Source organism: Thalia democratica, chromosome 2 (genome assembly GCF_965202585.1).
Source record: "Thalia democratica chromosome 2, ktThaDemo2.hap1.1, whole genome shotgun sequence".
NCBI lineage: Eukaryota > Metazoa > Chordata > Thaliacea > Salpida > Salpidae > Thalia > Thalia democratica.
The window spans coordinates 20,959,235-21,031,323 of record NC_139166.1 but is presented as its reverse complement, the minus strand read 5'-3'; the positions used below and the strand labels follow the sequence as shown (position 1 = coordinate 21,031,323).

General features: G+C 27.2%; 3 protein-coding genes across 3 annotated transcripts in view; all 3 read right to left on the bottom strand.

Annotated features, from left to right (window-relative positions):
* Positions 1-4,327, bottom strand: part of LOC145830183 (eukaryotic translation initiation factor 6-like) — a 6,621-nt gene extending 2,294 nt beyond the window's left edge. The window contains exons 1-3 of the mRNA XM_082938097.1: positions 4,055-4,327; positions 2,744-2,813; positions 1,603-1,767 (exon numbers count right to left, since the gene is read on the bottom strand). Coding sequence (XP_082794223.1) covers positions 1,603-1,767; positions 2,744-2,813; positions 4,055-4,294 — 475 coding nt within the window. The 5' untranslated portion in view covers positions 4,295-4,327. The remainder of the gene's footprint in view (positions 1-1,602; positions 1,768-2,743; positions 2,814-4,054) is intronic.
* Positions 4,328-15,793: 11,466 nt separating this feature from the next.
* Positions 15,794-21,676, bottom strand: LOC145829230 (zinc metalloproteinase nas-15-like). Its single transcript, XM_082936971.1, has 12 exons — positions 21,441-21,676; positions 20,557-20,709; positions 19,989-20,147; positions 19,237-19,397; positions 18,766-18,904; positions 18,482-18,617; positions 18,159-18,241; positions 17,805-17,904; positions 17,451-17,654; positions 17,120-17,332; positions 16,700-16,927; positions 15,794-16,057 (listed from the first exon to the last, which is right to left on the bottom strand). Exons 1-12 carry the CDS (start codon positions 21,505-21,507, stop codon positions 15,886-15,888), a joined length of 1,815 nt encoding a protein of 604 aa, XP_082793097.1. The 5' UTR covers positions 21,508-21,676; the 3' UTR covers positions 15,794-15,885.
* Positions 21,677-48,959: 27,283 nt separating this feature from the next.
* LOC145850122 (uncharacterized) lies at positions 48,960-65,298 on the bottom strand. Its single transcript, XM_082955266.1, has 27 exons — positions 65,161-65,298; positions 64,834-64,907; positions 64,356-64,647; positions 63,455-63,754; positions 63,141-63,328; positions 62,627-62,746; positions 62,212-62,352; positions 61,576-61,648; positions 61,184-61,294; positions 60,750-60,862; positions 60,444-60,464; positions 60,062-60,128; positions 59,343-59,500; positions 58,988-59,102; positions 58,441-58,665; positions 57,736-57,782; positions 57,385-57,582; positions 55,910-56,137; positions 55,421-55,581; positions 54,249-54,427; positions 52,559-52,797; positions 52,052-52,227; positions 51,435-51,508; positions 50,536-50,730; positions 50,151-50,278; positions 49,550-49,647; positions 48,960-49,120 (listed from the first exon to the last, which is right to left on the bottom strand). Exons 1-27 carry the CDS (start codon positions 65,296-65,298, stop codon positions 48,960-48,962), a joined length of 4,020 nt encoding a protein of 1,339 aa, XP_082811392.1.
* Positions 65,299-72,089: the final 6,791 nt, after the last annotated feature.

Sequence of the window (72,089 nt, the reverse complement as noted above, 5' to 3'; positions counted from 1 at the left end):
AGTTAAAATTAATGTGTTGAAATTTTGAGTCCGGTCATAAAAATAAATCAAAATTTAAGCATAGAAAGGATGTAAATTCAATATTGGTATAAATGTTTTGTATTAACATTGGGGATCTTGCGAAAATAATAAAACTAAAACAAAACAGGTTTGATTTTATTAAATTGTTCACAACTTTTTAAGTAGAAAAAATTAAAACTATTTATTTTTTTAAGTCTTTTTGATATGCGCTAAATGAAAAGTTATATAGAAAAATTTGTCATAGAACAAGCCATTGTTTTTTCATATATAACTCCACACAAATAACAATTTTTTGCAACCAAATAAATGTAATGATTATTTATTGTACAAAAAGTAAATAAAGATAAAATATTTAATTTAATTATATTACTAAAGCGCGACTTTTAATAGAAAGGCCACAAAAATTTAAATTTAAATCTATTTATGTCAAAAGATAATAAAACTTTCAAAATTAAAAAGCTGTAAGAAACTATCGGAATGAAATGCTATTTTTATAACTAATTAACTTATTGATAAATTTTAAATTCTTCAAGTATTCTTTCTTAGTTAACTTCTGTACAAATTAAATGCACTAAAGAGGTTCGTGCAAACTTATAAGAAAAATAAAGCATATGGTACCAATATGACTTGAATTTTAGATTGAAATCCACGTAACCACACACTCCAAAATTGTACAAACTAGGGTATGAAATTAAAAGGTTAAGGTAAGCTTTGAAAGGGTGTTGTTAATAAGGTATTAAATAGCTTAATAATTACTACGAATAACATATATTTTCTAATATTTTCTGAACTTCAACTGCAATAGTTAAATTAACTTTTGAAGAAAAATAACTTGTTCAAATTTGGTATTGCCATATTTTACAACTACTGAACCATAGCGTTTCTAAAGTCAGTAAATTATTAATAGATATCTGATGAGGATTAAAAAAAATATATTTGGTCTATAGGAGGGTTTTGAAACTCTTTTTCATGATCACACACTTGACAGAAAAATTGAAAATGCATCAACTATTTATTAATTATTATAACTATACTATTTAGCTCCTCCATCAACTGATTGCCCGTGCTAGCCAAAATCGCCTTCTGGGTGGCGGTATTGCCCTATTCATCGAACCCTGGTCAACAGACTGTGCCCTTTGACAGCAGTTTAAATTTTTCAACGCAGAAAACAACTTAAACCATCAAAAAATCAAGTTTTTTCCATTGGTAACAAATAGCCTTATAGGTGGCTATATTGCCCTATTTATGAAACCCTGGTCAGCAGCTTGTGCTCTTTGCCCTTTTCATAGTATCTTAATTTTTTTATACAAAAAACAGCTCAATTTTCAAAAACTAATATTCAAGTTTTTCAATAAACATCTAAAAAACTGTTAAAACATCAAAACAGCAAATCTGCGTTGGTGAAGAGCGAGTAGGTTAATTATTAATTAATAAAACGCGACATTTAATAGAAAGGCTATAAAAATTCATATCTAAATCTATTTATGTCAAAAAACAAATAAAACTTTCAAAATTAAAAAGCTGTAAGAAACTATCTAAATTTTTTCCATTAGTAACAAAAAAACTGTTAAAACATCAAACCTGCGTTGGTGAAGAGCGAGTAGGTTCCGACGAGCGACTGGTCCGCCACCGCCGACCTGAACACCTCCACGCCAAGCACGTCGGCCATCAGCTCCTCCGTGTTGGTGTCGACCGCGTGGTGCAGCAGCGCCGTGTAGTCGTTGCACTGGAAGTTGTTGCCCAGCGCTGTTCGTGGAATTATAGATTATATAAACTTATTGTTTAACTTTTGTTGCGTTACGCCGTTTCCCTGCAGAGCAGTTCATCAGACGCTAAAAAAAGCAGAAAACAAAAGTGTACAGAGCGATGAATTGAAAAATAAAAATTAAGTTTAAAATATGAGTTATAATTAATATGTTGTTTAGAAAAGTTAAATTTAAAGTTAAATTAGTTTATAATGAAATATAGGTAAGTTTTAAATTTTTTAAAAATGTAAATATTAAGATTTATAGAAGATTTTAAGAATTCAGTAATTGTTAGAACTTTGAAATTGTCAAACACTGCGGGTGGCAGAAATTTTTTCAAGCTATTTAGCTCATTGTGTACAGGTTTAAAAAAGAAAGCTTGCTAGAATTAAATTAGCATTTAAAGCATTTTTTTACAGCTCCAGCTGACATGAACAGATAGACATTTGATAAAAAAAAGAATATTTACCTACATTAATAAAGTAATTTATACCATGATACATTTATTTATATATTAACGACGATCTAAATAGGGTTGACCGAAGATTTTGAATTTTTTTTTCATGTTTTTTGAATTTCTTTTAGATATGCAAAACTTTTGTTTATTTTTAAATAAAATAAGTTTTAGGTAAAACACTGAATTAAATAATATAGAAATGTTAAAAAATACTATAACTCTAATTTTTTATGTGTTTTATAGTAAATTAAACTATAAAAGGTACAAAAAATATTGTATAAGTATTAACTACTTTTTGTTTATAATCAAAATTCAATCATTTTACAAGTAAAACTGTTTAAAATTCCAAGTCTTTCCAGATTTTTTCAATATTTCTCAAATTTCGCCTAAACAGGATTTTGAACTAACTAAAAATTATCCTTATATAAAACATATATTTACTAAATTTTAACTAATTAAATGATTTTAGGACCAGATAAGCATTGTGATAGACAAAAAACTTCTAACTAATTTGTAAAACCTGTCAGCTTTTCATCAACTCTTCTCACTTGAACTTCATCAGGTAAGGAGTTTCTCAAATGCTGAAGTTCCTGTGAAAGTTTAGAAATGTTGTTAAAAAAATGGTTTGAAATAAATTATTATTTGTTTATGTTTTACTTTTAAAGTGGCAATTATATTCTTTTAACTCAAGTATTCGAGGCAAGGGATATTAATTAAAGGTTAAGTAAAACATTAGAACAAAATAAGGTTACACTTCTTTAAATAAATAGAAACTAGTTTAACATTATATTAAATAGCCATAAATTGATAGTGAGGTTAAGGAGAGAAAAAATGCTGCTCAATACTAACTAATATTTTGAGTAAAAAAACAGTATTTCACATTTATAATAAACTAAAAAACATTAAATTTCTACAAATTTAAAAGACTTGTAGTAAAAATTTAATGTTTATTTTCTAAATTCACTACTGTTTTAAAATGATTTAGGAGGTTTTAAGTAGATTTAGGTTTAAAATACCTTTAACAAAAAACACATACAACTAAAAGAATTATAAAGTTGAACATAATTTTTATATTTTTCTAAAAAATTAAGTAACGCTGAAAACTAAGTGAAAAATTTATGTTACCAATAAGTAATGAGCAATTCGTAGATATACTAAAACATTATGATATCAGTTTTTTGCATCATTCTGAGTAAGTTTACAATATTGCAGCTATCTAAAATATTTATTTATAAATTATAAACTAATTCAAGTAAACGCTGTAGTTGTGGTAAACTACAAAAAAAGTAAATACTTAATTGTAGCAAAACAATATACATTATTTAAAATACATTGCTTAATTTGCAACCTTAATTTACTTTACAATTAGTATTTGCAACTTGATGCTTTAATAATTAAATAATTACATATCTATACAGCGCAGGTTCCTCTAGTCTACATCACCCTGGTTCATTAAATTGAAGTAAGTGGAAGTTTTGTGGCCCTCATAAGTATAACGTTTAACACATGGATTGGCACATAAAAAGTTAAGATTTGGTTTACACTTTCTTTAAAATACTAATAATCTCTTAGACTAAGCTTTGGTTAAAATTTAACAAAGTAATACACTAAATTACCATTTTTATCAAAGTTAAAACATAATGACTTGAAAGTATTAAAGTACTTAGTAAACATTTAGGATCTATATATTGTTGTACACAAATCACCAAAAGAACAAGCGCACCCTTTAAAACCGGGTAAAAGCTGCGTTGGTAAAACAATTCAACTCTAAGTTTTCATTTAATTTATTTGAAATAAAACTTACAAACATCAAACATGTATGAATAAAAACCTGGTCTGTGGTGTTGTGGGGCAAGAGCAGGCCGTTCTTGTTGCCTGCCACCAGGTTACCAATTATCCTGCACTCAGCCACGGTGCAGTGGACGATTGGGATGCCGCTGTCGGCCAGTTCTGTTTCGAAGGTGGAGTAGAAGTTCTCTGAGGCGCCCACCGCCACCAAGCAGTATTTGTTGGTCAGCTTGGCGAACACGCCCATTTCGTTGGAGCTTTCAAATTGACAACGCACGGCCATGTTTTATATTTAAGTAGTTCTGTCTTAAATTTAAATTCTGAAAATAAAGTTTGTCTTATGTTCATCAAAGCAGTTTTTAATTTTGAAAAAAATGTTTAGGCATAAGCATGGCAGCCACTCTTTAAACAAAAAAACATATCCTGAGTTTATTATTTTGAAAAATAAGAAGTATGCACCAAAAACTGAATAAATGATATCGTCAGAGTTTGAATACTTTAAGTATTAAAGTCATAAGGACATTTATATTAAGAAAAACACTTTTTTTTTGCAAATTGAAATTACATTCCAGCAGGGTTGCAACTCTTTGAGTGAATAAACTACCTTGAGTGACTTTAAATTTTCTGAGTTATTCTATGTATTTTAATCTTTTCAATTATCTTAAATAATTTTTTAATTAAATATAACAAACTTTGCAAAGTCGATCAAAATAAAAACTTTGAACAAAATTGGTTATAAAATTTGAAATTATTGAAACTGGAACAACTTAACCTCAGTAAAAATATAGAATTCTTTTTAAATTTCAAACTAGCCATCAGAGATTGAAAAAAAACTTCAAACTGTTATGAGTTATACTGAGTGTGTGGCAACCATGTAAAAGTTAAAAAACTATCCTGAGATTTTGGAAAGTAATCTGAACAGGAATACTACAAGAATTTTAATGCAATCTTAATAATACACAATTTCAACTTATATCCAACGCATATTCTGTAAAAACTATGTATTTATTGTTTCCTTCATTTTATATGAATTATATCATATGAATGATTTCAAGTCATAAAACCTTGCCTGAGATTTAGGAAAAATATCCAAACTAACCTCAATATTGCAAAAAAAATTAAATAAGCCTAAATTTTGAAAAAACCTCAAAAAAGTTTAAACTAGGCTGAGTGTATGGGGGAACCTTACTAATAACATAACAAAAAACAATAACCTATAAATGTAAAATATGTTAAGTTTTTGATACAAGAATTTTTTGCAATTCTTATAAAATATAAACTTATTTATCAAAAAAAAAATTTAAACTTAGATAGTCATTCACAACTTCTTAAATAACATTTTGAAAAATATTTTAATGCCTATTAGGTAAAACTGTTTAAAAGAGCATTGAATGGGTGATAGATAAAAATGGAAAACTAAACTGTCAAGAGATTGAAAATATTTAAAATAAACAAACACTATTTGTCTGAAGCAAATATACTTATTTTTTTGAGAAATACTGACTAAATTTCATCAAATAAAACTAGCCTAAGATTTACATGAACAAACAAAATTAAATATTTTACAAAACTTGCTCTGAATTTAAAAACTAGAGAGATAGCTAAACTAGCCCAAGTGAGATAGCACCCATTGGTTTCATTTTTATTAATCGTTCTAAAGAAATTTTTTTTTTTTGAAACATAAGCATTTAATAAACTTGTTATGAATAAATACAGTGTTGACGTAAACGTTCATTTGCTAAATACAAAACTACATACTATTATCAACAACGAATATATTACCAACTACTACAGAAGCATTACTTTTTAAAGTTATTGTAAAAAAGTTACTAGTTCGACACTATTTATAGGTTAATATGATACATTTTAAATATATATTTTTTTATTTTTACAGCAAATAAATCAAACAAAATGTGCTATGCAAAAACAAAAAATAAATAAACAACATTGTTAATAAATATTAAATGAACTATATAAACGATTTAAATTTTTCAATGCAAAAATAAAAACTTATGTTACAATGATAAAATAAAACAGTTTTAGATCAATTAAGAATCAAAGTACACATCAAAAAAAATTCACTAAACAACACAAACAAAACTTAAATAACAACAAAACATTAAGAATAAATTTATAGTTGATACTAAACTAGAACATCTTGTAACATATAATACAAAACACTAGTACTCAAACGATTTGATTGATATCTTGTGCTTAAAGTTATTACAATAAAAAAAAATTCTTAAATTAAAATGGTATTTTGTTTGAAATTTAAGAAAATTTTATTATTAATGAATTTTAATTCTTACATAGATAAAATCTATGAGTACTTAGTATGTATAAAACAAATATATATATATATAGTACATTGTTACTTACCTGTTATAATAAAACTTAAGTCTGGAAGATTTTTTTACCATATCAAAAATCTTTTGTTTTGATAAACGTTTTACTAGCAGAAAAATTGTTAAGCTTAAGCTTAAAAAAACATACAATAAATAATATAATAACTTTTTTACTTTTAACATAAGCTCTTAGTAAATATACTTTTGTACAGTGTTCAAAATTGTATTATAGTAATGTCATGTGATACTTCAATAGTTAAGTAACTTACAGCTAATTAGTAGTTATAACTGCATAAGTTCACTTTGATACTTATTGGACTCAAAAATATAAGTCTTAAATAAAAACATTCATCTTAAAATTTATTACTTTCTTATTTTTAATACTAATGAATAATCAGTATAATGATGGGAACTATACTATACAATAACAGCAATTTAAATAAAAAATGGCTATACAATACAATTATATAATACTAATATAAGTTTAAGGCCATAAGTGGTTAAGCCTTGTTTTTTACAAGTTGATCTTATTTTATAGAGTTTTTCTAAGCTTCAAGATGCTTTTTATCGTTTTAATATATTCAATTATTTTTTTGAGATATGACCAGTCTAAGTCCTACATTTTTCAAGCAATCTTCTTCAAACTTTCACAGTCTAATCTTTATACAATAACAAAAACGTTACTTTGGACTTTTAAAAAATTTATATAAATTTTATTTTGAAAAAGTCTTTTTTTTTTTTGTTCATATTTTTTTTTATTAAACTATTGAAATTCTTAAATAATGTTTTTTCTCTTAATATAAGGAAAGTTTCCTGAAAATTTTAAGAAGATTGCTTGAAAAATGAAGGAGGAAATAGATTTTTAGTGATTTTTAAAATTTCCGAGAAAATTGACACCAAAAAATTTGTGGTCCATACGTTTGTATCAGAAACTTTTTACAAAAAATAAAATATCTCAAAAGTTAAATAATATTTTTTGAATTCTATAAAAACTGGCTTGTAGTTTGTACTTAAAGCTTTCATATAAAAGCCAAAGTTACTTTTGTAAAAAAAAATGTTGGACCCCATCTATGGCCTTAATTTAGATAAAAAAAACAACACTCAAATGTTAATATGCCTTACAATAAAAACCATCTGAAAAACAATTGCATTTTCTTTCTAAATTTTTTTTTCAGATATAAGACACTTATATATCAACTTTACCTGATTTAATGCTTTATTATTCTTACGAAGTATTAGCTTGAAAAAGATTAGAAATAACATTATTATGAACAAATGTTTTAAAATCATTACTAGATTAAACATGTATTTTTTAATTTTCCAAAACAATAACTAAGATTGGTATTTATTTGCTGAAAATCCAGAAAGATTCTTCTAGATTTCATATAAGTCTTTGACCGAAGCTTAATTTACTAATTAAAGTCTTTAAAAAATAAACTATACATAAACATTGTTTAAAATTTAAGGTTTATTCAAGTTTTTTATTGATTTTTGTTCAAGAGATTTTTTCAGGTTACTTTATCAAATGTAATATTCCAGGTTTTTCCAGGATTTTTAGCAGCCCTGTAAGAGACAAGAAACAGTAGCAAATTTTAATTAGATTATTTGATTATTTGTCACTTAATTACTTAAGTTAAAGTCTTTGCTGAAACGATGGTTAGCTAAATTACTTTAATCAACAAAAAATTTCAAAAACATCAAATGTATACAAATATTATTTTTTTGTTAAGAAGTAATTAATGTGTTACTTAATGTCTTAAAGATATTAAATGCATTGAACAAAATAAAAAATACATAAAAGTACATACCTATTTGAATCATAAGTTTAATTAGTTTTTAAAATTAAGATAAGGACAAAACTAGTTATGAAAAAATATTCAATTTAAGTCATTACTTTGTATAGAAAACAATTATATAACTTAAAATAAAATGTGAAACAAATGATCTTAAAAACTACATATATTAGTATCAAAATTATTATGTTAAACAAGTAGTTTTTTTTAAGACACCTATAAAAATTACTAAAACAAAACTAAGTAAGTCAATTAATTAGTATTGTAAGTATTTTTTATTAATTTTATTATTAAATTATTTGAAATGATTTGTAATTAGAAAGTAAGCATTGTAATGGAGTAAAAAAATTGTTTAGGGTTAACTTTTGTTTAAAATATGTTACTACAACCTTCAGTCAGCTTACTTTATAGGTAAAACAAAGAAACATTTGCTTTTGATATGAATTATATTAACTTACACATAATATCACATTGTTACAATTATGAAACTTATGAAATATTTTTATGAAATCTAAAACAACCTGAGCTGGCCCAGCTACAGTATTTTTACTAAGTCAAAAGCAATTTATACTAGCAGTGAAAACATTGATAACATTTTTTTTACCTTGGTCTTTAAACACTTTGTTTTCAGCAATTTTTCCTAAAATTTTTCCTAAACTTCTATACCTGTTGATTGATGTTTTTGTGATGATTACAATATTTTTTGTTACATAGAAGCTTATATTTTCTATTTATTAAAGGATAAAATAAACACAATTACATTGCCACTTTTTTAAGTATGTTTTCTATAACTCATTACTACGTTTTAACTTACAAAAATTAGTATATCAAGATATTCTTCAATTTTTATATCTATTGATTAAAACTTACTGAGAACTTTTGTAAGAGTTACTTCTTGTTGTTAACTAAATAAATTTTCTAAATGTTAGTAACAATTGCTGTTTTTTATAATATAAATTATTAAGATTAACTTTTAAAACTATGTTATAGATAGTTTCCTTTTTTTTATATGACATAAAAGTTTACAGCAGATGTCTGCAGCCTTTTATAGGTCTGCACATGGTTGCCAGATGTTTTTGGCAAATTTTCTCTAGGTTTTCAAAATTTCCTTCAGATTTTCAAAAGTACACATTTTTGTGTCTATTTTTAATTAATGTCTATTTTTAATTTGGGTCTATGTGTACTATAAAAAACATTGAAAAGTTACTGTATAGCTACTTTAAATGTGTTTTTTTAATAAAAAATTTTTTGATGATGACAAAAAATAGTCTAAAAATGCTAAATTTTTTGCGTCAAATTGGATTTTTACTAGTGAACATGTTAAAATTGTTATAAACTCCAGGTTTTTTCAAAATTTTTCAACCTCTAGATTTTACCAGGTTTTTTAACTTAAATTGTCAAACTCCAGGTTTTCCTGTTTTCTGACAACCCTGTCTGCAGCGCTTTTTAAGTAAAGGCAAATCTTTTATTAGTAATGATTGATTACATGCTGCACTGTATAGGAAAATCTTCTATAGCAATTATTATATATTTAAAACAAATATAGTTTTTTTTGTATGATAAGCAACAACAAAGCATTATTAGATACTAGTTACTAAATTGAAATCTTAGTTGCTGGTTTTTGACACAAGTTAATTATTTTATTATTTAAAAAACTACATGATCTTAATTGAAAAGTGCATGGCTGCAGATTTACACTTAGAAATTAGCACCCAAGTTGCAGTTTGACAACCACTAGTTTATAGCAATATCAATTTAAATTATCCATTTTAGCTATTGTAAAATAGTCCAACTAAACAACAAAATTTAATAGAATTATGTACTGGAGTATCTTTTTATTTTATAATATGTTTACTTTAATTTAAAAATAATGTTAATCTTAAAGAAAAATTAAGTATTCAACTTCATAATTGACAATTTAAAAGAATAGTTTTATTGTTCAATACATCAATTAAATGAAGCATACCTTTTGTTTTTAATTTTTGAATTTAACTTTTATAAATTTTTAGGTTTGTCCTTGATCTAAGTTCAATATTCCAGGTTTTTTTTTAATACCAAATTCAAGTTAGTTTTACTTAAATTTTTAAATATCAGTTTAAAAGGCCACATTGATTAAAGCATAAGATTCTTAAACACTAATAAACTTGATATTTTAACTTTGATAATCAAAACCTGTTTAAAATCTACAATTTTTCATTCTCATGGAAACAAGTTTAAAACTTTTCTAGTAATTTCAACAATAAACATTTTATTGATCACAACATTACTAAAATGACATCTAAGCTTTAGCTTTTTATTTGGTATTTTAAAAACTATTGTTGTATCATTTAAAAAATTTGAGCATATAAGGTCCAACATTTTTATAAAAAACTAACTTAAGCTCTTATTTAAAAGATAAGAGTAATCACTTCTTAAAACTATAAAATACTTCTTAAAAAACAAAACAAAAATCAGTTATCTTTTGAGATATAACCAGTTTAAAAAAATCCTAATGAGATCAAAAATTTTAAAGTGCAATTTCCTTGGAATTTTGAAAAACTCACTAAAAATCTATATTATTCTTTATTTTTTAGCTATTGACCTCATTACTCTTAAAAAACTTTCCTTGCATTATAAGATAAAATCCTATTTTACTAATTTAAAAACTAAAAAAAATAAAAATTTCATTACTAAAAGAAAAAAAGTCAATATATTTTTTTCAAAAAATATAAAAAATCTCAAAGTTTAAAAAATTCTTACATTAAGATTGTTTATTATTAACTTGAGATTAAACTGAGAAAGTTTGAGAAAGATTGCTTTAAAACTGTAAAAAAAAGATTATTAATAAAACAGTTTTTCACTTGTTTTTTTTAATTTGCTCTTTTATAAGGATCTTATTGAACTTAGTGATCCTACTCTGTTCCATTATATCTAAAAAACTACATATTATAAAATTCATTTTTATAAAAAAGGGTAAGCAACAACTATTAGCTAAGTTAAAGATCTTTAAAATAAGATCAAAGTGCCTTACCCCCTATACCCTGAAGTTTAAAACTATTGGTTTAGTTATCATAAATTTTGTTTATAGTTGAATTTTGAATTTTATTAAGGGCATATGGCGGTAAACATCCTATTTTTGAAATTTTATCTTATTTTATATAGTTTTTACTATCTATCTTTTTACAGATTTTGAAAATTTAAAAATAATAATTTTTGAGATATAGCCGGTCAAATTCGGAGGCAACAATAGGTTCCTTATGGAAGGCGCAAACTAAAACGGCAAAAATAGACTATTTCACTAAAAATGTATTTTCTCCTACAGTTTTTGAGATAACTACCTCAAATTTTCAGGAAATGTTCCTTGAAATATTTAAAAATTCTTTCAAAAAGATTTTTTTTTTTAATTTAAAAATTAAAAATTTTATATTAAAAATAAACAAAAAAACAATTTTTATTTTATTTTTTTAATTCTTTTTAATTTTGTTCCAACAGATTTTTCTAAATATTGCAAGGAAAATTTCCTGAAAATTTGAGGTAGTTATCTTAAAAAAAACGTAGGAGGAGATAAATTTATAGTGATTTCTAGTTATTTGCCGTTTTAGTTTGCGCCTTCCATAAGGATCCTATTGTTGCCTCCAACTTTGACGGACTATATCTCAAAAATTATTTTGAATTTTCAAAATCTGTAAAAAGCATCTTGTAGCTAAGTAAAAACTATATAAAATAAGATAAAATTTCAAAAAAGGTGTTTACTCCTCCTATGCCCCTAATTAGTTTGTCATAAAATATAAAACTAATTGATTTGACCAAGTAAAAATACTGAAAGCAAAGGTAAGTATAAGATCAAAAGTTTATAGAAAAGTTGAAATGTCACAGTAGTAATTTTGTGGTCTATAGTCAATGGCATTATCTATATTCAATGAATTAAATACAAGGTTTCCAATGGGTTTTTGGAAAAAAAAAAATTAGGTTTTCTAAATTTCCTTTGTGTTTTTGAAAGTACAAGATTTTTTTTTCATTTTTAATATTCAATTAAGTTTAAGGTGAAAAACTATTTAAAATAGAACAAAAATATTGAAAACATACTATAAACAATGTTACTTTTTTATTTCTATTATTATAAATTTTTTCAAACTTCTTAAGTGGTCCAACTTTTTTTTTTAATTTGTAAAATTCCAGGTTTTTCCATAACTCCAGGTTTTTTAGCAACCTTGAAAAAATACTGAAAATACTAAAATATTTATATGTATAAATTGAAATATCTAGGTATAAAAATGCAGAACTTTCTTTAAAATAACCAATTGTTTATTGTTAAAAAGAGAAAACTTTAAAATTTTAGTCTATCAAATATTATGGTTAGTTCAATATTTATAGTTTATAAAGGCTATATAAAGCTTTTAAAATAAATATATTATTTAAGGAATAAATCTGAATGTGTAAACTTTATGCAAGAAGATTAAATCATATAAATTAAATATAGCTGGTTTAATTTATTTTAAATGACACTAATTTAACAGTATACTTACAAATTATTTTCTGTATAGAATAAACAGATAAGTACTTGGGGGATAAATCCTAAAAAAAACAATAGTATGTAAGAATATCTACAAGGTTGTCACTCTTTAAAGTAAAAAAAAATTACCCTGAGTGACCTTAAACTGCCCTGAGTCATCGTAAGTTTTTTTCAATTCTATATTTTTTTTCCTCAGGCCCAACTATTTACATGTTTTGTTCATTTATGTTCTTAAAAATTAACAGGAAAGTTTATGTCTTTGTTTATGCTTTTGCATTAGATATTCATTAAGTTTAACAAAAATCAAAAATATATTGCTTGAAGATCAGACAACACTTGCTGATATCTTTTCACTATTTAGTAAACAAACTCATTTTTTAGGTTATAAGTTAAGAAAATTGACTTTGTTTACTAAATAGTGAAGAGATATCAGCAAGGCTAGAAAAAATTATAGTTAAATGTTTCAAAACCAGTAAAAATCATGTTCTTGAACAAAACTGTGTATATAATTTAACAAAATATTAAAACTTGATCAATTAAATTTCATTCTAGATGTAGATGAAAAATAAAATTTATGAGATTCTTATATCTTATAAAAAATAAAAACTTCCAGGAGTTGTCCTGAGTTTTAAAAATAAGTCCAAATATCTTGAATTACCCTAAGTCTTCCAGAAATATTCTAAAATTTCAATTATCCAGAGTTTCCCTGAGTACCCTCAGTGTGTGACAACCCTGTATATGAACTAATTTTAAATTGATTCACAAAAAAACTATTATGTCTAACCTATTGTCTTGCTCAACACTCAAAACCTATTAAATTGTACCTCTTTAAGATTTAAAAGTACTTATTTGCCAATTAATACCTAACAACATTTCTTCTTTTTTTTTTTTTTTGAACCATATAAAGTTATAAAAATAATATAAATTAAATATTTTTTAAATTAGAAAAAAAAAATATTTAAAATTTCATATGAGCTAAAGTATTAACTATTTTCTAGATTAATTTATTCTTTTTTTTTTTGATCCAAATATCTAATAAAAACAACATCAATTAAATATTTCAAAATTATAAAATAAAAAATCACTTGAAAATTTATATGGGCTAAAACATTAACCATTGACTTATAAAACTAATAGATTTATAGGCAACATTCAAGTGGATTAAATTAAAATTAAAATACTAGCTTGAGCATAATATTTAAGTAAGTAAAAATAGTAATATTAATCTATTAGAAACTACAGTACTTGTATTAATTGTTTATCAATGCTCATTCAATATATTTTTTCTACCAGTTTTCTTGCAATTTTTTCTCAATTTTATTATACCAGCTCAGTTGCACAATTATTTTAACAATATGTCTACTAAACAAAACTCCCCCTTTGAAACTAGATAAAACATATCAGAGTATGTTTTCTAAAATGTAGAAGAAAAAGACTTGTTTATACATCAGCAAGTCACCAAAAAGTTGAATTGTAAAATCCATAACGAAAATAAAAATATTATAAAAATCTAAGCGCAAAAAAAATAAAAAATAAATGCTATATGCAGGCAGCCTAAAATGTATAAAAGGCAAGCAAAAATTGTATTCTTTTTTAATTCTTATATTAGTTATGAAGCTTTTATTAATTCATGTAGTTCGTACATTGATGTCACGATTTTTGGACTACAAAATGGGTACCATACTTGTCAAAATAAAAGTTCACTAATTGTAGCTGTTTACTTAAGAGTGATTTTTTTATCAAAAGCTTGAAGCTAAGTAATCAGTATTCTTCTAATATGTTTGAAAAAATGCAAAACGAAATGCTTTCTGGCAACTCTGACAGGTACATATCAAAGAAACTTTTTTAATCTAAAATATTCTAGGCTAATGTTATTGCTAAATATACTGGTGTGGTCACGATTTACTGGACGATTAAAAAACATGGCAAAATTTAAAATACCTACATCAACCAATTTAAAAAGACCAAAAAAGTGTAAAATTATCTTTTCTCAATATTGAGACTATGTTTTTCTAAATAAAAAAGAGATAATTAAGAGAGCTTTTGGTGCTTTTACCTTACGATTTTTTTGAATACACGATTTAGCCTCTTAAAGATCTGAAGGATGTTGCTGATAAGGATCAGATAATATCATCTAAAACTTATTTGCAACTGTGAAAATGTGTACACTGGAAAACATCTCAAAGGTTTCACAAAAAATGGTCAAAAAGCATTAAAACTTGTACTAAAAATTGAACGAAGTTTCCAAACAAAAGCTCGTTTGATTTTAGTAATCACTGATCACCTAATAACTTATTCTAAATGACCTAATTCTTTTGATAATATCAGGTTTTTGGTATTAGCTAAGGCATGTAAAGTACATCATTTCAAAAAATAACTAAAACATAAGGTAAAGAAAATCAAAACAGCATTTATAATAAACAACTTGAAAACTATGTCCTTACAATAGTCCGTTTCCGTTCCGTAGTAGTTTTTCAGTAAATATTCTTACTACTTATTTTTCTTTTTGTTATTATTACTGTACAATTTTATAATTTAAAACATGTTTTTAAGTTTACAATAAACTTTTACTTTTTTGGTAAAGCATCAAATTTTAACATGTAGTTAAAATTAACTTTTACAATTATAAAAAAATAAAGTAATAAATTGATGTTTCACAAAACTATTGTAGCTAAACGTAAAATAATTTAATCAGATTTAAAACATTTTAAATTATTTATTAAAGTAATTATAGGCTGCCTTTTAATTACATCCCTCTACTACTATAAATAAATACTTTTTAATTTACTTTTAATTTTCTATTGTAATTTAAAGAATTCAACACATTATCGTTTACGTTGTAAACTAAAAAGCATGGCTGCAATTATCCAGCAACTATTTCTAAACTGAATAAAAACATTTTAAAACTTTAATATGACTTAGCTATCCTGCCTCATTAATTAAATTTAAATTTTATGGTCTTAAGAACAACTTAAAAAAAAAAAATTTGAGAGTCTCTGATAAGGAATATTAAGTCCATTTATTGATTATGTTCTGAAAAATTTGTTTTTTATAAACTTTTCTTTGTGTTTAATTTACAATTATAGCTTTGTTTTTAAACCTCGATATTAGATGTCTGAGACTTGTTTTAGCTATTATAAAAAACCTTTTAAAATTACATACGCAGCACAGTTAATCATTAACTTATTATTTTATTAAGACACCAGATCAATACACATTAAAACTCTTGTAACACACGCATGTCTTATCTTCTATCTTTGTTTGGTAGCGACGTTGTTGTCGTTCTAGCTGGTGTAAGCTCAACTGTAACAAGACCATCAGTGCAAGCTTTACAAGTTTTAACGCAGTTTGTGTTCATAAAGTCCAAGTACTTTGTTTCACTACACCTTCCCTTTTCTTTCCACTTGAGGCAAAACCTTAAAGTTTTTTATTTAATTAACAAAAGCTTAACTAGATTATATTAAACAGTATAAAGTTCAAAAATGCTGATATGTCCTTGAAAATGACGTTAAACTGTATCCAGTGGTGTACGATTCGATAACCGAAAGGTTCTTTCGTACACCAGGTCTTTAGACCAAATAATTTAAGCGCTTTTTTTGTTGCTTTTTAAACAATATTTATTTTTTAACAGTGGTCTAAGAAATAAACTTAGGAGTAAAAAACAACAGTTTGACATATTAAAATAGGGTTCGGCAAACTGAGGCCTGCAAAGCAAAAATCTGCGACCCAAGATTTACTTTTCATCTAAAAATACACTTAAAAAAAAGATTTAAGAATAGTTTTTCTTGGTAAATACTTACAATATGCTTTTAGATTGATAATGTATAATTACTAGTTCTATATCATTGCTTATTTTATCAAATCTGATGTTTACACTACTATTTTTGCATTTTTTACATAGTAATTTTAAACAAATTCGATCCTCAGGAAAGTTTTCTATAGAGTGCGGTCCGCGAGCATTTTTTTCAAAAAAAATTGACCGCGACTTATAACAGGCTGCCGAAAACTTTATTAAGGTATAATTCCAAATAAACAAAATTGAATACATATTTACTAACGAAGGGTGTTTATTGTCTTTGCAAATAACTGTTTTGAAGCCAATTTTTTTCGTGGTTACTGCTGGGGTAGTTGTCGTTGCCATTGTGGTGGTTTTGGCTAAACTAGTTGTTATTTTGACCCAAGTTGGACCCGTACATATTTTGCAAGTTTTGTTACAATTTGTTTTCATGAATGTTTTGTATTTTTCTTCCGTACACCTACCAAGTCCTTTCCATTTTCGACAGAATCTAAATTTGTTTACAACCTAAAACTAAGTTCCCAAGGAAATTAACTACTCCTCAATTGCAAAAAAATAAATCTTTATTGTTTGAAAATTAAGCATGACTACCAATAACATTCCTAAAATATTAAAGTTTTTACCTTTAAGTTCATTTTATATGGCGTTTATTATACAAAACATATAAATAAAACAAACTAACGAAGGATGTTTTGCATCTTCACAAGGAACAATTGTGTACCCATTATTTTGAGTAGTTGTCATAGTAGTCGTGTTAGGAGCCTCAGTGGTTGTTGTGATGCGGACCCTAGTAGGACCGGTGCAAATACCACAAGTTTTGTTGCAACTTGTCGCCATAAAACTTTTGTACTTTTCTTCGTTGCATCTTCCGAGTTGCTTCCATTTCTGGCAAAATCTAATAACAAAAAACTTTATTTTAATCTTAAATGTTTTCGAATTGACACTTTATTTTATGTCTACAGCAAACACTGAGCAATATTTTGTATTTTACTTTAAAATAAAACAAAACTTACGAGTGGTGTTTGGTATCGCCACAGGGGATCCAGGTGAAACCATTGCTGCTGTCAGTTGTAGTTTCAACTGTTGTAGTGGTTGCAGGTTTTGTCACCCAAACTGATTTTGTGCAGAAAGCGCAAGTTCTGTTGCAATACCTTCTCATGAAACTTTTAAAGCTTTCTTTATTGCACCTTCCTTGCATGCGGTAGCGATGACAAAGTCTAAAAAAGAGAATGTTGATTATTTTTTTTGGCTTTTACTTAAAAAAAGCTACTTACAATAGCAAAAATTAAGTATTTATTTACATCATTAAAAATTAAACTAAGGTTTTATTTAGATAATTATACAAACAAAATACATTGAGAACTTACGCATATGATTTTTCGTCACCACAAGGAACAAGCGTACGTTCTAATTTGTTTAATAATTTAGGTTCTTCGTATTTATCGTTTATCTTGTCTAGATAGTGTTCTGTTATATTATTTTTAATTTAACTTACCAATATTGCTTGAAGCTGCTTTAGGAATTATATAAAAAAAGATAAAAAACACACTTTTTTAAAATATTTAGTATGTTTGAATTTTATTTTATTTCTCCTAAATAAATAACAATGAAACCTTAATTTTTGATGCTAACTAAAATAACTTTCTGCTAGTAATAAATATATAATAAGTATTCTGCTAGTATAAAAACTTTTATAGTTTTAAAAATCAAAACTGACTAACTGGGACAATCGTATTTCTTGTTTATTTGAAATAAGTCTTCTTTCGATAAAAATTTCTGTTGGGTGTAAATCCAATTACCTTTCCTATGTTTACAAACTAAATGTAATGAAATTTAAGAAACAGTTTTAAATAAGTGTTTTATAATACTTTTACCGAAATAGTTAACAACTTCAATCTATTTGACATGTCACAGTCTTTGTAACTCAGGTTTTCCCCAAAATGGGCGATACTGCCCTTCAGGGGCAATTTTGAAACCTTGTTTTAGTTGTACAAAAGGTTATATATGAGGGGAAGACTAACAAAACTTGTAACAAAATTCAAACTTGTCAGTCATTGCAGGCTTGTTGTAAACTTTACTTCCCATCGCCGAACCGTAGTGCATGACTGATTTCAGATCGTACGGGGATCCATAAGACTCCCAACTGCGTTCCTTCAATTTGTCGAAGTAATGCTCGAGACCTAAAAGTTGTGAAAAATGTTTTGAGAACTTCTTATGTGTCTAAGAACTAACGAAAGTTTGACGTAAAATTTGTCGTTACATCACATAACAAGTTGAAAATTAACATGTTTATTTTTTAAACGTTTTTTTCAGTTCAAGCATCACAACCTGGTTCCACCCTGTCCCAATAGATTGTGACATGTTTGTCTCTATCCGGCCTGCTCTGCTCGTGATGAAAGCTGAGCGCGTGCATTATTTCATGGTACATTATGTAGGTTTCGGGAAAACAAGCGCTTGCCAAGTTAACCTGGTGATAGTTTTATTATGAATTTGTGAAAAAGTGCACACGGTTTGAATGCGTTGAAAATATACATTTAAATTTTATTATGATAAAAACGATAAAAACTGTTTATAACACGAATTTATACATTGGTAACGGGTCAAAGTTGCACGAAGTCATTTTTGAAAGAAGCCGCATTTGCTTAAAGGGTCACTTTTGAATGGCTTTACTTTTGATCTTCCGTGAAAAAGTAAAACTGTACATAAATGACTTCGTGTTTTTTTTTGACGCATAACCAATACAACATCTATATATTTTTTGTGCAACACCCTATCTTCCATTTTTCAGCCAAAACTCACAGTCTGCCCGCCTCCGATTCTGCCGACGTACGAGTTGCACTTGTCCGTGTTTCCGTTGAATATCACGTGATCTTCCTGTGAACTCCGCGGCACGAACCTGACGCAAGTTCGATCTTTGATGGCGGCAAAAGCACTCAGCAGCTTCTTTCGATTCGCAGCAGCTGAGAGTTGTTATTGCTGTCACATAGTGCACATGCAACAATATACAGTAATATCAATTAGTTTTATGAAAGTTTATGCTTTATCTATTAGCGTTTCGTAATTTGGTTGTGAATAAAACGGATGAAACATGCTTGAATAAATTTCAACAAAATCAAGTACTTTAAACTTTATTTTAACATGTATAATGTTAATATTTCAAAAAAGTATGATTTAGAAAGACAAATAAGTAAAAGCTTATTATAAAGAAGTATCTAGAAAATATAATTTATTAAAATTAAGTTAATACATTGAACAGTATATCAGGGCTAGTATAGGAAATGATTAAGATTATTAGGTAGTTATAAATTCCGCAGCCTGTTAGTTTGAATTCAAAACTAAAATTTTCAACTACAATCAAAGAAACTAATATATAATTATATTTTCTTTATAAAGTTTAAAGGATTTGTTTACTGATATTTTTATACACTGTGATACAAAATTAATACATTAAAGATAAAAAACAATTGTACTTAAATTTATAGTAGTATAAGTATTTAAAAGTTGTTAAGTTTACTAACTGTTAAATTCTTAGACATTTTAAAGTTACTAACATATATCTTTAATGATGTACGGGATAATCACATTTTCATTGTTGCCCTTTTTAGGCCACTCTCGGTAGCTGCCGTACCTTGCCGCCCTCTTGCTACGAGAACCTTCCTTATTTGAACTGTGTACTTCGTATTTGCTCATAACTTCATCGTAAAGGCTTTCTATAAATATTTTCAAAAATATGTTAAAACAAATACAAAACAGGTGTTATAATTTGAACTTCAAAAGAGAAATTTTTTTAAATAGACTTGTTTAAACTTCATCATATAATTTCTTTTGGTTGAAAACAGTTTAAAAAAAATCCACACTACGCTACAGTTTTGTAAAAGTATTGTACAAAAAAAAACATTTTGTTTAAAAGGCAAACTTTAGTTAACATTTCTTTAGTTGTCTCACTGTCAAGATAACAACATGTTCTTAAACTATAATTGCATAAAAATCAAGGTTAAGGTTTTACAAAAGTTTTTCTAATTTAAAAACAAAATGCAACGATTTGCCGACAACTGCCATAAACAACTGCAACATAAACTTGCAAGTTTAAATTTAAAGTTCTGATTATCAAAATCTGACCGGAAATCAAAATATCTCCTTGGTAGATTCCGGATTTCAGGCAATGACACGTTTCACAATCGTCTGAATCTTTTGCATAACCTAGCGGACAAATTCTGTTGCAATTTAAACTTGCGCATTGTACGTTTGCTTTATTTTGATTGCTTCGATTTTCTGAAAATAATGTTAATTTAAACTTTTATTGCATCTTTAGCAATTTATGAAGTTTTATAGTTATATCTTGTAAAAAAGTATCATGTTAAGTAGTTGGTGTTAAACAAAATTGATTTTAATTACGACTATTTGTTTTTTATTTATATTTAATAAGAGCTACAAAACTTGTAAAACTACAGTGTACCTTTACATTAAAGTTTTGTTTTTTGTTTAACTCTTTTGTATTAATTTTCAATTTATTTGAAACAATTTACTTTAAAGTGTTATATGTATTTTTGTTATTTTAAAAACAAATTAAGATTTAATTTACTAAAAAATATAGCTAAAAGTAAGTTGCTTACTAACTTTCTAACATTTTTATTAGGTTTAAATTTCAATTACTTTTTTCTTGAAAAATTTAAGAAAGCTTTTTTTATTGTTGAAATTGAATTAAGTTTATTTCGGCAACTGTTTGATACTTAATTTTTTAATTAAATTAAAATACAGACTTATATCTTATTACTAAAAAATGAAAACAATCTTAAACTGTAGTTTATTAGTTACATGGTTTCGTTTTAATAATTACTTTTATATTCTACATAATAAATTGATTATAAACAAAAAATAAGATACTTTTCTTGATGCTTAATAATCCATAGATACTATAAACTGTATATTTATATTTACTGCTTCATAGATTTTAAAGAAACTTTAAGTGTTTAAATTTATGTAACTAGCTATAGTAAACAAACCTGTTTGTAATCCATTTAGAGAAGAGAAATGGATTAACACCACAACTATTTTATTCAAAAACCACATGAAATGTTCTTTCACGCTAGTTGTAAATAGATTGCCTTTCTGTTCTTATACTAAAATAACGCAGAAAAAAGACTAAAATATTTATTTTTCTTTAAAAACCGATACGATGAGTTTAATTACTAAGCTAGGAATAACTCTTATAAAAATAATATCTGTGAGAAATTTACTCTCTAAATCTATATAAAACATATGACAAATAACTTAACACAGTTAGCTTAACTTATTTAAAAAAATTAACAATACTTTAGAAAATTTGTATTACAGTATTTATAGATAAAAGGAAATACCGATATAATGAGTATTATGTTTTGAGTAGCAAGTATTAAACTTTTTTTATTAAAGCTTCGTTTAATTGTGTTTTTTTTTCTTTGTAGTAGGCAGTACTGGTGTAAAAATAGTAAACGCTGCCAGAAGCTGTAAGGAATACTCTGACGTAGTTTTGAAATAATATTTTAAAAAGTTGTTATTTTAAAGTCAATATTTTTTACAAAGTACTACCTACAACTTTTAAACGTTTAATATATCAAAAAAAAAATTAAAAATTAAAAACATGTACGTACTACATTTCGAACTTACCAGTTTAACTTTTTGCGGAAATTAAAAAAAATAAGTCTGTACAGCCTTTTAAAATATTTTATTTAAGAGTTATATTATTATAACTTAACACATTTTGATATTTTTATTCTGTACACAATAAAAAATTTATAACTGGTTAGACTAAGTTGATCTAATTTTTTAATTTGAGAAACGCTTTCAATTAGCTAGTAATGTTCTTAAAAAGTATAATAGATACAAAAGTATATTGAAAAAGTATCAACTTTATTTTTTTTGCAAATTATTTGTTTCAGCTTGATGTTTTGTGTTTTTTATGCTAGTTGTTTTAAAAATTACCGTACAATTAAACTGAAACTTTATATTAATGTAAGAAAAAGCTTATTCTTAAAAATATATAAGAATCTATTACCATTAATACTTAATTATTCAATAATAACCAATATTTATACTTAATTAATTAGTTACTAATAATACTAGTGTGAAAAGACTGCATAACAGCACAATGAGACTTTAAATTCCTATTGAGAGTTGAACGTTTTTTTAAATAGGAGAAACTTGAAATCGCGAAACCAATTTAAACCATTAGGAAATTACATGAAACAGTAAGTAAAAGTTTTGCATTATTTTGGTTTAATTATATTACAAATTTTTATATGTATCTAAATTTTAGCTTGAAATAAATACATCTGTAGATTTTTTATTTTACGTTAGATATATTTTAAGTAAGTAAATTTTTAAGAATAGCAATATAATTAGTTTAATGTGTCTTAGTAAACTAATTTTATTTACAATTTAAGATTTATTTAGTATTTATCTACTTGATCTCATTATTATAGTTAGCTCCAAAATAAACTTCATAAACATTCGTTTTTAAAATTTAGTAAAGCTTAATAGGTAAGTTTTTGATTTGTGAACTCGAATTGTTTAAGAAATGTCACATTTTTGTATATATCTTGTAAAAATTACTGTTTTCTAACTAATGATTAAAATCATTTAAAATAAAAAACTTAATCTCAATATTTGAAATTGTTAATAACTTATATGAGTTTTAAACAACTAATCAACTGAAAAATATTACAAAAACTTTTACAATGAAAGAAAACTTAATACTTTAAAGTTTTATCGCAATTATTGTTTTATAAAAAGTTTTAACTGTTCGTTTACTTTTTTTTCTTAAACTTATTTTTACTAATGATTCCGTTTCACATATTAAAAATGTAACCAAACTAGTAGTGACTCATAAAAAGTTATTAATTAGAATAAAATAAATAAATTAGTACTTCTCAACGACACAATGAAATTAAATCTTAAACAAAAATTTTATACAGTGTTTGATTGAAAACATATCATTTCGGTCGATAGATATTAAGTACAAACATTTGCAATTAATCACTTTTAAATCTAGAAATAAATGTTGTAGACAAAAAGTAGATTTGCTTAATACTTCAAAACACCTTTTGGTGCATTTTTTTGCTGCTTTTTTTTCAAACCATCTATCTTTTATTTAAAAGCATAAAATTCTTTATATATAAAATTGCAATGTAAATATATGACATTTGTGAAGGACATTTATAAGGTATATTTTTTAAATTAACATACTAAGTTATTATTTAAAATAGTGTTTTTTAAAAGTTTAGTAAGTTTTATATAACTGTTCTTACAACAAATGTTTTATAACGCAGTTTACTTATCAAACTAGAGTACTTGTTAAACTATTTTTAGACTAATCAGTTTTTTTTCTATAAAAACTAGATTTTAATTCAATTTTTTTTAAGAATTGAAAAAGGTCTGCGAATTGTCTGAAATTTGTTCACAACAACAAGCTTATAAATATGTTCAACAAAATTGAATGACTAACACATCAAGCGTAAACAACAAAATTTCTCTAATATCAGAAACAAAATTTACATGTTTTATTACAATTACCAAATTTTGTCTATTTGTACTTTTCTATTACAGATTAAAAAAAACTAAAAAACAAAAAAAAAGGTAAACTAAGCTTATAAATATACTTTTAAAAGTTTAGAACTGTAGAACATTTTGTTAGTTAAAATTGTATTATAAAAACCATTTCTTAATTTCATTATGTTTTAAGGTGAATCAAATTGTTGAAAGTACAGTAATTTTTATTTATTTACTTATAAATTATATAAACAATAAAATATCAATAATTAAAAAGAAATTAACGCTTTAAAATAATTTTTTTATATTATTAATTACAAAGTACTAGTTTAAAAAAATCTTTTTGTTATCATAACAAAGCTTAATTTAGTTTTAAAAATTAAATAGACAGTAGTTCAGTACCTTTACAAGGAAATAAATAGTATAAAAGGTTAAGTTTGTTAAATGGTAATGTTTTAAAATTATTTTTCCTTAGACTATAAAATATCATAAATTTGTTTTACTTATAAAGTAACTTATTAGAATTTTTATATTACACTAAAAGCGTTTTTTTGTTGATTAATGAAAGTTAAACTTGGCTAGTATTGTAGCTCGTTTTAGTATAACACTATAACAGTTTTTGGCAAAAAAAAACTGTATTTGTATTTAATGAAATATATCAAACTAGTTAAAACCTAAGATTGTAATAGTTATGTAATGCTTTATACTACTATGTGTTTTATTTGTGATTCTATTTAAGTAAAAAAAAGGTTACATCAAACTATTAAATTATTTATTTTTCACAATGATAGATAGAAAGGGCTTAGTTTTTATAAGTTCTAAGTAATATTAATAGTATAAATAATAATACAAGTATATTAATTTAATAAAAAAGCTCAGAATTATTTTTTAAATGAACAAAACTAAAAAACTGTATGTAACTTTAAATACTAAAAAATTCCACCTTCATCTCTGCACTCTCCCAATTGAATTGAATGTTGTTTGAGTGCAATCGTCGAACTATTGATTTTGCAAGAACGGCTTCATTCTGACGATGTTTCTCAAGAATTTTCTACTTCACATGTTCACTGCATCAACTGCTTTGGTTGATGTTCAGCTTATTGCTTCATCTTAGCAGCAACCAGTTCTATTCCTTGAAAATCACTGAACAAGTTGGCAGAATATACGGGAATTTCCAACACGAGTTTGCAATTTGCAGAAGTTCAAATATACTTGCTAGATTACAAACTGGTAGAAATTTAATAATTTGTTGTAGTTTTAAACTGTTCTATTGTACTTTATTAAGTCAATAGTATTTATTATACTTTAATGTTTTTTTAACCAAAATATAGGTTAATAAATAGATAACTTTTTTTTTTAATTTAAACTAAAGTAACGTTATTAAAAAAGAGAGCTCTTTTTATTTGATAAGGTTTTTAGTAACAATACTTTAGTATACGTTTTCAAATCACTTAGCCAAAGTATCTTTATTTTTAAAGCGCTTGAATTACTTCGCTTGCCTAAAAGGTCCAAATATATACTTAAGGATTCACAAAATGTTTCAATTTTTAAAACCTTTATCTACAAGCCTTAAAAACTTCTATCTGATAAAAAATAATTATGAAAAAATGACGTCAAGAAAGAGCTTAAAATACTAAATTTAAGGTTCAGTTACAGTACAAAGTTATTAATTAATAAAAAGATTAAGTACACAAGTTAAACACACAACTTTACTTTGAAACGTTTTTAATAATAAAAATATGTTTGAGCTTTATTAATTTTGTTAATAAAATTATGTATTAGGCACCAATTGTAAAACTAGTTGTTAAACTAAATAGATACAAATAGTTTCTGTGCAGTTTTGCTTCTATGAGTTTCAGCTTTTAGAAAGTGTTTTTAAGTAAATTTAAGACAAACTCAAAACTGAAACTTGAAATAAGCAAATACGATTGTTTAAACTTCAAGTTTTATTGTTACTACTGTTTTTCCATGTATTTTATTAATAAAAATATATTCTAGGCACCAATACTATTTACATATTATTAAAGACAAACAAAATTTATTAAACAAAGCATTTGAAGTTTTTTAACAAGTTAAATGCACAGCAAAGAATGTTTTATTAAACTTTTTCAAAAACACCCAAAACTATCTAATTAGCAATTTTTCCAACTGTATTTACCAATATTTTTTCAATTTACAAATGCATTCAAATTTTTTTAAATTCTGTAGATAGTCTAAAAAATTCTTTTTAATTCACAGTACATAAATACACAATACAATTTGTACAATTTTTAATAAAAAGTTTATTTATCTTTTTTTGTAAAGTAGAGACTTGTAATTTTTTATTAACAACTAAGTCTACAATAGTTTAACATATTTTAAATTTATATATTTTTTACCTATTAGTTCTGATATAAAAAAGTTAGCTTTGTTAAAACGAAACTTTTAGAATTTTTAAATGCTGTCTTCTATTTGTTTTTGTTTAAATTTTGTTTTGTATAGAGAAATAAATATAGTAAACTGTAAAAATTCTATATCTATAAACTTTTGGTTCAATAACACTTCATATGTTAACACACTAATGAATAAATTATTATGTTTCGACTAAAATAAAGTTATAACTTTGAAAAATCCAGATTAAATAAAAACATATTTATTAAAGGATGTTATGTATTAAACTATTAGTTTTAAATTTCCCTATAACTTTTAATTTAAGTGATGCGTGCTTAATCTTAGATAACAAATATTTATATAACCAAGTATATTTTAAAAATTATGTAACTTAAATAACAGTAGTTGTTACATAACACGGTTTCTTAAAATAAAGAACAGGTGTTTTTTTCACATACTAATAAAGTTAAGGTATATATCCTGAGTTAAAACTAATAAACTTTTATATTTTTTTAAAACATATTTAAAAAAAATTAAAAAAGAGTTAAAAACTTTTTTTTAATCAGTTTACTAGACTTAGTTTTAAACTTATCCTAGTGAACAGATTAACTGTTAAGCATGTCAAATTTTGCAAATAATTGAAAGGTAGTTGTTCTAAATACAAAATACCCAACAAGCTTTTAGATAAAAGTATTTTATTGTATAGTAATGTTTTACTTATTGTTAACCAGTTTGTTTTTCTTGCTTACAACAAAGGCCAATTTAGTTGCATTTGATCAAATTACCTGTGATAAACTTGAAACTGCTCACACCGATCTGGATGAAAAATTTGGAGGTTTACTTGAAACTAATTACAATTGAAGCACAAACTATATAAAAACACTAGTAATATAAGAGAAGTTTTAAAATGTTTTGTAACAAACAAATCTTTATTATTAAGTTTAATTGTAACAGTTGGTTAAACAGCTTTTTTTTTACAGCAGGCTACATATTCAGAGTGACAACAAACCCTGGAACTTGGGATAACGCAGAGTCTCAATGTGTTGATATGGGAGGACACTTGATAAGCGTCAATTTGGGAGAGGAAGGAAAAGCTTACCATGAGTAAGTTGGTTTTTAAATACGATTTTTTCAAATGATTTATTTTTTACTAAACTATAAACTTATTTATATACCGGTTCAATAAACAAGTATAAAATAAATTATGAAATCTTTTATTCTCTGAAATTTAAATAATAGAGTATAATCACTTAATCTTAATTCAAACAACTTACCAATTTTCTACACAGTTCTATCCGGAATTTATTAACTTCTCTATAACACATCGGTATCAACGACAGGGGTACAGAGGGTGTGTGGAGAAAAATAAACGGGGAAAAGTACATAAATAAAGAGGGTGACTTGTACGTTTGGAGTGAAGGAGAACCTAACAACGAGTATGCGCAGAAATATGGATCTTATGAAAACTGCTGTATCATTCGCTGGAATTCTCATTTAAATGATGTTCCGTGTGCGTTTATCGCGTTCGGACTGTGCGAAATAAAAACGTACAGTTGTTGAATTTGCTTTAATTTTTGCATTTCTATTAGTTTAAATTCTAGCTAAACTTGATAATAAGTAGTTTGAAATTATGTTTACTTATTTAATATTTATTTTAAAGATTTTGTCTACGTGTATAAGTAATGAATAAGTTTTTGCTTTACAACAGTTTTATGCTTTTTAAATAACCACTTAAATCTAAAAATAGACAGTTCAACACTATTAAAAAGCTATAAACGGTTGACCTTGTCAATACTTTTATTTAGAAACGTTTTACTAGTTTCACAGAAACAACTGCTTGATAAACTGAAATACATAGAATGTAAGTTCATCATTTAAAGTAGTTAAGTAAAAATAAATATTTCTTTAAGGTCCAAAAGCTAACTAGTTTTCAAACTTGTTAATATAGTTGGTCAAATCCTATATGCTAAAGATTAGTTATGAGATTTGTTTAATAGATTCATACAAAGACCTAGAAAATTATTGAAAAGCAATAGGTAAAGTAGTTTTTAAAAATTTAGCTTGTATGTTCGTTTGTTGTAGTAATAACTCAACTAATTGAAATGAGTATTAAAAAGGCATAAAGAAATCCGTTTGTATTATACTTTGCTATAATTTAATTATCGCAAAAAAGTACTCACCACTTCAATAATAAAATTTCTTGGATAAGCTTTGTGAATTCGGGGTAAAACTTGTAGAAACATGGAGTCATGAATATTTCTAAAAGCCGTTAGAGTCTAACGGCTTTTAGAATATAAATTTTAGCATAAATATTATTTCAACATTTAAAAAAACGACTTTGCTCTAAAGTTATTTTAAAAGAACCAAGTTACATTTAGAAGAGTTTACATTGCATTTTGAAAATCAGTGCAGAAAAGTTATAAAAGTCAAAAACTATGTAGCATGTCTTACAAATGAACCAAAAAGTTTGTAATTAAATATTACCGCTGAGTGATGATTTAAAATATGTACTGTCGTACAACAAAAAAAAGCAGTTTTTGCTAAATTTAAAATAAAAGTTTATTCCAAGTAATAAACTAAGAAGTACAAGAATTTTAAATTCTTTAATGATAAATAAGTTCAAGTGTACTTTTCCATTTCTGTTAGTAAATTTCAGTGAGGGAATAAAAATATCGGGAACGGGTCACTTTTGCACGAGCGTCACTTTTGCACGAAGACACTTTTGCACGAGGGGACACTTTTGCACGAGGGTCACTTTTGCACGAAGGGTCACTTTTGCACGAGGGGACACTTTTGCACGGCGACTCTTTTGCACGAGCGTCACTTTAGCACGAGGGGACACTTTTGCACGGCGTCACTTTTGCACGCAGGGTCACTTTTGCACGAGGGGACATTTTTGCACGGCGACTCTTTTGCACGAGCGTCACTTTTGCACGAGGGGACACTTTTGCACGGCGTCACTTTTGCACGGAGGGTCACTTTTGCACGAGGGGACACTTTTGCACGGCAACTCTTTTGCACGGAGGGTCACTTTTGCACGAGGTGACACTTTTGCACAGCGACATTTTGTAACGAACCAATCATTACATTTTATGTTTCGTTTTATTTCAGAAGAGTTAAAGTTAAAGAATTTCAATGTTTTCAGTGACGTCAAAACTAGTATTGAGAATAGAAAATGAGAAAAAGAAGCGTGAAGAAAATTTGAGAGAAAGAGTTTAAAACTTAGCTTGCAGACGCGAGTCGGCGGATTAGTGACGGGAGAGACGCGAGTCGGCGGATTAGTGACGGGAGAGACGCGAGTCGGCGTATTACTACCGGGGGAGAGAACGCACAAAACGACGTGTTGACGATAGGATTGCGAATCGTATGATGAACAATCGAGAAGGGTTTTATTGATAGAATGTGGATAGAATACTTGATCGTCCAGTCTACTTTCTGTACATTTCAACAAAATGTTTAGTAGTTAGTATATGTGCCTACTGGGCTCTTATCAGAAGTCATTGGTTTTAATTTCTTTTCTTTCACTTATTTCACGATGTTTTTATTAATGTTGTATATAAAATCACGTGCACTAATAACTAGTTTTTATATTATTATTTTTTTGGTAAGTACTACTATATCAAATAAAGCCTGCGTTCCATCTGAACGTCTGTAATACTTTAAATAACCGTTTCTTGTTATCTTATTTAAGAGCAGCTCAACCAACCTACCAACATCGTAATTGATGACGGTTACAATTTTTTTTATTTTTTATTTTTTTTTTAACGTAGATAATACTCGCTTTTAAACGCAAGTTGTTGTAAATAACTAAAATGTGGTAGTTTTTTAATGAAATTTTAATTTAAAGTTTTTTTTTAAGTTTTACGTAGAAAAATATAATAACGTACCACAATTCATTAATTTATATTTATTAGCTTAATTTAAATAAACTAGTTAAATACACATTTTTAGTTCTAAACAAAATCAATTTTGAATACATTAAATAAAAACAATCTGAATTTTGTTACTTTTTAAACAGAAAGATAAACTTAATTTAGTAAGGCTTAAAACACGAGTTTTGAGTATTATTTTTACTTATTTTCTCTTGATGTTATAATTAGCATTATATAGCTGTCAAAAAAATATTTTAAATTTATTTTTATTTCAAACAATTGTTGAATTTAAAAAAAGATTTGTTAGTTTATAAAGTGTAAAGGTATTTCATATTTTACCTGATGATTATTTTTGTGTTTTAATTTAGCGTGAGATCAAAAAATCAATAAAATAGCGCATTTTTCATGGTTTAAACTTAGATTATTTCATTACCATAATGTTGCATGATCATTATAAGCCAATGAGAGAGTAACACTTGGAATTTTGAACTTATGTTCATCAAAAGTATCAAGAGATGCTTACACCAGCATTCAATGATCATGAAATAAGCCAATTAGAGCCTAACGTTAATGTCTTTGGAGCGTTAGGTTTTTATTTTTGTTGTTAGTCAATGCATTTAAATACTTGATGATGATCGTTCTACATCAAAGCGTAAATAAATATAAGTTTGTGGTTAAAATTTTGCTTTTTATGTTAACCTTTAAATTTTATATAATAATTTTTTTATTTTGTTATAAAAAATATACTATATGTGTTATTTTATTTTTTCTTAATGTGTCTTCCAGTTTAAGCGGTCTAGGTTTTGATGCCTAGGTTCATCATATGAACAATAAACTTGTAACCGTATAGTAAAATATATAAAAAGGCATAGTTGTTAATTAATATATTAAAATTCAAAATAAGCTAGAACAACTTACTTACACTTAAAGTATTTTTTATCCTAGTTTCTAAATGATTTAACTTTATTGTCCCTGGTATGAATCTTTTATAAATAATTTTGTTTTATTATTTCGTTAGTTTGTTTTTAACATTAACTTATACTTTTTAAGATTTTAGATCTTTCATTTTTTGCCTTTAATATAGGTATATTATAAAATTTTAGTTTCAGTTTCTTTTTATGTTACAGACTTGGTAGTAGCTAAAAAACTTTTAATCGGCCTGCATGCAAAATTTATTTTTCGTGCGAAAAAGTCATCATGCCAAAATGTCGCTGTGCGAAAATTTCATTGTAAAAACGTAACGTTGTGCAACAATGCTGCCGTAAAAAATTGTCATCGTGAAAAAATGTCGCCGTGCAAAAGTGTCTCCTCGTGCAAAAGTGAAGCCGTGCAAAAGTGTCACCTCGTGCAAAAGTGACCCTCCGTGCAAAAGTGACGCCGTACAAAAGTGTCCCCTCGTGCAAAAGTGACGCTCGTGCAAAAAAGTCGCCGTGCAAAAGTGTCCCCTCGTGCAAAAGTGACCCTGCGTGCAAAAGTGACGCCGTGCAAAAGTGTCCCCTCGTGCTAAAGTGACGCTCGTGCAAAAGAGTCGCCGTGCAAAAGTGTCCCCTCGTGCAAAAGTGACCCTTCGTGCAAAAGTGACCCTCGTGCAAAAGTGTCCCCTCGTGCAAAAGTGACGCTCGTGCAAAAGTGACGCTCGTGCAAAAGTGACACCCACCCAAAAATATCACAGCTCTATTTAACTTTAACAAAACTAATGTTTTTTTATTTACCACCAGTGGGCGCTAGATAGTTATAACAATTTTGCTATAAAAGACTATAATTTCGTAATGACTGAAGTACAACAAATCAAAAAGAATATTTCGTGTCAGAGAGCATCGTACAGTCCACAAAGGGGGATCAAAGCCAACAACAGTCGTTGCTTAACTTAAATTTTCGTTGAAAATCAACCAGTCGATATATTTTGTCACAGAGGATTTAAGTTTTGAATATACAGCAAGTTATGCGTTCTATAAAGAAAATGGCATAATTTCTTATTTTGATAAAAAAGTTTTTTTCTGATTTACGAAAATCATACTTGAAAAAAAAAACTTACAAAGGGAGAACAAGGAGTTGTTGCGAAACAGGATGAAAAAACAACATCAAAAATATTTTAGAGCACAGCCAATTAAATCATTATGTTACAAGATAAACGCTAAGACAGTTCCTCCAATGCAAAATGCTGCAAGTGCGAAAATAAACAATATGCTGACAATCAAAGACGGTCGACATCAGTGTAAAGATTGTACCTATCAAATTTAAGCATCCAAGAGGACGTCTCGTATTTACTACTTTATCTTAATATTAAAAATGAAAAGGTACCTTAATTATAGTTTGAAAACGCAGATGTTGCTTTGTATTTAATAATTTGTTGAAAGGAAGTTTTTCGAACCTAAAAAGTGAGCATTTGCTACTAAACTAATACGAAACAGAATGCAAACTAAAGTTATTCGAGTTTAATTGTCGGTTACAAACTACGCTGAGGTATTCTCTAACCCAGTGGTTCCCAACCTTTTTGATGCCCTGCACCCCTAAAGTCTCTTAATTTGATCTCGCACCCCTAACCTTATATGCTTTAATTATTTATTAACAATTTGATTATAAAATCATCGATTTCATTAATTAATAGTTTGTATTTTAGTTTTTATGATAATGTACTATATTTTTAAAGAACTAGCTTTGATTTCAGCAATGACTTAATCCAAGACATCCGAACTTAAAACTTTAATTCGATTTTGAATAATATAATAAGATAGCGGCACTAACTCAAGCTTTTTTAAAGCTTCTTTTCCCAGAACATCTTCTGTCATTTGTAACACACATGGCTTTATCAACTCTTCAGCAATGAGGCTTTTTGGATTTAGCTATGTTATACGCCACATGGTAAGAAGCCAATAAAAGAGGTTTGCCAGCAGATACAAAACCGAACTCTGAAAGTGCTCCTCGTGATTCATAGCCGATCCTTTTACATTTCAATGGCTTAAAATCATGACCTAAAATATCTGCTCCGTTTGTTAAAATGTTCTTGCAACTTAGATGGCTTCAAATTTGAGTTCGAAAATACAATGTTACATAACATGCATTGCGGTTTTTGCAGGCCTTCAACAATTTCAGTGCAAGTAAAACCAAACTGAACATAACTATCATTCCACTTCCTTATCTTTGACATGATTGAATATTTATTTAATAAAATGTATTCTAAGAAAAATTCACTTACTAATCATGTAAAAAGATATGTATAAAAGTAAATACAAAAAAAGTTTGTATGCTTACAACATAAATAGAAAAAAGTACATTGAAAAAGGTAAACCGTTTAAGTTCAAAAAAAGAATGAATAGAAATAAAGTTGATGCATTAAATACTTTTACTGATCTATAAAAATTGGTTACACTAAAGCTAAAAACAAGTTTTCTTAAATGGTATGACATACAGTAATTGCTGTGAACTTTACAACTTACTAATGTTAAATCTTTAAGCACCACTTTCTGCACAACTAAGATTAATTAAAGATTACTTTATATATGTAGTAGACTTAACAGAACCTGTTCTAAGCAGCTAATAAAAAAAACTGCTGAAGGTACTAATTTTTATCTAAGTATTTCAATTAAAATAGATGCTAGCTCATATACTATTTTAAACAATTAATGGCCAGTAAAAAATTAAAATTTTTAAAGAGTAGATGATTAAAATTCACAGGTGTAAATCTCTAAGAAAACTTTACTGAAATGTTAATTCTAAACTAACAGCTATTAGATAAAATTAGTAAAATAAATTTACTTCTAGAAAAGCGCTCTTGCTATATGACTTAATAAAGAAATTAATTTATTCAGAAAATTAGCGCCAACTTATTTTTATAACGAAATGTACTTTTTAACTTTATCAGAGACTGAAAATCTCCTTATTTATCAAACAAAAATGAAAAGCCATCTCGCACCCCCTGGAATGCTGCCTCGCACCCCTGGTTGGGAACCCCTGCTAACCTCTTTGTTTACCAAATAAGTTGTTTTTGAGATTTTTTTTTGCAATACAAGACATAAAATGCTAGGAAATACTTGACGCGAATGTCATTTATAGATACACCTGCTCTGCAGATCAGGGCACCTCCTACGTTGGAGAGACAACGACACAATCTTTGCGACGGACCACTGTTGAACGGACTAAAAACAGCTCAATACACCTACTTTAGTTGTACACACTTATGACATTGTACAAAATTTTATGAAAATGATAATTAATAAACGAAAGATCTCTTGCTAAATATTTTTGTGTTGCATTGAAAATGTTTTCTGTCAAAGGTCTTAACAATTTTTTATTTGTCAAATTATCAAAAGCTGTACGATTCTAATCTAAAAAAGGCAGACTACCTGCATGCTTTCCATTCTGAACAAATTTCAAATTCATTTAGCACTTAATAAAGAAATTTAGTATATTTTTGAAAACGTTTGATAAATTAAAAAAGAAAATGAGTAATCTAAATTTCATATTCTTAGTTGCAAGTGGTATATAAATATATATAGGAAATATTCATTAGCAGTACTGAGCCACAGACACCCATTACTGCAAAAAGTCTTCGGGGTCGAAACTAGACTAAAGTACCTTGAGTTAATTTCACAAAAACTGTTTACAACACAAGCTTTGACCAGGCACCATTGTAAGCTTTAGGCGGCATGACACCTGTGTTTCAGTTTTAAGATATGAAATATAATAACAAACAAAAAATTTTAAACAGCTTGTTATAACACTGATTGGAAATGTTTAAATTCCAAAACGAGTTGTTTTAATTTTGTAAGAAACATTAGTAACAAGACAAAATAAGACAATCTTAATTGAGATTATACAAAATAGTGTTCTCTTACTAAAAGCTAATATTGATACATGCATGGTTCAATTCTTAACTCTCAAAACCTACATATTTATCAAAATTTTATTTGGAAGTTATAAGTTATTGTTTTATTTAATGATCGAAAGACTTGTAACAAAATCAATGTTATAAAAAATGTTACCTCAAGAAACATTTCATAAATTAAAACGAAAATAAAAGTTCAACTACTTAGCATTTGTGCTAAAAAGTATTGAAAAAACAAGGAGGGTTTTACGTGTTGTAAAGTTTAAAAACTTCAAAACTATTTTTTGTTCTAATTGTTCTCTTTCCATTGTTCAGTTTTATTGTTTACAGATGTTGTCCAACTAGCTTAAGTAAACGCTTTTGTTGTAACCTTATTTTTAATTATATAAAAATAATTGCTAAATATAAAGACACCTGATCAATAACCTCCTCAATGGCAAAACAAGAGATTACAAAAAACTTTCAAAGAAGTATTTAGAAACTGAAGTTTAATTTTTATCTAAATAGATAAACGTTTACAACTAAGAGCATGATGTATGTATGAACAAAACTTGTCAACCATTTTGCTCAAACTTCAGATTTGAGAATTATAAAAATCAGTTCGGTTAAGTCATGTAGCTTGAAGAAATGTACTTGACAAAGTTTGAATATAATTTTCAATTAGATAGAATATGAAGAATAGTTTAAATCTTCTTCGCTTGTATGCTTAAAAGGTTATAAAAATGTTTATTCAATTCTTGTTTAAATATGTACCTCGGTTAAGTAAATAAAAGCTTGTGTAATAGATTGTGCATCTTTTAAATAGAAGCTATAGCTGACAGAAAAATAATAAAAGACAATAAAAACTCAAAGTATTTATATTTTTAGACAAGACTCACTGTTTCAAACCAATTGATCAGATAAAAGTCATAAATAAAGTTTTATTAAAATACAGTTGTCATAACACTAAAAATCCTTTAGTTATTTGTTATTTTCTATAAGTAAACATTTAGTAGAACACAATAGGAAGTTATTAATGTCTCTCTAAAGTTATAAATATTATTTTTATACAGACAGTAGAATACATTCCTAAACTTAAGAGCAAGTGATAATATTGAAAAGTTCTTGATAACTAATTTCCAAACATTTTTACTTGTGCTGACAATAAACTTACCAAAGGATTCCCATTAAAATAAACCAACCTGTGCTTATATTTCATCAAAAACTAAGTTCGTCGTGTATTGACTAGTTACAAAAACTTACCAGACATATATTTTATTGTTATTCAAAAAAATTATTAGCTTTGACCTTTAATGCACGCACTTATATCTGAAATTAAACAATGCATAAAAACAGTTCTACTATCGAGCGTTTTATATCAGCTTTAGAAATTGTAGTGTTTTTGTAAGAAACATGAATAACAAGACAAGATAAAATGATCTTATTCAATTAAACCTCATAAAAAGCTTGTACTGTCATTTCAAACAGAAGTGTATAATTTTGTAATGTAACATAAATTTGAATACTTAAAGTAAGCTGTTTCCAAATTTTAGACAAGCGAAAAAAAATTATTCTAAAGTAATGCTGCATTAGTTTTCTGCTTCAAATCAAAAGATTGGAAACAACCGATTATTTTGATGACAAAAAGTAAATATAACATTCAAATAACACCTCAATGTATAGAAAACTAGAGTGGACCATCTTTAATGGCATTTTATTTAAAAATAAGTTATAAAAAATTTACTCCTTAGTGAAACTTTAGACTTGAGAATCATTAAAAAATTGTGCTCATAGCTTGTAGTGATTGAAAATTCATTGATGATCCATGTTAGCAACAACAGAGTTTGTATAATATCAAGCTTATCAATAATACTCAATAAAATAACGTTTACTTTGATGTATATCATATATACTATAGTATAGTTTTGATAATATAAATGATAGAGAGAAAAAGCAACTTACAAGTGATTAAAAATTTTAAAGTAAATAAGAAAAATTTTAACTGAGTGTCGAATTTGCTAAACTATGTATGACGTAATAATCCGTTGGGGCTCATATTTTGACATAACTTGTTTCAGTAGGATGTTTAAAACTAGCTTATGTATAAAAACTGTTATACCTTTAGTTAATCATTTTAATTCAATTAAGCACATACTAGAAGATCTCGTTTTTTTAAACGAGTGAAACATTGTATTGTAATAAAATTTTAAAAATTTATCATTGAATCATTCTCCTTTTTAAGTCGAGAACTTTGATTGCAACCTTTAAAGCAAAAAGTACACATACTAGGTATTAACTGCTTTTACAGTTCAAAATTAAGATTATCAAGTTTTAGTAAAACGTGCAGTCTAAATTATTAAAATCATATGTTTTAAGAACTTAGAGAAAACTAGGTTAAAAAAATTCGAATTTGTGTTAGTGTATTTGCTTTCAGTTAGGAATATAAATTGTAAACTGCTTATTGAGTAAGAAAAAATGTATAACTATAGTAAGCAAAGCTTAAATTTGTGTACATCATTTGCTATTTAACTATATGCAAATATTTTTGTGTGAATAATAAAGCAAAATATTACTTTAAAACAACTAAAAAGTCTCTCATACCAACACAGGTTAGTACTAAGATTCATTTATTCCTACTTTTACTGACTCAAATCGTCTGAAGAAAATATAAAAGAAAACAAGTCATAAATTCAAACAAATAGTACTTTAAAAATGAAATAATTACCTATTATCTTACAGGGAGTGTTTACTACTTTATAATTAGAAACTGAGTTGTATTAAAGTTTTCTCTTGACTCTATATTTGTAACAGTTTTTTGAGAATTAAATACACTAGGACTTCTTACTATTTAGTAGTTATATGCAGACTGTAGAACGTATTTGCAACTGAAGTTTATACAAAAGCTTTGAGTAGCTTGCTTATGAGTATTAAATGTAAAAGACATACTTTTTAATTGAAGACAGAAGTATGTGACAAGACGAAAAATATTTTAGTTTTAAAGCTGAAGCTAGATAAATGAAAATAGTTTTACCTTTCAAAAGACTTTCAAAAAATTCAATTTGAAGTTAAGCAGCTGCTTAACTTTATACAAAGTAACTAATACTTATATTAAGTTGTAAATGTAGATAGATACAATCTTTACAAAGAGTTTGCATTTAGTGTGAAAGTTTTTGTCAATTTGATGAAATTGCCCCAAACTTATTATGACGTAACCATCAAAATGCAGTTTAAAAATTTAGATAGTTGATATCTACAGGAAGCTTAAAACAAGCTTTGAAATATATATTAATGCTATATATATGTACTAATGCTATTTGATAGATTTTTTATAAATACAATCACACGTATGAAAGTTTAACTTAAGCTAAAAGTCTTAAATAAAAACAAGATTGTAAATGAAACTTGTTTAATAACAAAAAACTAAATCTAAAAGAAATATAATCGTTTAAATTGATTTTCTAATAGTTTGCTATCAGTTCTTCTATTTTTTTTGGCAAGCTGTTTTTTTTCTGCAGTTATTTAGCTATAAAGATGTTATTATTTAAAACAGCTTGTATAAAATATTTTAGGCACACTTAGTTATATCTTTTTAGCAAACTTACCAAAAAGCCATACTGAGCCTAATTAAAACAATTTTTAATAGTTTCAAACTTCAGCTAATACTCATAGAAAGTTTTAATAAATTCGAATTACAAGCTAAGCACTCAAAAAAAGGTATCATCTGCAATAGATTCCCAAAGTAAAAAAAAATTCTTTAAGAATACATTGCATGAATATTTAGAGATAAAACTACTTTAACTGCAATTTATAAAACACCAGTTTAAACTGAATAATAAAGTACTTTATTTACACGTAATAAATATCGCAAAAACTAATAAAGACAATGATATTTACTATTTATAGTACTAACTGTATTTATTTTGTTGCGATAAATTGTGTTTCAATCTGGTAAAGTCTTTTCATATGTTGGGTAAGAGTTTAAATAACAAAATGACTGTATAGTAAACATTTTTAAAGCTTCAGACCATATGCTTCTAAAAATAGCTTAATGGTCAATATTAAAATAATTTATCATAACAAATTAAAAGTTATATATCATTCGAAGTTTATTTTAACACTTTTTTGTAAATTGTACATTACTTTTAGTAATTAAGTACGGTATAAGTAATTTAATGTCCTATTTACTTTTTAATTAAGTTGATCTAAACATTTCTTTTAATAATAGTAGTTTGGTAATAATGATTACTTAACCGAAGTTACAATAATTTTAGTCAAAGTTAATAACTTAGAATTTTTAAAGTTTTGATAAAAAATTATGTGTGTTTAAAGGCTTTTTAGTTGTAATATTATTCTATTTTCCGATTTTTGAACAACTTTTAAAGATTTTCATGTGCCTAAAATGCAATTTTATAACTAAAATACATGGACATACAAAGTTAATAGTTTAAACTTTCAAACAGCTGAAACTCATAGAAGCAAAACTGCACAGGGACTATTTGTATGTATTCAGTTTGACAATTAGTTTTACAATTGGTGCCTGATATAAAATTTTACACACAGTTTGAACATATTTTTATATTATTAAATTAAGTTTTAATTTACCGTTATGTGTTTAATTTGCTTACTTTGTTTTTTTTTTAATTGGTAACTTTATGCTGTAATTTAAGCTCAGTTCAGTTTTTTTCATTTACAAAAAAAAGTCTTAATGTTTTTTTTTCAATAACTACTTTTTGACGAGATACAAACAAAACATACCTTTGATAAACTTTATTAGTTCCATGCTTAACAGTTTTGTTAATATCCTATTCTTAAGTATTTTAGCTTTAAAATAAGCAAGATTAAAATAAGTAATCAAAAACTAGAACAGTTCTAGAAACATAGAAAGTTGTATATATATTATTTTATTACATAATAAATTAAAGCTAGCTTTCAATTGAAATTTTTTATATAACAGCATTCTTGAATTATAAGTTAACTTTAATTTATTATGTTCTTAAAATATATATATCTAATGCACACAAAGAAACAATAAAAAGTGCATTAAAAGATCAATTAAAAATACAAAAAATAGATACGAACTTTAATAAATCTTGAGCGCATCTAGACAATAAAAGTTTAATATTTTTTATATAAGTTTGACAATATGGAATGTTCAGCGTATACCAAAGTTTTAAACTAAATATTGCAAAATACTTCTTTGTTTTCTTTTCCAAAATGTAATACATACCCGACATCAATTCATAAAATTGTCTAAAAGCAATATTAACATTATTTACAAAAGATTTTTGTAACTATGAAAAGAATTTTAATACAACATGAATATGTTTGAAAAATAAACGGAACTATTCTATAACAATTACTTATTTTTTATTCCAGAATAGGGATAGTGAACCGGCAACCAGAAAGTAATCGCAATGTGTTTTTCAGAAATTAACTTTTACAAAACAAATAAAGTTTGGCTCTTGGTAAAAATATTTTAAGTTTTCTTATGATCTCATGTAGATTGTAAAAGACCATTTTTTCGCTCTTCAATACAAACCTCAGAGAATCTAGTGTAAGATTCGAATTTATCGTGAAATTTAATAAGTATCCCCTTATAGCCTTTTACTAATCGCAGCCCCAATTTGACTCCTTTGCAGCTTACTGTCCCCTGACTTGATAAATACTTCGCCTCTAAGACGGCAATATGGACCACTTTAGGAAACCCTAGTCTAAGTTGATTTCATTATGATTTATAAGTTAAAAAAAAAAAAGTAATGGAGAAATTATTTTATAATAAAAATATTTTTTCTTTAACAATCTGGTTTCAACATAAAACAAACAACTAATTTTGTAACACAGCTTATCTAAAAAATGCTTTTAACAAAACTATGACATGCATGACAACGACAAATGTTTTGATGAAACTTAAAATAAACAAAAACTGTTTCAGAAATTTATAAACAAAATACTCAGTGTTTTTATATTTATATACATTTTTCAAGTTTTACCTAAAAAAAAGAAAAACAATTAGTTAGCAGCTATTTAAATTTTTAGATCAACAAAATATTTTCAACACTTTTTCTTCTGATATCTTTCCTCTTACTCGAATATGATTTATTAGTTTTATCAATGCAAACAAAAGTAAATGACACTCGTCAAGTTTTGCTTAAAACATTTTGAAGCTTTATTTTTTTACTTTTAAGTTGAGTGAATGAAAGTTACTTTTTTATTCTTAAAAACCAATCAAAAAATTACAATAAGTTTGCAGACTTTACGAACGTATCAGTAAGCTTCTTTAATTTGTAATACGCAAAGTTGCTATTTTAGTTAAAACATTGTATGTCTGCTAATTAGTCGTAGCTAAACAAAAAAAACCTACGTATTCTTGTATTTTACTTTTTTTCTTTTGTGAAAAACAATTTGGTAGAAAAACATGTTACATCATATGGCAACTTAAATAACTAATTAGAGTAAACGCCGGTTAAATAAGTAAACAAAGTTTAATTTTATCAAAAGTTGTTTAATTTATAGTAAACAAAGATCAAAAACACTAGCGAAACATGATAAATGTTTTGTTTAAACTGTTAGCATAAACTTTGATTTATTTGCACGTACAATTGATAACTGCATGGTAAATGTTTTGTTTTTGTACAATACTTAACTAGCATTTGAGCAAAACAAATGTGATTTAAAGTATTAGTTTGTAAGACGCGCCAAAGTGCTCATAGAATTTTTTATTGTATATTAATGTGTTTTTATTTAAATACTAACAACATTTGAATATGTATGATATGTTTAAGAATATTTTAACAAAAAGATAAAGTTTATTTTAACACCTTAACTTTTTAAAATCATGTTGTTTCACAAAATTAAGTTAACTTAATTTATTTAAAACTAAAGCAGTAAGTTTTTTTTTTGTTTTAAAGTGTTTATTAGAGAATGTTTATTGATACTTGCTTCAATTAAGTAAGCAGTTTTATACAATATGATGTTAGTGAATAGGATACTTAATTTTAAACTGAGTAATATAAGTTGAATAAAAGTGGTTCATTGAAAGTTTTAATGAGTACGTATATTATAGAAAAGTTCCATTTTCATAAAGTTCTAACTATTTATGTATTGTGGAAAGTTTTTTATTAATTTCAGTCTAAACATGATTGTTTTAATAAAATTTAAAACATGGTTTAAATTTTTGTTTAAATATAGAAAAGTATTTTTTTATCTAATGTTTTATAAACTGAACTTAAAACAAAAACATTGCAATAAAACATTATTAAAACGTTTTTGACTGATCAAATATCTAACGAAGTTAACTTAAGGTATATAAGTTATACTATTAAATAAGTTTAATGAAAACATTTATAAAAAGTTAGTTTTAAGAAAACAATGGTAATGTACAAACGGTATAGTTAAACTGTTGCTTTTTACAACAAAGACTATATTTTCATGATTTCGATTCGTACACCAGGTAGAAAAGCATTTGAAACCACAACGAAATATGTTTAAATTAAAAGTTATATACCCAGTCAAGGATTAAGTTTCAAAAGTAAAACATAAATTTACTAAAAACTTACAAACACAGATACATATAAAATGAAGCTGTTGTTGGTGCTGGCCACTTTCCTGGTAATTTTTCAGGTTTTTTCAGGAGTTTCAGGATGCGAGAAGCACCGAAGATTGATGGAGGAAGCGAGAAAAAGAGCCGTTAGAATAATTTGTATACTTTGTAAACAATAAGTTTTTAGCACTTAAGTAAAAAAACATAGATTTTTTCCATAAATAGATCTACTAAAATAACGAAATCGATTTGTCTCAAAGCAAATTTAAATAAAAAAATTATAATTCAGTAGTATAATAAGTTTTTACACAACAATGTTTTGCATTTCTAAAGCATTACGACGTCACAAACTAAACTCAATTATGGTCGCATTGAAATAAAAAAAATAGTTTGTATTATAACACTTTAGCTTTATTAGTAATTATCTTTACTTATTTTTTTTTAATAATTAAAAAAAAAATATCTTTTTTATGGTTTAGTTTATTATTTAAAATGTATTTACCCGAAGAGACTGTTTTATTTATCAGAATTTTATTAATGTACTTCCCTTTAAATATTTACTAAACACACTTTATTTTTAAACAAGCTCTACACCACATTAACAGCAAACAAATCAAAAAAATTACTTTTGTTTTGAATTTATCTTTGAAAAATCCCCTGTTTCGAAAACAAACTTCTACTTGCAACAGGCAGCCAGGGAGCTGAAGCTGCAGGAGCAAGCGATCCAGGAAACGAAGGCGCAGTTGGAGGCGGAGGGATACGTGCGGGCGGGGGAGAAGACGCAGGTGGTGGTGAAGGAGAAGCCGGACGAACCGAGGAAGAGCCCAACCAGGGTGCAGGTGAAATTGCAGGGACTGGGCAATAACCAGGGAGCCTACGTCAGAAACTACAACCACGGTACAAATTAATTTTAAAAAGTTTGAAATTTATAAAAATTTAATATAGCTGATCTGAAAAATTAACTGCAATGTAAATAATAACAATTTAGTTTAAACTATTCAACAAACAATAATGAGCGGTTTATTTCAGCTTAAATGGTTTTTAAATTTTGTGAATAACTAAAGTAGTTATTTTGAATAAAAACGTTGGTAAACAACTTTAAAATAATTTTTAAAGCAGTTTTATGTTTAGAGTGTTAATTATTTATTGACTTATTCAGTTTGACATTAAAATTAATTCTTAAGTTTTACAAAAATTTATTATTTTGTAACAACACATGCATACTTTGTACGTTTAAAGTATTTTCAGAGTTTAGTAACAATCTGTAATAATACAAAGTGTAATAAAACAAGTTTAATATTTAGGTGTATTTTTAAGGTTGTTATAGAAAACTAATTTTTCACCGGTTAGCAAAAAAACTTCCCAGTATATTAAGCTAAGTAAAACTTTTTTAACTAACAGGTTTGGCACAAGGTCAGAGATGTCCAGGAACAGGATTGGTCTGTCCAATAGGAAGACAGTGCGTATATAATAGGGGCTGGAAGTAAGAAACACATTTAATTAGTAGTACATAAATTATTAACTAGTATTAGTCTTTTGTTAGCACATTTCAAAACTTTGTTTAAAATTAGTAGGTTATAATGTATTAATTATAAATCTTTTTTTTTCCAGAAAATCTTTAATATCAAATACTTTTAGTTTCAAGTGCAACAACTAGAGTTCTCAAATTGGGTTCTAGGAGAAAACGCAATTATCTTATTTTCTTTATAAATCAATGTTTCACTTTATTTCACGCTCAATTAAATAAAAAACTAAATGAACATGGTTTAAATTATAACAAGGGTTTCTGAGAGAATAAAACTTTGTTTTGTAACGGAATTATTTGAAATAAAGTATTTCTAGAAAAGCTAAGTATATAATTGCTTTAAAAGCAAAAAGGCTATATTAAAGGGCTATGTTTCATTAAGTCTTTAAATAAAAATGTTAAACTTTCATAATATTATTATAAAAGACATTTAAGTCGAGAACTTTAAATTGTTTGATTTAAAAGAAGTTACAATGTAATAATATTATTGAGGAAGATAAAGTTTGGCTAGCTTTTTATAAACTGCAATTTTCCAAATACTTACTGCTGCAATGTAACAACCTTGAACTTATAATACAAACAACACTAATAAGAGCTCACTGCTGTTAACATATAATAAGCTTTTATTTGCTTTTTACTTAGCCTTATTACAGCTGCTGTAAATAAATACTAAGGTGTTGATGTTTTGTTGCGATTGTTAAGCAAAGTACTTTAAGTACCCAAGAAGTTTTATTAAAAATATAAATTCGATACTTATTTTTACAACACTTTACCTGACGACTTTTTTAACTGTTAAATATTAACTAGAATTTCAAACACTTTTAAGCTTTGTAAATAGTTTTTCGTGTTTTAAACTAAGCATAATTTAAGATCTAAAGTAATATATATCCTAGTTGATACTAAGATCTATTTAAGTTTTATTAGAATTTATATAAAAGTATAAGATAAATAAAAGCATGTACTTTTGTAAAAACTATATAACATCAAACATCTAATAAATTCTAGCAAAAAAGGGTAACAAATCTAAGTTAAACTAACGAATAAAACAAATAAAGTCTAAATTTTGTTACACCAAAATTTTAGAACTTTAATTTGTTTTATGAAAGATAACTATTTGAATTCTAAAAAAAAATTATAAAGACTAAAAAAAGTTACTTGCAAACTTTGTTAAAACATTAAATATTTTAGAGCAAAAAAATAAATCTTAATTAAAAATATTTTTACAAGGTTTAAACCATAATGTTTAATATTTAAGTGATTGAAACGGTTTTGGTATTAAACATCAAATTAGTTAATAAAAGTTTAAATATTAAACTTTTTATTTTATGTTTTTAGATGCGAATACCCTCAGTCACAAACATGTCCGGACGGTTTTGAGAAGATTGAAATCACTCCAACTAAATTTAGATGTGAAGGTATTTGTCTTGCTATTTGTACTGAAACTAATAAAACAAAAACTTGCTTGTTTGATCTTAGGTGAAATTATACGTGCTTTCGTTTTATCAAGTAAAGTAAGACGACATACATTCCTTTATGTTATAGTAATTGTTAAAAAAAAAATTTGATAAATTTTAAATTTATAAAAATACGAATCTGTATGTATTGGCCGCTTTTGAAGAAAATAAGTATAAAATTTCCTGAAAAAAAAACAAATTATTTTTGTTCAAAAGATGAGTTTGTAAACAAACGAAGGTATGCATTGTGTATACAAGCACTGGCTTTTATTTTTCAAAAGTACAATGTTAGTATAAAGAAAAGTAAAATAAGAACTACTTTTTTTTAGTATTCTTTTTTATTTCTTTCTATTACCAGATATAAACGAATGCGAGGACGAAGAACTAAACGATTGCGATCATGTCTGTAAAAACTTATGGGGTTCATACAGGTCTGTATTATGTGTTACATTTAGTTATTATTTACGTTTCGGTGATTTCAAAGATTATTTAATATGAAAAACAAGATTTAGTTGCAGAAAAATATAAAATTAATTTTCAAGGAGACATTCTTACTTAACATTATTTCTTTTTAGTTAAAGTATTTTGAAATAAACAAGTATATAAACAATAGTTTTAATATAAAACCTTTATAATTTTAAAAGATGTGAATGTCCTCCGGGTTATCATTTTGTCGATGGGAAATGCGAAGATTTTGACGAATGTTCACAAGTAAGAAATGAACTTTCTTGCTACTAAATTTTATCGTGAAAACATTTCGTATAACTTTATTATTTTAGAAAGTATTTTCTCTATGAAAGAGTTGTGTAATACTTATTTTATTAAAACACTACAACAATTTAAGAAGACAACATATGATAAAACTTAAACCACTAAAGTTAAATTAAAACTCAAGTGGAAGTTAATATTTTCGATATAAAAGGTAAATCTAATGCTATGTTTAGTTGGTTACAAAACATTTAACTTTAACTTCAGTGTTTTTTTTGTTTTAGTTAACATTCAAAATTGCTTTTAACTTTTACAACTTGTTCCAGGTGTACCCGGTATGTCAGCACGAATGCGTGAACCTTCCGGGTAGTTACGAATGCGCCTGCCCAGATGGTTACAACCTCATATCAGAAACCAGATGCTCAGGTACATATGTAGTTGTGAATATGTTTGCCTATCTCATTACTAATACTCATTCATCTAATACATACTTTCATAGTACTTGTTTCAAAGTGTTTACTTAAGTTCACTTGCCTTTTTAGTTTAAACTAGTTTGAATAAAAACTAACGTATAGATACTAAATATAAGATTTAAGATTACAATATTTTAATATTATTTCGACAGATAGTATAATGCATATATACTTATTTTATTGAGTTTTCTTGTAGACATCAACGAATGCACTGATAATCCTTGCGAGGAAGGTACGTGCATGAACTTGTACGGAGGATACCAGTGCAATATGCCCGATGCCTGCCCTGAAGGTTACAGCAGGAACAGAAGATACTCGTTTGGGTTTGTGTGACAGTATTAGTCCAAAATTGTCTTTTTTTATGATCAGTTGTTTTTTTTAACGACCTAGTCCACGCAACTGCTCGTTAACAGATAAAAATTTGTTTAGCACATTGTTATTAAAAATTTTATGTTTGCTCTTTAAAATTACTTGTCAAGAATATAACTTAAAACGATTAAATTCTTTTTGTTGAAAGATCTTTGTTGTTTCCTCTACGATTAAAAGCGTTTTTTGTTATTTACAACCAAATTATTTTTTAGTATTTAACAGGTTTAATAAGTATTGAAAGAAAAATTAGTGACAGAAGAAAAATTATAAACTAAACAGCTACTTTTAAGATCTTTATTGTAGTGCCAAAACAATTCACTATAAATAATTATTCATAGTATAACCGAGCATTTGCAACAAAACACAGCAGCAAAGCCTAGCGGATAAAAAATTTTAACGTAATACAACAGACCGTGCACGATAGACAACTACACGCTGGCATACAACTACCAGAACCCCTTTTCCGTCATGACGTCCAAGTTCAGCATTCACAGCGGGTACAAGGCGGGAAGCCAGGTGGCCAGGTTGGCCTTCCCCAGGGCACAAGGTCACCGGTACAGCTTTAAAATCACCCAGGGAGGAGAATTTTTCACGTCAGTTGCACGTTGAGATTTGTATCAAGTTTACTTTTAGTTTGATAAGCAGGAAATTATATATTTAGTAGTTAGTTATTTTTTAAACATAATATTCAGGTATAAACAGCGTTTATAATTTAGTATAACCATACTACTTAGTTTATATTTTAACTGTTTTTTTTTGCAAGATAAATATCCGGAAGAGCTTTGAAATATTGACTAGCTTCATACTCTTACTTACATTTTTGTGTTAAAAATTGTACTTGTTTACGAATATAAGCAATCAAGTATGTAAACCAGATTAAAAACAGTAAAACGCTGGTACCAAGACAACACAGGAACACTGTTGTCATAACAACCATCAGGGACATGGTAGGACCTGCGGAACACCACGTTACCATAGAGATTCAAGATGAGGATACCAAACCCAGAAATGGTGTCACCAACGTCCGCTGGCTGAATAGAATGGACCTGACGTTTTATGTTTCCGAATATAATTTTTAATTATTATTTATTAATGTTTTGGTATACTAATACAATAAAATTGTTTTTAGTAGTTGAGAAATTGTAAGTAATTTGAAGATTACTTTAATATATACATTTTAAAATCTGCCAATATTTTATTTTACTTTTAAAAAGTTATCAATTTGAGAATATTTTTTTAGTATAAGAATCAGCTTTTTTATAATAAAAGTTTTAGCTTTATTTGAAAACTTTCTAAAAAAAATTCTAAGTCTTGATATTAGACTACTTAAAACTATATTAATTTCTTTTTAGTATTGCGTTTTAGTGATTTTTTAAAAGTGGTCATGTGTAACAACTTTTAATAAAAATAACTCAATTTTGAAAAAGGCGATATTAAATGTAATAAACAATGATCGAAATACAAAATAAAAACATAAAAATAATTTTTTGTTAGAAAATTGTATGATTTTAGACAAAAAATACTTAAAAAAACCTCAAGTTTTAACTATTTAAGTTTAAATTTTTTTATAAACTAAGCAAAAATTGATCAATTTAGTTATATGTTATTAAGTAAATAGTAAAAAATAAATACTCTTACTAAAAGCATTAGTTCAAAAACTTTAATTTGCTTCAAATAGTCATTGAATTTTGTAGCTTCAATCCAACAATAACATTCACTAATTCTAATATTTTATCTTAAATTAATCATTAAGCTAATAGATTTTGAGTAAAACTTGTACTTTTCACCAAATTTACAAAAGAAACATTCATAGACTTAGAAACACCAACCCGAACTTTCAAACAAGTTCAGCCAACTCAACTTTGAAACACTCGTCAATCTTATTTAATTTCTTGAACATTGTTCAGCTTCACGTCTCCGTCAACTCTAATATTTTTCTCTTCAACGAACCTCTGCATCCAGGAAGGGTATTTCTTCTTGCTGCTGCCTTTTCTCAACAGCTGACTTCCCAGTTGCAACTTTGAAGTGTTCGATTTGTCGTCTGGAAATAAATTGCTGAATTGAATGTAAAATTTCAAAATATTGCACTGAAACAACGTGACGAAAGAGTGATAAACCACAAGCAAACAGAGTACAGGTTGTAAAAAAAGTTTGCATAGGTGGAAAAATATACTAAACATAAAGCATTTACGTTGCTTAAAATTAAACCAGTGTTTTGAAAAGTAGTATTTAAAAAGTTGTTTCTACTAGAAAAAACAAACAAACTAGTTTTTGCCAGTACTGTTCTATTGAAAAGTTGAAACAAATTAAATAGTAAGCGTCTACTTTGTAAAAACTATCAAAAAACAAAAGTCAACAACCAAAATTTTAAGCTTATATTAGCCTTATTACAATCGGTTTAATTTGTATTCTAAAAGAAGAGCTTTTAGTTCAAGAAAAAGGTTATAAAGCAGTGAAATAACATTAAAACCTTTTACTTCAAATTGATTTTCGTCGGCTTCACTTATTGTTTGTGAAACGGTCACTAAAGGAAGCCTTGTGTTCGTTTTTCTCATTACTTCAAACATTCTGGTATTGAGAAAAAAATTAATTAATTTTACAAGTTTAGAAAAAAGTGTAACTATTGCTTATAAAAGATAGAAAATAAAATACTTTTATGTTTTTGAAAAATATACTATTGAAAGGTTTTATAATTAGTTTAAATTGGTATAACGTATTATATTAGGGACTAAAAAGTAAATTTTAATCTGTATTTATTTGATAGCAAAATTAAACTTAAGCTTTCAACTGTGCTTCAGTCTATTTATATATTTGTAAGAAATACGGAACATATGATTTAAAGAGTTTTAATTAAAATTTTATTCAGTCAGTGAAATTTAGTAAATAAGTTACTCGTGTCCAAAAAATATTTTCTAATATGCATGTTTTAAGTGATATTTGTATATTAATAAATACAAAACAATGTGGTAAAATTTGAAACTTTTTAGATGCATAAAACTCATTTAAACTGATGTTTGGACATACTTCAGCACGCTGTAAATAGTATTGAACTACTAGTGTTTACAACATACTTAGTTGGGGGTTTGTAGGTAGGGTTTTGGTTGTTATTGGTCACTTGAGGGCTCTGCTGAGCTTGCTTGTTCGCAGTCGAGTGCCGTTTCTCCAAACCGCCGTTGAACATTCGGCTCAAGTGTTTCAGCTGTTTTGTTTTTTAACTCATTAGTTTACATAAAAACTGTAAAATGACAAGAAAAATTTCAAACTGTACAAAAGCTTTAGAATAAATGTTTCGTCCTGTTTTGCTCACTAAACTCTTGCTTAAGATAATAAGTTCTAATTAGAATATTTTTCCTCCACTTAAACATTAAAATTTTACATTACTTGCTTTGCACCACTCAAAAAAACATAAATGTTTGTTACGTCATTACACACAAAACAAAGTGACGTCACACAAACCTCGTCCTGGTTCATCACCGTCATGTCGCCGTGGATGTTCCTCCGCCAGTCGGAGCCGTCCGCCCGCTTCCTCATCCTCATGTGGGAGGGCCTCGGGAGGGAGGGGCTTCCCCTCTGCTGGGGTATCGATCCCCGCAGGTGCTGCAGGTTGGGCGAGCGCATGCATGGAGGCGACTTCTCAGATATTGTTTCCAGCTGTTTTGAACACAATTTTTTGTTGCTCGATTTTATAAAAGTTTTTTGAGCTCCTTAATAAAGTTAATAAAATTTGTTCTCCGCTGTTTTGAATTTTTTTTCTACAGACTGATGTCAGTTCATTTATTTGATAAAAATAATACAAATTAGCTGTTTAAAAATCAAGTAAAAACTTAAACATGGATATTGGGTATACAGTTTATTATGTTGTTAACACTATTAATTTCATCCAAAGTTTAATATCTTTTAAATGTAGTAAACACTGACTTATAAGTAAAAACATCCTTGGAAATATACTCACTATCAGTCTATTAGCATTTAAAAGTTTGCTTATCATGCAAGGCAATTATTTTTCATAAAAAATACAGATGATTATTGTAAAACAATACAATTTTTTTTCTAGTGCTTATTTTTATTTGAATTGCTAAGTTTTCTACATGCCTAGGATAAAAAAAATATCCTTACACTAATTTAATTATCAGAAAAAATTAGCTAGACATAAAATTATAAAACATATAAATTTTTTTTGTTAGATACATTTGAACTTTTATCTACCCTATTCTAATTTTTTTTTCTGAATTTAGCCTTGTTAATTGTTTAAGTGTGTAAGGAAAGCCTTTAAAAAGGTAGCATTTAAGTTACACTCGAAAACAGTTAAAATATAAGTTGTGTTTGTATGAAAAAAGATGATTTAAACGACTAACGCTGATTTGCTTAACAGGAACATCACGTGACTTGATCGATGAAGCTGCTTCGATGTTGAAGTCTGATCCGATACCTTAAATATTGATAAACTATTGTGATATTATATAAAATTTGAAAGTTTTAAACTTTTTAAATTGATGAAATACTTTTCTTACTCATCAAATGATTTTTTTTTTCAGTAAAATTTTGTTGGTTAAAGATAAGTATAAGAACTTAAGTATGATTGTTAGGGCAGTATTTCATTAAAACTAGCATGTTGTTTATAAACAATATTGATTAAAACTTATTTTTCGAACAAGCTTTCTAAAAAATCTTAAGGAACACATTTATAAGCTTACTTACGAAAAAAAATAAGAGAAAAAACTAACCTTTGCAAAATGTTAAAATAAATCGTCAATAATAAAAGTTTAAAAGTAAATTAAATATTTTCTAGTTCAAAAATATAAAAAACAAAATTTTTAATGTTCTATAAATTTATAGGAACTTTAAAAACGATAAATACAAGATATTACGTCAACGGTTTGATCACATATGTTTTTAACTCTTAAACAGCATCAGTAAACAAACGACTAAACCAGGCGTTTTGAAAATTGATTAAAAACTTGTGAGAACAAACTTGAGTTTGACACGCTCCTCAACCTCTTCCTCCTGTTGTTCCTCCTGGCCTTCGTCCTCGCCTTCAGCTGCTGCTGCCTCAAGTCGAGCTTCTCCTCCAGCGACATGTTGATGTTGCTCACCGAGGACCTGCGCGTCGACTGCGTCGTCTGCTCCTCGTCGTTGAAATCCTTGGATCTGTAAGTTGTTGTACTCATTTAATACTGTTAGAAGAAAATATAGTGTGTAAAACAATTTATGGTAGTTTGATGGTTACCTGTTGTATAAGTTAAGTTTTAGTAAATTTTGTTAGAAAAATATAACTAGATACTAAAACACAGCTTCCATAGTTGTAAAGCGAGTAACAACACAGAATTAAAAAAGAACGAAAACATGCAATTAAATTTATAAAATGAAATCTTTTTATGAACAGTACTTCTATATACTGACAAGCTCATTAAGAGTAGCATCATATAACTAAAAAGTAATTAGAAAAAAGTATCATTATTATTTTAATCAAAAATCTAACTGTATGGTGGCGTTGTGGAGGCTCTCCATCAGCGACCTCCTCCGCATGTTCAGCCGTTTCAGCTCGGGGGAAGTTATGGTGAGGTCGCTGACCGGCGACAACACGTGCTGCGACCTCCTCAGCTCACTCGTCCACGTGCTACTGTTCCTCCGGGTCGAAACGGCGAATATGTGGTCCAGCTGGCTGCGGGCCGTGGACAGGGCGGACTCCTTCAGCTTGATGCCGGTCAGTGTGGACTGCTGCAGAAAATTATATAAATTTCATCAAATATTAATAATTGTTTAGAGTTCTGATGTTTTAGTTGATTTGTTGCGCCTTATTTAAAATTATGTCAATTGTTGCTCGATGAAAACTTAAAATGCTTTTTTATTTAACTCAAACGTTTATAAAAATTAGTTTGTATTATCTTAAAAACTATATAAAAAATCTTCTTTTAAACTAATATTTAATTATTTTTTGATGACAACTTTTTGTTTAATGTCAAGGTTTGCATGAAAAATATTTATAATTTGTTATGTCATATCTTTAAATAAATTAATGCATATATGTTAGTTTATTGGGCCAAATTTTTTTCAATGTTTCTTAATATGCAGAATTAGCTTTAAGTTTTAACACGTGTGAGTTTATAGTTTTTCACTATTATCATTTATTCATGTATTTAAACGTTATAAAAGGAGGTAATTAAAAATTTTTGGTTTAGATATATCTGATTGTTCGAAGTTAGCTTTTTATTAGTTTACTAATATAAAAGTAATTAAAGATGACAACACTCTTAAAAAAGTAGCTTATATTAAATTTATAGTAAAAATACAATAATAAAGATATTTTGGTTTGTCAGTACTTTGTAACAGTTAGACAGTTGAAACTTGCATTAAAATAAAACAATTTTTAGAACGTTTTTTCAATTTTTTAGAGTTATAAAACTAATATGTAGTCACGCTTTTATATTTGAAATAATTAATTAAATAGTTGTACAACTATCTAACAATTTATTTTAATATGGAATTAACTTATATGATCGAGGAGTTCACATAAACGTTTTTTCTCAACACAAAAGTAATTTAAAAAAGTCTGTATATGTTATTTACATTTAAAAGACCACCAAAAACGTTATAGAACATTTCTTGTATTGATTATTAGAAATTGAATATTTTTTAAATTAAGTATAGCAATAGTTAAAATAAATCCGTTGAGGTTTTAAATTAAAACCAGAAACTACCAATGTTTAAGTTCAAATAGAACTACCAACCAAAAAGTAATAATAGTAATAAACTGATTTCATAAAGTTTTATTGGTGCTTACATAACCGGGATTTTTGTTTTATAGGCAATAAAGTTACATCAGCTCAGTAGTTTTTGTTGTATTTAACCTTAACCTTGGCCGATTTGCTTAACAAATAAATGTTAAGAAGCTTTCTGTTTGTATTAAACTAAGTTTATATTTAGAAATTTTAGTCATCATATATTGCTTTATGAATGACCACCAAACAGTTAAGTTAAAATTAACCTTTAAGTAGAGTGTTTGAAATTAATCTATATAAACTTAATAAAATTAATTGTGCTTTTATCGATGTAAAAAACTTATGAAACATTTACATTTAATTAAAAGTAAAAAATAAAAATGCTAAGAAATTAATGTTTTTAGATGCTAATTAAGCTATTGTTTTAAGAACAACAAACGCTAAATATACCATAGCATCTTTTTCTTCAATTGTTTCTTGCTGGCTCAACAAAGTAGATTCGAGGTTGGAGTTTCTGTCGTACTTGGCAAGCTTCTTGTAGGCCTCAATGGAAATGGCAACAAACAAGTTCATGACGATCATGTTTATGATCAAGTAGCACGTTATGTAGTAGAATGCTGTGTGCCAACCTAAAAAAGAACTTTACTTATTCTCGTAATTAAAGCTTTACTTTTTAATGTTTGTAATGTAATTTGATGCCGCACAGATTTTAAATAAAAGACAACATTAGTTATGCTTTGTGAAACTAATACAGCACTACGTTTTTAAGTTAAAAACAAAGAAAATATTTTAATATGCTAAACAAATGTTTTTCATTTCAACATGGTAAAGGTAGTAGTTTAAGAATTAAATTATTTTCAACCAATAAGGACCGAATAAAAAAATAAATGTTTGTATGTGTATGATATCTTACTTGGTTTGTTTGTTTAAACTCTTAGAAACCTTTTCAAACGTATGCTTTCCAAGAAACAAGTTCAAGTGTTTGTAAATTTCAACTCGTAAAACTGTCAAATGCGTTCTAAGCGGTGAAACGCGTCAAATGAATGAGGCACAATCACAATTAAAAATTAGTTATAAAATGAGAAAGTTATTAGTAAAAAGATTAAAAATATTCTAGAAAAATGAGTTTTTTTGTACTTTGAAGTACCTAGTTATTTAAAGTTTGAATACAGTTTAATAAGATAAAAAAAAGAAGCTGTAATACTATATGTCAATAAAGTCAGTCAGGCATAATAACAATGTTTATTATAAAAAAACTGATACTACCTACTGACAAAACTCGAACACTAAAGGTATCGGATTAAAAAATAATGAAAATCAAACCTAGAGTATGAAATGTAATTTTATTACAAGCAAACAAAAAATCAAATTAAAAAAAACTTCTATGAAAACCGAAACTAAATTAAGCAGCGCATTTTAAATGCAAGACTTTACCAAAACTCATACTTTTCACCACGCCAAAGCATATAGTTCAAACAAAAACAAACCCGAAAAAAACAAAATGCATTTTGCAAGCGAGCCACCAAGTGTTTGATACCCGCATCGATCAGCAAAGTTTTTAATCAAAAAAATACGTAAACACGCAAAGTAGCAAAAGTAACAATTGCGCCACCAAGTGTCACCTGCGTCGATCTGCGCTCCCATCATGATCTGGTGCCAGTCGTTGGATGTGACGACCTGAAAGGTGATGAGCATCCCGCACCAGAACGTGTTGAACCCCACCCCGCACTCGTACTCCGTGTAGCTCCCCTCGAACCCGTGCTTGCTGCTGCCCTCCAGCGTGCTGTTTGAAATTTTTACGGTTGACTGAGTTTTAGATTTTTTTGAGCTTTTGGTCAGCTATTTTAAAACGAAGTGGTTTGTAGTAAGAAATAGTTTTTTGCTTGCTGATAACTTCTAATGTGCAGTTGTTTCTAGAACAGTGTGTTTTGTTTACTGAAAACAAGGTTATAAAAATTTAAAAATTGTCGAATATCAGCTTGAACAAAACTTTTTACCAAATCTATTTTAAAGTCCTCAATCATCTAAAGGTAAACCAGTTATCATTTTTAAGCTGTAAACATTTTACTTTGAAACTAAAAATCGATTACGAATTGAAACGCAACACTGACTTGTCTTGGAACACTTCGAACCCGATGACGGCATAGAAGAAGACGATGATCGCCACGAGGATCATCAGGTCGAACATGACAGGGTAGATGCTCCTCAGAATGGAGATCGAAGATTTGGCGTGCAGCGAGATGAAGAAGGTCCTGGCCAACACGGACAGGCTGGACACGACCACGCAGGCTCCCAGGTAATCCTGCGGCACGTTGTCGTACCTCGTCCATATCACGAACCTGTTGTTTGTTTTTGATTGGAGAATTTGGAATTTGTATTATGGCGTAGTGTAAAAACGCGTAGTTGTATGTAGCAGTTTCAGGCTTTAGAACTTAAGAAATTGAGAACATGTTTTGATTTACAAACAGACATGACATAACTGAAAACTCTTATACTTAAGATTAAAAAGGTAAGTTATACCTAATTTCAAGAAAAAATTGTTTTGAAAAACTTTAATTTTAATTGAAATCAAAAAAAAATCTAGCTTTGCAAATTCATAACTAGTTAAATATGTTAATAACTAATAAATTACAGTGAAATTCTTTAAAAAAATGTACGACTAGAAACTATACCTGTAACATTTTACACTTTTATTAAACTTTACTTATATCATTTTCTACTACATAATCTAATACAGTTGCCTATATCAACTGTGCACAGTGGATTTATAACAAAAGCTCTGCGAAGACTATATCATAGTATTATTTTCCTTTTATAAAGTAAATTTTACGAATAAGTTACTTTTACCGATTTAAATTTGTTTATAGCCATCAGGATCTACTAGAAAAGTGAAGTTTAAACTACCATTTATACATTAATATTTATTTAAAAATACTTGTGCATAATAAATTGTTAGCAAATCAACTTCTGAGCACAGGTGCAATTTTTGACAAAAACTGTCTAATAACTTAGTTTGAGTGAAATAATCGATAAATATACTATGTTATTTAACAAATTTTGTTAAAAAGTTTACAATAACACTAAAAGTTTTTTTTTCGAACCTAAGTTGAAAAGTTTAACAAATGTAAAAAATTAATTAAGTCTGAAGATTAAGCAAATTGTTTACTTAAGAAGACAAAATTAAACGACTATGCAAACATAGCAATTTCTCCAAAATTTTAAGTTTTAACCGTAAAATTCAGTATTTTTATGATACAACAAAAAAGCTAGGCTACTAAAAGTGCAATAACTTAATATTAGCTTATTTTAACTTGTACAAATGTATAAACTAAAAAAGTTTTACTTTAGATGCTTAAACTTAAAGTTTATGTAATATTTCGTTTCAAAAAAAACTAACCAAAAACTTAATTAAATGATGTTTAATAATTTGAACAAAACTAATATTAACAGCTAAAGTCACTTTAAACTGATACTTTAAAACTTAGTTTCAATTCTAAGTATACCGTTTTGTAAAATAGTAGCTATCTCGATTAATTTTACTTATACTGTATAACAAACATTGAACATGACATCTGTATCAACGTACCAAACTATAGTGGCGATCACTGCCGTCAGTACCAGGAAACCGTCTATCAGCTCGTAAAAGTTCAACATCTTCTTAACTCCAGTGACAACCCTAAGCAGGAGCTCGATGAAAAATATCAAGATGATCACGCTTCTCGATATCTGAACTGCCAACTGCGCCTTGTCTGTTATGCCCTTCCACATGCAACAAAACAGGATACTGCAGGAAGGAGAATAAATATTAAAAAACAAACACTTTTTATTAATTAAGTGAGATTTTAAAGTTTTAGCTACCTTTTAATTAACAAAAGTAAGCAACAGTTTTTTTAAATGATAAATATACACAAGTTCAAAGTACGAAACAAAAACTAACCAGTGTAAAAGAATGAGGTTTAGCACGAACACAGAAAAGCGTTTGCTCTGTAAAGTAAATTTTTTATGTTAATTACAGCTGTTTACTTTGAAAAATTATGTGGATTTTTTTGAATTATAGTAATTACAGTGCAAAGTACATTTGAAAAGTTATTTACTTTTGAAGACTGTATTATGGTTTACTATAATATTTCTCAAGTTAACACATGTGGTTTTTATTTACAGCAATCATTGATAAGTCACGAAAATAAACACAACTAAAATTAAGTCAAGCAAATATGTACAACCAAGCTTAAATATTCAAAATTTACACCTGTAGTTCAAATACAACAACAACACTTGCCACGTTACAACCAATAAACAAATATTTATAATAGATCCAGTCGTTTTAGATCCACAAGCAAAAGAAATTGTAAAAAATTTTAATATTGAAAAGAAAACTTAAAAAAAAATTTCAAACTAATTTAAATCTTAGTTGAAAGAGCAAAAAAGTAGTTCAACTAAAAATAAAAAACAAATCTACCAATATTATGAACAGTCTGATCTTGTCAAGCGAACAATTAAAGTTTAAAAATGCCTAATAGTTTTAGTTTCACAAAAAAATAAGTAACACCATAAGTAAAACGTTGTTAAAAACTAAAAGCATGTTTCAACTTAAATTCTACTTTGAAAAAGCAAAAACGTTGTTCAACTGAATCCAACCAACATTGATGAAGAGCCTGATCCTGCTGATCCTGCCTCCTTTTCCCTCCTCCTCGTCGCTGCAGTCCTTGTCGAACTCGAACGACAGCGCGTCGATCAGCTTCGTCGTCCAATCGTACGCCACCACCACGTCGTCGCCGTATGACGTCACAATGTCGTACTCCTCCGTCGGCCAGTCCGACTGGAGGCTGATGTAGCGGATGAGCGCGTTGTTTTCCTCCTCCGTGTTCTGTGGAAAAAAATGTATTTATGTATATATTTTTTTTTTGGATTTATGGGATAGTTCTATGTGTGTTCCTGGTTTCGACAAAGTTTTAAATGTTACTCATTAACCTTTAAAATTAATTCATTTGTTTAAAAACACTTGTTTTCTTATTTATGACGTGTTTAAAACAAAGCAATTACTTTAAAAATCTAGTTTGTAGTTTCTGGCTCTACTACCTTAAAACAACCTTAAATTTTACCACGTTGAGATTTGGGTCGCTTGTCATTATGCTTAGTAGTAAATGCGGAAAATATTTACAAGATAAACTTTACAAGAACTGACTAACATTTGGTCTGATAATTTTGAACACTCCGATCAGCGAAGGATCGTCAATAGGTATTTCCCCTTTTCCGAGAGGATCCAGCAAGTTCCAAGCTTTTGCCAGTTGTTCTCGCTGAAGTCTGTAAAAACAAATAAGCTCTTAATTGTGTCATCTAATAGAATCTCTAAAGCTTTAGAATCTACATTGTAAGTTTTAATTATACTTCTAAAACAATTGGTCTTTGAATTTAACATCTAGCTTATTTGTTCTAAAAAACAGAATTACTCTAAAAAAGTTCAAAGATTTCATTTTAAAGTTAATCAGCTAAGATTTAAATTTTTAACCAAGGCTCTTAGCTTTGATTTATTTTCCAACCGACTTTCTCTCCAATTTAACGTGCATCTTGCTGTACTCCCAGTAGCTCTCCACGATGATGGCCAGCAAGATCGCCATGAGAAAAAACACTCCGACGTAGAGGTAGACCCCGAAGAAGAAGAAGTTCACCCAGCTCTGCTTGAATGCCGGAACCATAAACTCCTTGAAAAGTTTTGGAAAATTATTCATTGTGCGTTAAGCTTGTGGATTAGAAAAACGACTAAAAGGTGTGTTTAAACGATTAGAGAAAAAGTAAACACAAGCTTTGTATGTCAATTATACTTTAATCAAGTCAATTGTTTTACTTAAGATTTAGGTTTGTGTAACTTTTAAAAAGTAGTATAAGCTATACTACAAAATTCTCTAGAAAACAAAATAATATTATTTGTAAATATTCGGAAACTAAAAAAGTGTACTGTCCATTAGCTAATTTGACTATTCTGGTTTTTACATGACTATACATATAAAAAAGCATGTAAAAAAATGTAATTAAGAGTTCATAAATCACAAAATTTCCAATACTTTGAATATAACAAAAAAAAATTCATCTAAAGACAATAAAGTGTAATTAAAATAACCTAAAGTGACTAAAGTAAGCTTTTGTTGATATACAGACATACCAGCACAATTATTTGTGAAACTTTAAAGAAATAGCAAAAGCATTTTTTGAATTCCTACTTTAATTGCTCACTATAACTAATAAATAAAAAGTAACGAGCTTACAGGGTAGTTTTCTGTGGACATAAGAACAAACATGTGCATAGTCGCTGAAGCCAAGTTGTTGAAAGCTCTGTTAAAATAGAGTTAACTTAATGTAGCTTCAGAACTTTTACTTAACAATTTTATCGTAAATGTCATAAAGAGCTTTCTAGCTACAAAATTAATATAACTTAAACTTTGTATTACCTTTTATCTGAGATGCTAACCAATTTAATAACTTAAAATAATGATATTTTTGTAAAGTTTTATCCTATACTTCATATTTAGTGTTTCATATAATTATAAAAAAAAAACTTTTTTTCATAAAAAATAGTTTATCTAACTTAAAAGAAGTATAAATTGAGGATAGCTTTAAAAAATTGTTTTTAAAGCAAACTAAACTAACCCTTCGTAGATATCAGTACAGCTTAATCTGTAAGAGTAAAATGTATAATTATTAAGTATCTAGTCTTTTTGAATACAATATAACTTTTACAAACAAAAAAACTTTTATAAACACCAAACTAACTGCTCTAAAAAGTTAAATGTAATTTTAGTTGTTTGAAAATAGATTACAGTAGTTTTTAGAAATACAACTACCGAAACTAATAGTGATGATTACTAACATTATATACAAGTATCATAAAACATTTTTCAAAAGTAATAGAGATGTAAATTATAAGCTCTACTTCAAATAGTGTTAACCACTCACGTTTTGTTGTGAACATCCTCGCACTTGTAACCTAAATCACTGTAAGCATCCAAATACAAATGCAAACCGACACAGGAATACATTACAATGAATATTATAATGATGAAGAACACCTAAATAAAAACATAATGATTAAGAACACTTTAATACCATGTTCTATAAGAATAAACAATATTATATCTACAAAGTTTAAATATATATAGGTTTGGTATTTGCTTAGAACTAGTTTACTCTTCTATTACTTGAAATATTGTTTCCAACATGCTTGAACGATAAAAGAGCTAACACATTATTTACGTAAACAAAAACAAAAAAAAGTAACTCTTTGGTATATAAGTTTTTATTAGATAAACTTTTATTTTAATTATAATGAAAACATAACATTGTAAGTCTGTTTGAATCAAACTTAAGTGTTAATACTCTTAAATGCAAACTTTTCCAAGTTTGGTGATGATGCTCAGCAGTACGTTGAATATGTGCGCGACGTTTTTCGATTTGCACAAAAGCATGGTGGCCCGCAAGCACCTGAACGGACACAACAATCTCTGTGGATAGCGTTTAGATTGTATATATAGAGTTTTACTGTGTAAAAAGTAACTTTAATGTAAGTTATAATAAAACTTTAAACATTTTCTTTGATCAAATTTATTTTACACACTGCCTTGTAGTTGCAGCTAATGACAAAATTAACGCTGAAAAACTAAAAAAAACTATCATTTTTGATGAAGACTAAATGTTGATAAAATAAATGTTTTGCTACAAATACTCATATAAGTTATTACTTAAACGCTGTTTGTTTTAATGATCGGTTTAAATTGGAACAAACCTTGCTAATTGAATGTTGAACAATCAAAACAATAAAGTCGACAACAAAGAACACAGTCAGCATGAACTCAGCTCTGTAAAAAATATAGATGTTTACCTTTGAAAGTTTAGATAAGGTACTTACATCTTTTTTTTTTTAATTGATCTCCTAGTTTTTATTGCTTTAAGCGCTTAGATTCTTCGGTTCAAACAATGTTGTGTCTGTTTTACCATCCTACGCTCAAAAGTATATACAAAATACTTGAAGTTCGACTTTTAGATTATTTTTGTAATGTAAGCTATTTGCTTTGTTGTTAAACTCATTTAGTTTGACCTCTTTAACTTTTTTATTTTTTCAAAACTTTATTTTAAATCTTTTTTGAGTTTTTGTTTTCGTATAAAAAATTATTATCGTACCATTTTAAAATCTATAGTTAGATCTTGTTTTAACTAATAGACATTAAAAACAAACAATCAGTCAAGAAATTGTTTAAAAACCGCTAAAATAGCACTACTTAAAAAATAACAAAAATTGTTTTTTAGTGCAAAAAAATCAGACCAACATTTATCTAGTAAAAAATAATTTCAATATACAAACGTGATGAGCTTGATTCATTCGAAAGCATAAATTAAAAGAATGCATTATTGTAAGTCCAACCTTAAGTGAAGAGCTTCTTTCGCTTTCCAGTAGTGGCTCAGAGAGAGGTATATGGTGTGAAAAGTTATGTCGGTTATGTAGACCGATATGCAAATCAAATTTATTGCAATCACAACAGGATAAGCTGGCGAGCTCGATTCCCTTAAACAACAGATTTTTACCTTTATTTAAGGTTTATTGTTAAACTTTTAAAGTATTTTTTTTAATATGAACAAAAATTTTGATTAATAATTTGATGAAAAAATTAAAAGCAACGAAAATAATAAACTAAATGAGCATTGATTTTGTCAACCAATTTATTGCTTTTTTAATGATCGTTTAAGAGAGCTATCTACGTAAATTGAACTAGTAGAAAGTCTTTTGGTTGAATAAGTGCATAAAAACGTTGGTAAAACTAGTTTTCAACACTTCTTACCACTTTTCTCCAATGGAGCAAGGTTCAAACTGCTGCTCCCACCCCATGATCATGCAGTGACACGCTATCGTCAAGTAGATGATAAACCTCCACGTCTTGCTCGTCACCAGGTTGTATATGCTGCTCAATGGAAAAAGGATAAAAGAAAAAGAAGTATTGAACAGTTCTAGTACAAGTTGACAAGTAAAATCTTGTTTTTAGAAAACATTGTTTAGTATACTTTTGTTTAACAAATTAGAAGGTGTTATTGTTCTACAAACTCTTAATGATTTAATATGTGAATAAGAACAAAAAATAAAAGAGTGCTTATTAACCACTGCATAATATTATTTTCTTAAATATTTTTTATTTTTTCAGATTACTATGATTAAAAAAAAAGTTAAGTATAAGTTTTAAACAAAACGTAAGTTAGCGATTATCAAAACTTGCATCCTTCAAAATTTTAAACTTAAAAAAATTGCTCTTCATTTTTGATTAAAATGTTTGAAAAAAACTATAAACAGAACAAACTTACGTTTTGAGTTTTTTTGGTTTGAAGAAGGCGTGCGCCTTGCCGATCCTGCCCCTGCCGTCCATGGCGTCCCTGACGTAACACGCGGCCAGCTGGACGTACATGCTCTGGTTCGACTGCCCGCCCAGCCTCGACTTCGATATGTTGTCGCTCTGAAGGGTGTTGTTTGTAAACTCACTCAAAAACTTGTGCTGAGCAGTAAAATAGTAGCGTTTTTGATTTAAAGCAATAATCTTAATTAAAATCAACATTCTTTACTTACAGATGATATAACCTTTAATTTTAGTTCAAATAAACTTATTACTTTCCTAACCAACCCCCTGAACTTGCGGCTGCAGTATGACTGCCGGAGTGAGCATGCTAGTTGTCGAGTAGTTCCTCATCAACCTACCCCTCTTCTTCTTCTTCTTCATTTTAGGGGACTTCCCGCTGCTGGAAACGTCACTTTCGACCAGCTTTAGTATGGGAGTCGTGGAGGAGGAGCTGAAGCTGGTGGACTCGGTGGAGGACTCGTCCAGGCTCCAGTTGATCTGCTTGTGTTGCTGCCCGCTCGGAGGGTCCACCGTGCCCACTTTGCGCAACCTGCCGTCCCTGAACAGGCTTCTCTTCAAGCTCGCCTGTTAAGTTTTTGTTTTTCATACCAAGAACAATTTTTTTGTTTGTTTGAATTTTTTATTACTTATAGTTCATGCTGCTGAAAAATGAAAGGAATATACTGACGTCAACTTAGTTTAAAAGTGCAATATTCACATTTTTGTAATTTTTACTTACTATTATTGTATTTCTCCTGATAAAGGAAACGTAGAAAAAATCTTGTTTGGTTAAATGCTTGCAAAAACTGAAAACGATTTTCAAACAAAATGGTTTATACAAAATACTAACTAAGGATTTTTTCGTAGAAGTCAACAAACTTATGATGTATTTTGAAGCCATCATTTTAGTACTGTAATTAAATCTTTATAACTTTTTACATATAAATTATTTCAACAGAAAACAAAATAGCGTTTATGTTGCAGAACATGATATAAAAAATTATAAAAAAAGTTTATTTTATGATGACAAACTAAATCTTTTGTTGAAAAACTTAAAAGTTCTTAAGGTTCTTGTGGTTTATTCTAGCTTTAAAATTTCCTTTATCAATTCAATTTTTAATTAATCTCGAATTTTTTGTTACATAAGAACTTAATTCCTTAGATTTCTGTACATAAGCAACAAAACCTGCTTGAACCCAACAGTTGGATTCTTTTCCTCGTCGATCACAATTTCCTCAATTTCCTCCTCTGCGACGCTCTCTAGCGGCTGCCTCCTCATCTCGCCCCTCCTCATCAAGTCCAGCATGTCCTTCTGCTCCTCCTCGATGCTCTGCAGGCTCCTGTTGATCTCCAGCCTCTTCGCAAACGGGTTTCCGGATGCCGAGGCGACGTGGGGAGAGAGATAGGACCTCTCCAGCATGTCCAGTATGTCATCCTCATCTTGGGAGTTTCCCTTTTCCGAAGAAGAGCTGGCTTTTCTGCGAGGTAAAGAGGGTTTAAAGAAACAACATTTATGGTAGACTAATTTAAATTTCAACATATTTTGTTGCTTTCCTATCGTTATTTGCATTTGTTTTTTGATTAAAAAATCTAACAAAATTGCATTTAAATAATCTTAAATTTTATCAATGTATCAAAATTCTTTGTATTTTACTGCAACCAACCTGTGAGTGTGATCTTGAATTAGTCTTGCCGCTCTTCTGTTCAGCTCGTCTGCTTCAGAACACAAGTTCATAACCTTAAAAAGTATAATTCCATCATTTATTTTTGTACTATTAAAAACTTATCTTATTGTGGTGTTGTTTACAAAAAATTCAACTTAATAAATATTTCTATTAATTATTTATTACTTGAAAGACTTACTACTTTTTTCTTAGCTATTTTATTTGTAACAACAAAGCAAGTAAAACCGTTTTTATAACTCTTAATTCAAATATTATAGGAGTTATACTTGCTAAAACATTTAATATACAAGTTGTAGCCAATTTAACCTGCTGTCTCAAGCTGTCCTCCACAAACGAAACTTTTCTCGTTTCAGCCGACTTCGGAGGAGAAAGGCTCGAAAAGTTAGTTGAGCTCTTCTTCAGCGAGCTCTTCACTCTCTGCAGCGGACTGTTTGCTTTGTTCATCTTTTACAACAAACCTGTTAAAGTTTAACTTGTTTTTAAATACTGAAAAAACATGTGAAATAAAGAGTAGATGTAAACTTAAAAATACTATTATTTTACTGTTTTAATTAACGTTTTAATGTGTCTTTTATTATTAACAAACTAGCGCTAAAAATAAAGTTAAACAGTTTTCTAAATTGAAATTTAATTCATAAATAATTGTTTTATATATTAGTATCGGATTATTACGGCCTGCAAGGTTTATCTGGCCCTTCAATGGTAAATCCTCGGCTTGGGAAATTTATTTTAGTTAAAAAAAATATTTTAGGTACCTTATAAACATAAGTTATTGAAAAAACTGCTAGTTTAAATGTTATGATAGTGCTAGTTTTAAGACAAGTTTTTCATTTTATTGCATTTTTCAAATATCAACAGTCTCGCAAAGTACTTTGTCGTTTGAGCCCTCCTCGTTAATACGTCTGTTTACTACGCTATTTTAATTAAAAAAAAGATAACAAAACAATTGAGCCTGTTTTTTTATGAAAGACATTTTTTTGACACACGTACTTTTAAAGTAACTTTCTGTATCAAAACTATTTAAACAGAGTGAGTGATTAAAAACGATGTGTTTAAAGCTATAACATATATGCTTTAATTTTCTTATACAGCAGTTTTTACTAAAATAAATGCAAACTTAGTTTAACGAAGTGCTTCATTGTTTTTATATGATAAGTTTAAGTCTAAATCAGTGTTTTATAGTTACATGTCTAAAACAAGTTTTTTATGTAATTTTCGTAAAATTTTGTAAATTTTAGTTGTAAGTATACTAAATATATTCAGAATTGTGTGTTATCAATCGCAAAATAGTTTTAAAATCACTTAATTTTTTTTAACACTTGTAGTTTTTTTTATAATTTATAAAAAAATCAGGAAACTTTGCTAAAAGTGATTTGTTAACTCCAAACTAAAACTCAAATATAGATTTGTAGTAGATAAGTTTATTTAAGCATCTTTGTTTTTAAGAATATCATTTTTTTATATATCTTTTTGTTTAAAAATTACAAAAAAAAATTAAATTTGATTTTTTTTCACCTTTCTGTACATTTTTACAAGGTATGTTTTTCTACTTGATTTACAACTAATATGCTACATAGTAAATATCAGTTATAATTTTTCTAAGGAAAACCAAGTAAACTTTTTATCAAAGAATGTTCGCTCTAGTAAAATTCAAAAAATTAAACTTTTTTGTCTGTTCGAATTAGTATACAAATTTGCATTTAATATACTGTTTAATTTTATAAATTAGCTTCCGAAACTAAAATTTGACTGACTAAATACATTAAAAAATTGAAAAGATAATTTGACTAAAAATTTGATAAGTCTCAAAACAAATATTTTAATACTAACACTAAAATAAGAATTTGCAACTACCAGATTAATTGAAATAAAAAACTTACTAGCAACCGACAACAAACTAATTAAATAACAATTCAAGTGTGTCAACTTGGAACAAAAACAAATGCTTTCAAAACAAACAAGAAATTACAAGATAGCAAGATACACGAGCTTCTTGAGATTTGAACAAATATTTACTCTTGTTGTTAATAGGCTGGCGGAAAACACAAAAATTTTACATCTGGGGGGATTTTTTATAACCTATAGAAACGATGATATGTCTAAGATGGCTCAGTAAAAACTGATCACCTTTTAGTAATCTATTTTGTACTACCAAAAAAACTCTAACTTGAAAACTGTTTGTAACCCAAAATAGGTAATTATTATAACTTTCATTTATACTAAATACTTAAAGCTTAAAAAATAATCTATGTATATTGAGTGTGTGGTTTAAGTAATTATTTAATGATGTTTTGATTTATTATTTTAAAAGTTTATAAGCTTTTATTATTGTTTATTTTAGTAATAGACAAAAAGAAATATAAAACCAGTAGTACTTCCTTGTCAAAACTAAAAAAGAATATTTTAAACCTAAGAAATACATTAATGTGTTCAAATTAAAAAATAAACTTCTTACTTTTTTACAACAGTAAACATTTGCAAACTTGTCTAAAAAACAAACTTTAAACTGGAACTTCGTCGTTAATGTTCTACATTACACTTAATATTAACTTTAATACATTAATAGTTAGTAGATATTAAGATTTATTTCTAAATAAATTAAGTATTTCTGCAAAAAAACAATGATAAAACTTATTTAGCGATAATTTGCAAATAACTTATCGTTTATTTCTTTTTGGAGTTGTTTTTTGTTACGATAAGTTATATACAAGTTTGAAATATTTTGCAATAAGCTTTAGTTTTTTACTCTTAGCTTAACCCTCTGTTTGGTTTATTTTCCTAGATTGTTCAAAGGAAAAATCTGAACTGATATCTCCAAAAATTTGAAAGTAAGCTTCTTAAATAGGTAAACTTTACGATGAAAATTATTGAGCACTCAAAAATTTGTAATGGTTGGTAAGCTCCGAAAATTTAAAAAAACATAGATTCAATATTCTTTTTAAACAATTCAACTTTAATAATTTAATCACAAGTAGTATAGTATATATTTTTTAGTATTAATTTATATTATTTATTCATTTCGTGTTTCTTAAGTTGTAAATACGCAGTAAACAAAAAAGTTTGCACTTTGCTTGCTGTACATTACTGTTTACATATTATTAAAAACAAACAAAAACTATTAAATAAAAAATTTGAAGTTCTTTTAACAGCTTTAATGCACAGCAAGCATGTTTTATTAAGCTTTTTCAAAAACATCTAAAACTATCTAATTAGCAGTTTTTCAGTTCACAAATGCATTCAGTTTTAAAAAAGTAAAGCTTTGTAAAAATTCTGTAGATAGTCAAAAAGAAATCGTTTTTATTCACAATACATAATTTTTTTTAATAAAAAGTTCATTAACTTCTTTTTGTAAAGTAGAGACCTGTAAATGTCCTGGACATGAAATTAAACTGTATCCAATGGGTGTACGACTCGTTATCGAAAGCTTTTTTCGTACACCAGGTCCTAGGATCTAAGTTTTAGCCTTCAATAAATAAACAATTGAATTGTTTGTTCAACAATTAAATCTGTATAAGTATAGAAATAATTTAAATTAATATCTCTTTTACCAATGAGTTCTATTGTGTGATATGAAAAAGTTAACTTTGTTTATTGTACTTACTCTGAGTAGATTCAAGTCAAACGAAACTTTTAGGGTTTTTATGTTTTATATTTCAAATGCTGTCTGCTATTTGTTTATGTTTAAATTTTGTTTCGTATAAAGAAATAAATTTAGTAAACTGTAAAAATTATATATCTATAAATTTTAGATTCAATAGCATACCAATGAATAAATTATTATGTTTCGTCTAAAAGAAAAATTTAACTTTGAAAAATCTAGATTAAATAAAAACTTATTTATTAAAGGATGTAATGTATTAAACTGTTAGTTTTAAATTTTCTTATAACTTTTAATTTAAGTGATACGTGCTTAATTTTAGATAAAAAATATTTATATCACTAAGTATATTTAAAAAGTTATGTAACTTAAATAACAGTAGTTCTTACATAACAACGATTCTTAAAATAAATATAAGATATTTTTTCACATACTTATAAAGGTATATATACTCAGTTGAGATTTGTAAACTTTTAGTTTTTAATAAAAGATATATCAAAACTACTCTAATTACTTATTTAATAATTATTTTGAAATTTTGTCTACGCGTGTAAGTAATTTTTTGTTATGCAACAGCTTTATGCTTCATAAATGACCATTAAATCTAAAAATAGACAGTATAACACTATTGAAAACTATAAATTGTCAACTTTAATGAAACTTATCAATACTTTTATTTAGAAACGTTTTTACTAGTTTCACAGAAACAACTGCTTGATTAAAACTTATAGAATGTAAGTTCATCAATTAAAATAGTAATTTAATATAATTTTTTCTCAATAGTTCTTTAAGATATAAAAGTTAATTAGTTTTCAAACTTGTAAATATAATTGGTTAAGATAAATTAAATATGCTAAAAATTAGTTATGAGATTTGTTTTATAATTTTATACTAAGACCTACAAAAATAATTGAAAAGCAATGGGTAAAGTAGTTTTTTTAATTTAGCTTGTTTGGTCTTCTGCTGTAGTAATAACTCAACTAATTCAAATGAGTATTAAAAAGGCATAAAGAAACCCGTTTGTATTATACTTCACCATAATTTAGTCATCGCAATAAGAACTCACCGCTTCAATAATAAAATTTAATAGATAAGCTTTGTGAATTCGGGGTAAAACTTGTAGAAATATGATGAACTCGGGGTCATGAATATTCCTAAAAACCGTTAGAGTCTAACGGTTTTTATCTTTAGACTTTAAATTTTAGCATAAATGTTGTTTCAACTCTTAACGTTTTAAACAAGCGACTATGATCTTAAGATTAAATGAACCAAATTTTATTTAGAAGTACATTGCATTTTGAAAATCAGTGAAGTAATGTTATGTAGCATGTCTTAAATTAAACCTTAATCGTTCTTAAAATACTACCGCTGAGTGTGTAGTTCAAAACATGTACTGTAGTGTACGTACAACAAAAAAAACAGTTTTTGTTAAATTTTGAGAAAAAATCGTTATTCTAAGTAATAAACTAAGAAGTACAAGAACTTTAAATCGTTTAATGATAATTAAGTTCAAGTGTACTTTACCTTCCTGTTTGTAAATTTCAGTGATGAAATAAATATACATAGCTGTAACAAAACCGATGTTATTTATCTTCCACCAGTGGGCGCTAAATGATTATAACAACTTAGCTATTGAAGACTGTAGTTTCATAATGACTGAAGTATAGCAAATCAAAAAGAATATTTTGTGCCAGAGAGCATCGTACAGTCCTCAAAGGAAAATCAAAGCCAACAACAGTCGTTGCTTAACTTAAATGTTCGTTGAAAATCAAACTGTCTATTTATTTTGTCATAGAAGATTTAAATTCTGTAGATACAGTAAATGATGCGTTCTTTAAAGGAAATTTGCATAATTTTTTATATTAATAAAAAAGTTTTTTCTTAATTATGAAAATCATACTAAATAAAATATAAATACATAAAATAGAATTTACAAAGGGAGAACAAACAGTTGTTGCGAAACATAATAAAAAAACAATATCAAAAATACTTTAGAGCACAGCCAATTAAATCATTATATCACAAGATAAACTCAAAGACAGTTCCTTGAATGGAAAATAATGCAATTGACAAAATAAAAAGTAACAGTATGCGAACAATCAAAGACGGTCGACTTCAGTGTAAAGATTGTACCTATCAAATTTAAGCATCCAAGAGGACGTCTCGTATTTACTACTTTATCTTAATATAAACAACGAAAATGTACCTTAATTATAGTTCAGAAACTCAGTTCTGGCTTTGTATTTAATAATTGTCTGAAAGGAGTTTTTCGAACCTATAAAGTGAGCATTCGTTACTTAACTAATTCAAAACAGTAAGCAAACATTGCGAGGAATATTAGTTACTCGAGTTTAATTGTCGATTACAGTCAACGATGAGGCAATTAAACACACGTCACTTGCCATTATATTTAGTTAATAAACTTATGGCAATGCAAGATGACATAAAGTGAGGAAATCATAAAATGCTCAGAAACATTTGACGCGAGTGCGATATATAGATACACCTGCTTTGCAAATCAAAGTACCTCCTATATTAAAAGACATTGAGACAATTTTTCCGACGGATCTCAGACTTAAAACAGCGCAATATTCGACTACCTGTTTTGATCGCACACACTGTCAAAACTGTGACATCGTACAAATTTTTAAGAAAACTATAATTAATAAACGAAAGACCTCTTGCTAAGAAATTTTGTGTGAAGAACTGAGACAGTTTTCCGTCAATAGTCTAACCATTGTTTTTTTTTGTCAAATTATCAAAAGCTGAACAATTCTTCTAATCTAAAAAAGGCATACTGCCTTCATACTATCCATTCAAATTAGTTTTAAAATTCATTTAGCACTTAATGAAATTTAGTATAATTTTGAAAACGTTTGTGAAAATAAAAAAGAAAATAGGAATATAAGTTTCTATATTCTTAATGACAAATCTATAAACATATACAGAAAAAATTCATTAGTAATAGTGAGCCACAGGAACCCATTACTGCAAAAGTTTTCGGGGTCAAAGCAAGAATTTAGGTATTTCGAAAAAAGTTTAAAATTACTGAATTAAAAATACAAATTAAGCTTTGACCATGCACTGTCGTTAGATTTAGGTGGCATAAAATTTAAAGAAGTGAAAAGTATATGTTAAATTTTTATAAACTTGTTAAGACACTGATTTAAAATTCCAAAAAGAGTTGTTATGTTTTTGTAAGAAACATTAGTAACAATACAAAATAAAACAGTCTTGATTGAGATTATAAAAATTGTATTTTTCTTATTTGAAATTGATACATGGTTTAATTCTCAAGCTTTGAAACCTATAGAAACACTAAATGTTTTTAAGGAGTTATAAACTTTTCTTTTGCTTAAAGATCAAGTCTTCAAAACAAACTCAATTTTTTAAAATGTTATTTCAAGAACCACTTAAACATTTATAACGAAAATAAAAGTTCATATAGTTAGCATTTGTGCTAAAAAGTATTGAAAAAATAAGGAGGGTTTTATGTGTTGTAAAGTCCAAGAACTTCGAAACATTTTTTTTTAATTGTTGTCTTTCCATTGTTCGAGTTTTATTGTTTACAGATGTTGTCCAACTAACTTAAGTAAACACTTTTGTTGCAAGCTTATTTTTAATTATATATAAATAA

Coding starts and splice junctions, on each gene's coding strand:
- LOC145829230 (XM_082936971.1), bottom strand. CDS start 21,507: ATGTGGTTTTTGAATAAAATAGTTGTGGTGTTAATCCATTTCTCTTCT. Junction 18,618..18,765: donor TTGGGACAGGGTGGAACCAG/GTTGTGATGCTT, acceptor CACAACTTTTAG/GTCTCGAGCATTACTTCGAC. Junction 17,333..17,450: donor GGCGATACCAAACACCACTC/GTAAGTTTTGTT, acceptor TTTTGTTATTAG/ATTTTGCCAGAAATGGAAGC.
- LOC145850122 (XM_082955266.1), bottom strand. CDS start 65,298: ATGAACAAAGCAAACAGTCCGCTGCAGAGAGTGAAGAGCTCGCTGAAG. Junction 64,908..65,160: donor AGGACAGCTTGAGACAGCAG/GTTAAATTGGCT, acceptor ATACTTTTTAAG/GTTATGAACTTGTGTTCTGA. Junction 63,329..63,454: donor TGCAGCCGCAAGTTCAGGGG/GTTGGTTAGGAA, acceptor TTTACTGCTCAG/CACAAGTTTTTGAGTGAGTT.